A 72,089-nucleotide genomic window follows, 5' to 3' on the forward strand; every position below is an offset into this window, starting at 1 on the left:
TTTTGTGTCTCTCTGCCACTAATGTTCAGCAAAGGGTTGCTTTTATTCTGAATAGTTTCCCCAACCTAGACAGGGGTTACCAGTGACTGCTACACTGATAAAAGGCATGAATGTAGCCAGACTGCCTATCATAAGAGCTATTTTCCTGCAAGCCCATCTTCTAAGAGCTGTGATGGAACCTCTGACACTTGAGATATTTAAAACTGTACTGAACAAAATGCAAAGGAAGATATTGAAATGAGCAATGCTACGCGAATAGGCAAATGGAGCAGGTGACCTATTGCATCTTTTTAAGCTTCCCTGTCATTTGATAACTTGTTTGTTTTTTTTTTTTAAAGAAAAACCTGTACCTCCAAGTTCTGATTGCAAGAAACATTGGATTGGAAAAGATCTCTTGAATTACTGAATCCAGTTTCCTGCTCTTGCAGAGAATGAAGTGAAATAAATCCCAGAAATTGTTCTTTACTGTAGGAAAAGTGTTAACACATCAGGGAAGATTGCTGTCAGACTTTTGCCCTGCCTGAAGGTAGCTGTATTTATAATAGAAGTATTTTTAGAAGAAAATTGTCAAACATATTTAATAAGTTTTAGATCTTGGAAAACTTCATAAAGACATATAAAACTTTTATAGACTTTTGCAGGGTCGGTGTTCATTGGTACCTACTGCTACTATGCTGTATAGAGGGAGCAAAAATTTAGCTGGAAAAATGTAGATCATAGGTACCACTGAGCTCCTGCCATCCAAAGTTTATCCAAGGCTTTAGCAACCGTTATTTAGTAACTATAGGTAAATGGCTTTAGGTTTTCTTTCACACATAAAATATACTGATTGGCACTTCAAAACGGTAACAAGATCATTTAATTCTCTATGCTGGCTGAAGGTGACCTTACTAAGGAGACATTGGTACGTAAGTCTCAGACAAAGCATATCAGCAGAATATCACTATATTGGAAGCTCATTCTCAAACCTGTTTGGCAAGACACCTTTACTAATCATAGAATCATTTGGGCTGGAAAAGACCTTAAAGACAATCAAGTCCAAACATTTCCCTAACACTGCTAGTCCCACCGCTAAACTGTGTCTTTTAAATATCTCCAGGGACGGGGACTCAACCACATGTATCTTATGACCCATCTTATGGGGTAATTTGACCTCTGAAGAACCCTTCTACCTCAAGCAGATCAATGTTCTCACCCAGCTTGGTGTCATCTGCAAACTGGCTGAGGGTGCACTTGAGCCCCTCACCCAGATCATCGATAGAGATGACAGAACTGGCCCCAGCACGGAGCCCTGGGGCCACTGCTAATCCAGCTGGATTTAACAACTCCACCATCACTTTGGGCTTGGCCACACAGCCACTTTTTCAATGCACCCCTTGCCTACCTCATAATCAACCTGGACCTCTTTTCTCATTTCAGCCAAGCTTTTTTCTACTGAAACCACTACAGACAGATAATTTGACCTATAAACTACAGGAACACATCTAGTCCATCACACTGGAAGTCTTGTTGATAATTTCTAACTGGTAATTTTCTTTGGGTTTGGTATCTAAAGCATAGATGCTGAACTGTTTTATAGTTATGAAAGTGGTAAGGTCTGTCGTCACCCTGTGAACAGATGGGAGGGAAAGAACATGTATCTTATGAACCATCTTATGAGGTGTCACTAACAGAGCAGTCTGTCTTCCTCTCTCTTGAAGAAGCAGTGTAGCCCAGATTGATGTTTTACTGAATTCCTGAAGGAAAATCATAAATCTTTGCTGACTTTCAAGGATTACCTCCTCTAAGCTCAAGAACTGTGCATTCCAACATGCCAGAAGTCAAGCAAAGGTGGCAGGACAAATACATGGATGATCAAGGAGCTCCTAACTAAACTCATACATCAAAAAAAAAGAAATATATATATATATACACAAGACAGAGAAGCAGTGGCTGAGGAGGATTGTTGAGAGGCTGTCTGATTGTGCAGGAATGACATCAGGAAAGTCAAAGCTCATCTGGAGTTGAACTTCATGAAATTCAACAGAAGAAAATGCAAAGACCTGCACTTGGGGAGGATTAATCCCATGCCCCGGGATAGACTGGGGCCAACCGACTGGGAAGCAGCTTGACAGAGAGTGATCCAGGGCTCCTGGTGGACAAGAAGCTGGCCATGAGCCAGTGATATGCCCTTGAGGCAAAGAAGGTCAACAGCATCTTGGGGTGCTTTAAGAAAAGCATTCCCAGCAGGTCGAGGGAGGTGTTCCTTCCCCTTCACTCAGCAGTGGTGAACTCCCATCTGGAGTGCTGTTCCCCAGTACAGGAGAGACATGGATATACCAGAGCTTGTACATCAAAGGGCTTCAAGGGTCAGTAAGGAATGGAAATATCTGTCATACAAGGACAGGTTGAGAGAGTTGAGATTGTTCAGCCTGGAGAAATGAACCTCAGGGGATGATCTTACCAATTTCAATAATACTTGGAGAGAGGGAGGAACATAAGATTGAGTCAGGCTCTTTTCAGTGGTGTCCAGTGGCAGGCTAAGAGGTGATAGTCACAGCATGAAATATAGGAAATTCCATTTAAGCATATGAAAAAAAAAAAATTAAGGGTGATTGAGCAGATTACCTGGTGGCATTATGAAGTCTCCATCCTTGGAGTTATTGAAAACGCAACTGGGCATGGTCCTGAGCAACCTGCTGAAGCTGACATTACTTTGAGCAGGAGGGGCTGGAAAAGACAATTTCCAGAGGTCCCTTGCACCTCAACTACTCCAGTTCTCTTATTCTGCAAAATCTAAAAAATCTTCTCAATATATTATTGGAAAATAATCCAACCTTTCATAGAAATATTAATCATAACTACATACAGGAGAGATGTTGCTACTGAGCTTGCTTGTCTTGAAAAAATGATTCTCTGTGTGTAGTTACATGTGTCCTTTCTACAGACAGTATAAAAACTGAAGAAGTGCAACATGCTGGGTTTGGTATCTCACGATATTTTTGCTTGAAAGCTATAATTAAACCTTACGCACAAGTCTGCTGAACATAGATATGAAGACAGATATCACTACAGTGGCTACGCTATCTTTTGCAGTGATAAGGGAATAGAAGATTGTTACATATTCTTTGGGCAACGTTCAAACCTGGAACTGCAGAGTATGTCCAGATCTTTGAGGCACAGCCTTGACTACACTTGACAAGTCATTGTGAACTTGCACTGCAAAATGCCTGCAATTCCTTCTGCTCTTCCATGTGGGAGAAGATGTCGAACTAGCATACAAACTGTTGCCAGCATGTGCACCACTTTGAGCTTGGTGCTTGCTATGATCTCCTGCATTTGTTTGCGGAGTCTCTTAAGCCATAAGTAAGCAGCTTCACGAATCATTTCTGCCAGCCATCTGAAGGGAGTAGGACACAATAAAAATGCAGACAGACTGGACTTCTGACTTATAGGAATAAGGGAGGTTGGTGGGGGAGATGACATTAGGTACTGTGTTGATAGTGCGGTAGCACAACCCAAATAGGGGAGAAAAGAGGATGAACAGCACATTTCCTGCTTCACCTCCAGTTAAGCTATCACATAAACCAGGACTGGGAATGATTATTGCCACCAGTATCCCCAGCTGTCATTGCCAGCTGTCTAGGACCTAAATAAATTGGGCATAAAACAACATATCTGGAAAACATGCATGATTTAGTAAGTCTTGTTCTTTCCAAAATACTGTTCTGTGATCATGTTAGGTCTATTATGCTGGTTGTTTTAAATGTAGATGTTGCTATGACTTCTTATTCTTCTCCACTTTAAAATAGAACAGCACTTTCTTTGAACTCAAGAGAATGAAGGGACAGAATTTAAACCTATACTGTCTGCTGTTTGCCCGCAACAGCCAGTTAGGGGCCCCAACGGGTCTCAAACAAGAACCAAACATTTGCCACTGGTCTCTCTAGAAGCATACAAGGAGGTGGGTAAACCCCCAAATGTCATAACGGAGATCATTATACATATGCAATCTGCATCTTTCCTGTATCTTGCAGGATAAAGAATACTTCTTCCTACTTATTGGGAAAAAAAATAATGGGGTTCAGGCATTATTTCTTTGATTCATTCTGGATATTTTCCACAAGCAATCCTATTTTAATTCATGGCACTGCAGGCAAAACTGGAAAACCTTGTTTGTGTTCTGTTATTTTTCTTCCCAAGGCATCTGTGGAACAGTTCTTTTGCAGAAAAATAGCAGTAATATGAATACTATCATTAATGCAAAGTCAATATTTTGTTGATGTCTAAAGATAATGGCTATAAAAACAGTACTGCACATATGTTGCTTGCTTTCTTGCTTATAAGAGTTTTTATGTTCTAGCCTCATGTTCAAGCCAAAATGTTACCATCATGGTTTTGTTACCATCATACATTTGTGTATTCATGCTCAATGCACTAACACAAAGCAAGCTTTTTGCTTTTATTCTGGCAGCCACAGTATATGCCTGGTAATATCAGCCAGGTTCTAATCTGCTCCATATAATAATAATTAGATAATCTATATACATTGTTTTGACAAAATAAAACACTATTTATTCCAATTTCTAAAAAATTCAAATTAAGAGTAAATGCCAGCTGCAGAACATTTAGGTTTGACTGTGACCTGAGACACAGAAGGAATCAAGAAATATTTTAGTCGAAGTCTGAGACTGTGACACTAAAAAAAAAAAAAGAGAAAATAGGTTAGCTTAATTGAACTGGCAGAGCCTGAAAGAGAATAAATAGAGTAACTTCAGACAGGTACTTGTCTCTCTTCTGATAAAAATAGATTATTCAGAAAATCTAGCTTGAAACACATTTACTGTTTCACTTGGTGAATATATAGGATGAATAAATATGCTTTGGGTCTTTCTTTTTTGTTATAGCTTCTCTTTATTCTGCTGTGGCCTTTTTTTTCTTATTTTTCTTTCACACTGTACTTATTATTGCTACTTCCACTAGAGCCAAAGGCAACAGACATTCATGCATTAGTTATTACACTTCTAAACCAAAAAGTCTCCTAAGCATACACATTTTGGCAGATTTTCTTGTACACTCAGCTCATCATTAGGGGATCATTTATGTCCTATGAATTTTGAATCTGTCCTGGGTGATTCTTTCAGCAGATTTGAGTCTGGGATGCAGCTAAATAGGATAGAATGATTATGAATCAAATGAAAAATTTTGAAGTGTTAAAATATATTGGGTTCTGAAACCTATTGAGTATTACCTAATTTATGGATTTAACACCTAGTTAGGTGTTAAATGGTATATATATAAAAAAAAGTTCTCAGCAATAATCTGGCTACTTTTTAGTACCTAATTATTGCCACACAGGAGACTAGGCTAAACAGTGAAGAAATACAATGCCTAATAGTTTTCGGAATTTTTTTTTTTCAACCCACTTTTTCTTGCTACAGATAGTGACATTATTATTCTAACAAATATCATGCAGTACTTAAAAAGAACATAAAAAATATGGATATAGAAAAGAGGTATAAGGGGACAAGAAGCAGCTTTTTAATTCTTTATCCTTTAACTGGACCGTAGCTCAGAAGTGAGATCATCATCTCTGAATCTTTTTTCTTAAAAATGGATCAGAACGGAGAGCACAAGCACTGAGAAATGCAGACATAAGGCAGGTTTTTAAAGACTCATTTTGAAACTTATTTTGGGTAAGGTGGTGCAGGTGGTGCTCACTGCATGTCTTTTTCATGGACTTTGTATCTTATACATAAAGCAAAAGAAGCTGATTTCTAGCGTGTTAAGTGATTCTTCAAAACTTGATCAAAAAAAAGAAAAAACAAAACAAAACCAAAAAACATTCAGGAGAAGGATTCGCCATAGATTTTAATGGGGCAAGGCTAAAGCAACATGGGAATTTTGGGTAGCAAATCTGGTCCTGCTGGACACCCATTAGACGTGTCTTCCAGGCTGTTTCATTTGTGTGGGAAGTAATTCAGGGAGGGGAGGGAATGATCTTGTCCTATAGGTCCCTTGGTTTTTTTAAGTTCCCATTATCGTCTTTGTATTTATGCATTTTTTTTACTCTGCTGTTCTTTATACAAAATAAAATAATAATAAAAATTACAGAGCGTGCCTCACAATTTTCTATCATTTTTTTCAAGCAAATACAGAACAGTTTTATTTTCTTTTTATGCATTATTCTATCATTGTGAAGTAATCTTTGCTAAGAGGTGATTATAATGGTATTTTTAAGAAATTGCTTTAAAATTATGATTGATATTTTATGACCAACATAAATCAAACCAATATTATGTGAGGCTGACTTGTTGTTTTCTTTGCTTGATTGCTTAATTTGGATCCAAAGCACAATTTGCTAAAGGAGAGATGAGAAATGCAAAGTTGCTTGTACATACTGGAATCTGAAGAAAATGCAGAATGCAAAATTAAGCATGAAAAGATCAGATAAGAATGAAGCTAGTGAATTTGAATAAAGCCATTTCAAGACATGATGATTGCTGGCGTGTTCTAATTACTATATCAGGACATCAACAGAACCAGAATAATCAAATAATTCCCCTGATATTTATGCTCAATGCAAAGACACCATATAAGTAACTTAGTGGCACCACTTTATTTGTGTTACATCTTTATGGGTTGAATCTTGAGGCAGTTGGGACAGTTTTATTGAAAAAAATACTTAAACACTTATGTTCATCTTGAGTGATTCTTATTCAAGAACTTGATAGCCTGGGAGCTTTAAGGGGGTAAATAGACATTCAAGGTGCTTAGAATAGAGGGTGCAAGAACCTCACCTATGGAATTTTGGTGCCTGATTTCTTTCTTAAATCTAACATTTCCTTGCCTAATAAGGGTCTGGTGTCAGCAGTGAAAGCAGACACAGTGCAGGAGAGTGTTGTGCAAGACCACACATCACCACCAATACCCCTTAATCTACCTTGCACCGATTCCAAGGCTGTGTTCTTTAAGCAGACAGCAAAAAACCCCTCTGAATTATGTCAGAATGATTGGCAGCTGGCAGACAGGCATGGTCATTATTGCCTGGAAGCGCCAAATGAATTTTCATCTCTGTCCTGTATCCCACACTGAGAAACTGAAAAGTCAGTACATTCGGTCAGTGCATATTTAATGCCCTTTCTTAAGTTAGAACAGGTGAAAAGTTTACAAGCATATACCAGAACAAATATGCTTTGGGTTCAAAATTGAACATTCAGCATTTGGTTTGAAAAAGACCGGCTAAAAATTTGAACTGAGTAGGGTTTGGGTTTTTTTGGTTTTGGTTTTTTTTTTTTTTTTTGTGCAGAGGTCTTAATTATTTAGCAAATCACTTGGGACAGGCTGTATTGTCATTTGTAGTGGGGTCTCTGTGAATTTTCTGGATGAGCTATGAAGTCAGAAGCACACAGACAGAGATCTGAAGCTGCAGCTCTCTATCCAAGCATAAGAAAAAGAAACCGTGTTACGCATCCCTTTTCCTGGGCCATTGCATTAAAATGTGCCGTAGTATGATACAATCATAGTTAGTGCCTGGCAGTTAAAGGCGTAGGTGGATGGGTTAAAAAAATCCTGGATTTGTCAACTTGGGTCTTAGCTGTGGGTAGAATCTAAAAATAATATTCCACAGTTCTGCTGTGATCCGTGACGATAGCTCAGCTATTGTTGCTAATTGCGAAAACTGTTTATGAAGCACCCAAGATAATTTGTTTAGAAGGATGGAATCCTCCTGAAGAAAGAATCAAAACCCTGCCTTGAGTGTAATTTTGGCTCACAACTTTGTTGTGTTTCCCCAGCTACTGGGCTTAATGTTAGTCTTCAGTACTGCAACTGAAAACAAAAGTTGTTTTTTATTTTTAACTGCTTATCCCATGGTGGAAATGTTAATAAAACGCTGACCTGGAGAAAGGGCCCGGCTGTAGAAATGCTGAACTGCAGATCAGATGAAATCAATGGGACTGGGAATTCAGCGGTCTCGAACAAAAATCATAGGGGCAAAATTTTGACCCCTGTGAACATAAAACCTCAAGGGGCGTTAGTGAAACCAGGATTTCATGCTAAATCTCAGAAAGTTGGTACCCAAGATGAAAAGTGCCCAAACTAAGAGGCCCCTTTGGAAAACCAGCTTTTGAATGACATCCTAGAATTCACACAAGGAGTCATTGTCAGAACTGAGATGAACTCATGATTTCCTGGCTCTCACTGATTGAAATTGCTTCTTAGAACTGGCTAGCATAGCAATAAAAGCAAATTTTGTACTGCAATCATTTCTGATACCGTGTTCAACTTTATAAAATATGTTCCTTGGGGGTGAAATTAATGAGCAACACATAAAGCCTGCTTATTCACACTTTATGCAGCTGCACTTACGAGAGGATTGGGAAAGATGAAATCCAGCCTCAATACAAGGCCGTGATGTGATGTGGCCAAACTTCAGGGGGTTGTGGCTTTCATTTAACCTTATAGGCTGGAGTAATAGCTGCCGAATCTCGGCATGTTCTTTGTAAGGATTCCAGTGACTTGATCTGATGTTTTGCAGCTCTTTTCCAAGCTATTCTTAAGTGCTTTGCCATGACTGGAAGCATTAGTTAGAAGAGTTAGAAGTAGAGAATTTAGAAGCAGAATCAGAATCAGACCTTCTTCCATGGTTTTCATACAGGAGGAATACATGCCTTCTTCTCGTAATTCCTTTATCAATAGTGTCTGTGTAGGATCTACTTATTGCGCTTCTGTGAGGTTGGTGTCTTCAGGTAAGTTATGGGCAAACCACAGAAGAAGGCTTAAAATTTTTTTCTCTAGCACTGTGTTATATGGATAATAATGAGCTTTCACACAGTGTTGTATCCTGTCATTCACAGCCGGGGCGTTAACATATGTAAGATTTACCAGTGAAATGTGAACTGGGGAGAGTAAACCAGTATCAGGGAACAGTGACATACAGACGTGGCTGCCTGCCCTGGTTTTGCACTGCAAGTTCTGTGTTGTGCTTCCTATAGACAGGCAATAGCAAATTTTAGCAAAGAAAGGGGAGAGAAAAAAGCACACCATAAGGATCTGTGTTGAGAAGGGGATAGGAATTAAATGACACTTAATGTGTCTTTCTCTTCTCTGGTTTTGCCCTTTTGACTGTGCAGGCAAGGGGGTATATTGCATGGTAAAACATAATATCAGTGATTCTCAATTTATTTGAGATGATTTTATTAATTAATATTAATTTGGTTTGGATGCTGCCCTCTTTCTTATGAGAGAGACACACAGTTCCAGGCTGTCACAACAGATACAAGTCTGTCCTCTGAGATCTAAACATTACCGACTTTGCTAAGTCAAAATTTCTTCTAAAAATCATCAGGATTTGGGCTGCAGCAAGACTGGAAATGAACTACGGAGTGTGGCTGTAAATTAGAAGGGCTGGATTTGGATCATGTACTCACTAAGGTACAGTAAGACTAGCAAGAATATTTTAAATTTCAAATTTGTTTTGCCAATCTGAAATGGAGTAGCCTTTTATTCACAAGCCAGACTTTGCTGTATTTTTAAGTAGTCTTTGCTGATGATACCTGGGGCAGGATTCCATTGTGTTAAGATGGCATTTACAGTGTATCTACCTGATATTTTGCCAGCTGATGGGAGTCCAGTCTGCCCCTGCCCGCAGTCAGCGGGAGGTCAGATAAGCAGGGGTAGCTCATCTCAAGACCAGGATAATATTTGTGTCAGCTCATCTCCAGCACTGCTACCTCACTTCAGCACCATAGTAACTACAGTAATTGCATGACTTCTAGTACAAGAGGAGTTTGGAGATGGAGAGTGGACTGAGATCATGTCAGTACACCAGCGTAGGCATGTCCAGTGGTATTAATTAGGGTAGGAGATCCTTTCTTCTTAATAGAGTAGATGAAAATAAGGAAATTTTCTTCAAGGAGGAAGGTGGATGAAGAAGGATAAATGTATTAACGCAGAAGAGGCTGAGATTCTCAAGCTTGTCAGAAGCAAGAGCTATACAGAATATTATGAAAAACTTCCTCAGAAAGAAGATAGGTTTAATGTATTGATCTTGAAGAGAATTACACTATACTTTCTTATTATCCTACTTGCAGACTTCTTAGGTGATCTCCTGAAAATATCAAATTTAATTATAAACATCCCCTGTTATGAGTGCCGTTTGATTCCAAACAAAGACACTCTGATGAAGACAGGATTAGAAATATAGATCTAGAAAAATATTGGATTCACCTCAGTTATAGATCATACCTTTTAAAAACCTTGGCGGATTGTCCCACTTACTGTGTTTAACAGCAGGCTGTCACGGTAATATAGAAAAGAGGAACTGTTTATGATGTCCCATGTTAACCACATTGCAAAATAATCCCTTTTAAAAGAAATAGTGGACATATTTAGAAGAAAAGTATTCCTTCTGTAAAAGGTTCATCTAGAATTTCCTGTGTTTGCTTGCTTCTAAGACTAATTCTCTACCCCCTGCTTTTAAACAAATGTTCACAAAATTTTTCAGTTGTTAGAACTGTTCTTGCAGTTGGTCTGTTCAGTTAAGCATGTGCCCTTCTCGCTTTGTCATCTTCTTCTCATCTATCATCTTATAATCTTCATGATTAATTTGTCTTGTCCATTTTGATGACTTATTTGTAGCAAACAAACATCTCCCCTAAAAAGCTGGGAATCTAAGGTAGCCTTCTAAAAATCACCAAACCAAACCAGATCACCAGACCAAAAAAGATGAAATTCCTGAAAGCTTAGAAGAGAGCTGCTTGAGCAGATTGGTTAGACCTTTTCTTATTGTCAGCTTTAATAAAAATAAGGTGAAACATTTTTTCCTTCTTTTTTTGATATTTGCTTTTTTATTGCGCATTTATTTCATTTTTATTTGTCAGGCATCTTCTTTACACTTTACTTTTGTGGACCCTCATAGCATGTCATGCCATTGGTTTTGGAAGGTATACATCACACTCAGTGTTGAGGCCAGCAGGTGAAACAGAATGAAAATAATTTACTATAATTCTTATATAGTTTTAATGTATCTAAAAAGTTCTCTAAATGTTGGTGGGGTTTGGTTTTTTTTTTTTGCTTTTTGTTGTTCTGTTTGTTGTTGTTTTGGTAACTGTTATCCTATCAATACTTAATTTAATAAAAAATGAAATAGTTCATCTTAGGATATCAGATTTTCTTGCAGAGCTGAGCTCTGGCTAGAATAGGGTAAATTTGATGTGCTTGTTTAGATATTTACTTGTTTGAAATGGTGGCTTTTTTCTCTATTCTGAAGATATGAAAGGGATCAGATTCATTTGATTACTTCTGAACATAATTATGTTTTCTTCCTGGCAACACAAATATAGTAAACTAATATAAGAAGGCTCCAGGAGAATGTTTATACACTGCTTCCTACTGGAAACGAAATAAAGACCCCGCTGAACATTTAATGTCATGAGGTAATTTTGAACTCTTCCCTCTGTCTGCAAAACAGACTAAATTATGCCTTTCCAGTTTAAAAATATACAGTGCTTTGTAGCTTCTTCAGCATTTTCAAGTATTGCAAAGTTATTCTGCAAAATCTTGTATATCTTTAAATATATCAGCACTCCAAAGACGGTGAGATTTCTTAACTGCAAGCTGCAGAACATCGTGGTTTTCAAAACCTGGTGGTAAAGTATACCGAGATGCTTGTGTAATGGGCAGTACTGAAGCTGCAGTGATATTAGGACAAGCTGAAAGCAAAAGCATGTCGGTAATCAAAGGTGACAGAAGAAAAGCTGGAAGAGCCTTGTAGAGCAGTTTGAACTTCAGCTAAATCTACTGGCCAAATTTCCATCGCTTCCCAGTATCCTGGTTTTGTCGCACTGTGTGGCAAAGAAGGACTAGTAGAGGACTGATTTAGGGCTGCTTTGTGTAGTTTTTGTTACAGTGGTAACGAATAGGGTTGTCATGCAGATTCCAATCCTAGAGGACTCTGGCTGGCTCTGGAAATGGGCAAACCTCCCTCCAGGTGTTCAGCAGCTCAGAGCTCCAGCCCGTCCAGGCAAGTGGACTAAGGATCCTATGTGATACTACCCGGCAACCGCTTCTCTGAACCCTCTGCAGAAGCTACAGGACTTTGGTTAGTCTCTGTATCATCGAAGTTCACATGTTTATCCATATGTGACTCTGTTCCTTCCACATGGTATGGATGTTTAATGCTCACTGACGCCTGAGTTTAGAATGGATATCATACTTCAGTCTGGGTTTGATTAAATATGGAGAGATTATGGATCATTAAAGAAAAAAGAAAAAAATTCATTGCATTTGGCTCCTTCTGCCATTGAGAGGCCCCCGCTGCAAGTTACATATTGGTAAGAATAGAGAGAAATAAGTCATCTAAACAACTATTCTGCTACTAGACTGATTCTTTCTTACTTTGAAGGGACAATGTTTATTGAGTTTAATAGTACAAATTCCTCTACTGCACATGTCTTTTACTTCAGTGGGAGTATGGTCTCAGAAAAGGGGAAAACACAGCAAAATAGGAGCAAGATTTTCCCTTTAATTATATTTTAGCTTAAGTAGAGTAGCTCAGGTGAGCAGACTCTACGCTTATTCTTTTCCATCATTAGTATTGGATAAAGTACTTACCTTAATTGAAATGGAAAGATGGATCCTTAGTGTTTGTTGTTATTAAAATCTTTCAATTCATCATCACATTTATGAAATATTTTTTAGTAATTTCGTTTCTACAAAAGAGATTATGAAACATCAGAAGCTAAGCCAGGGAGAGAGTGCAATGGTGGAAATTTTTTTGAATATTTACAGCTATATTTTCAAGAACTGGATTTCCTTTTTAGTATAAGTGTCAGTGATTCATTTTTCTCTCTTATTTTCTGGTTTTCTTTCTAGAGAGCTTTGGAAGAAAGGTATGTACAAGTGGCATGGAAATATCTGTTATTCAGCTCACTGAAAAGAAGCAGTAGGAACTGCATATAGTCTTAGAACTAATTTCTTGTTTTTACGTGGGAAGGAAAACTTTTTCAGAGGTTACTTACAGTGTGACCCTTTGGTGTCTCACAAGTTTTCAATCAGATTTTGATTCTGAGCAGATCTTGAAGAATGCTTGAGACAAATTTTTTAGAAGCAGAGAAATAGGCTGAGGTCTCACATGATCTCACATCCAGAGATTTCATTCATGGAAATGCATACACAGAATAGATCAAAAAGTGTTTGAGACTGGAAAACAAAGAACAATTTATCTAGTGGTATTGTAGTTTTAATTATTGATTGATTACATTGATTTTCTTGTCATCAACTGTGAAACAAACCATGTTTCTGAGTCAGCTCCTGCAGCAACACCCCATGCAAAATAACACATTTGTTGAGGTATGTATTTACAACAGAGTGTACTTACAGCACATTCTGATTCTATTAGACACATTTGGGAGTTGGCTACATATTATATTTTCTCCTGACAGTGAAACTTGGCTAAGGATGATAAGTCAAGGTGTTGAAAAGAAGTAGAATATAAATGTTTTTTCCTTTCCTTCCCTGCTTTCCTGGAAAACAGAAGACTTCAACTCAAAATGTGGGGATCCAATCCTATTTTTTCTGACTCTAGGGTCTTCTGCCTTCTGAAAAGTCAAGACTTGACAGAATGTAAATATGAAAAGGACAGAGATTTCAGGTTGTAAATTCTCCTTGAGAGGACTCCCAGGGTACACATTTCACAAGTGGGCCTTCATCACAGCTGAGACCTACAGCACCAACATTAGTCTGAACAGCTGCAAATACAATAGGTTATTATTTGTATTTATAACATACCGGTAAAACCTGAGGGCTTTGGACCTAAAAAATCTGCATTTTTAACTTGCTGATTCCCATAATAATTCTATACAGCAAGACTGGCAATCCTTTTCTGCATATTCAATTTTGTGGGCGAGTATTCATCTGTTATTCTAGGTGCCTCTGCTGTGATTTCCACAGTAGTCTCTAGTTTCTGCAGAATTTTTGTCTTGCTTGGACAACCGTCATGTCACACCCCATCAGACTGTGTAATATGAATGCAGAAGACTGTTTATAGGCACCTCTTCAAGGGTTGAAATCTTGGATGGTTGCTTTTGAGTAAGAATTTTGGCTGTTGTTAAGAAATGTCCTCATAGTTGACTGTTGCCAGTCTAAATGACATCACTGTTAAACAAGTTTTTTCTGTTACACATTTGAATTTCCTGGGTTTAACCAAATACACGTTTATGCTACACGCTGCACAAAACCTTCACACTCCAGAACCTGCATTGTCATTTCAAAACATGGAAGTTCTTTACCCATATGGCTGCAAAATTAATCTTTGAATTATGTATCAAACACATTTCACACAGCGTTAACATTTCTTTTTTTCTACATCCTTTTGCTAATGAAGTTTTCTCTGCAAGGTTTTGTTGTCTTTGCATAAACTAGAGGTGGTAGGGTGAATCTATAAAAGGAGTATGCCATTTAACACGGTAGTTTGTTTTATCCAAATAAATATTGATATCCTGTCTTATAAAAGTCCATTCATGATTGTCCGACATTATGAATGAATACACTAAATCCAGTGTGTTTTTGAGTAAATAGAATCCATATGGTATTTAAAATATAAATTCCAAGAACTCTGGTGACTTTTTCTGATAAAATTGAGTATTTTTCATCAGATCAGGCTTAACAGAATAACCAATTGTTCTTTTCCTTTTGTGTTTCTACCCTTCATATGCTTACACAAGGTAATCACATACCCATGGCTGTTTGTTTAGATTACACAAGCCCAACTTTGGTTCTCTTCTAGTTCTTTTTGTTCTTTTGTTTTTTTGGTTGGTTTTTTTTTTTTTTTTTCATAAGCCTGATTTTCCATCATCTTACTTATTCTTGTTGCTCTATTCCTGGCTCCCTCTGATTTTTTTCTGATTGTTTAGGATAGCTAAAAGTGAACAAAGCGTGAAAAATACAATTAACAGAAGTATATAGAAATGGACTATAAACCTTCAGAATATATAATCAGAAGGAGACAAAAATATCTCTTGCCAACATTCAGGATTCCAATGCATTGCAGAGAGTCATGTAAAAAAGTTAGCTTTCTGATTTACTGCATATATGTCCTTTACTGAGTGTAATAAAAGAATCTCCTTTAGTCATTAATGCTGTGCAGCCTAATACAGACCATGTACTGTCCTTGATCCATTGCTGAAAGGTCTGGCAGAAGATTAAAATGTTTCATGCAAATGTCAAGGTGCCTATGTCCCTGATGGCTTGCCCAGTGAGCAGTAGGATAAAATAGGGTAATTGTTGTTAGCCTTCTCTGAGCACAGTTGTTCTTAATAATGCCCCAAAATAAATCCTGCTCCTTTTCAACAAAATAGAAACTGTATAATAATAGAAAGCTGGAAAATTAAGTCTTCAGAGTTTCACTGGGTGAGGGCACACTTGTTTAAAGAAGTCTAGCTTCATTTTAAAGAGTTAACTCTGGTAAAGTGAGAGTCTGACCCATATGAGCAGATTTGTAACATATAAGCAAAAATTACCTTGAATACTGGGCGCCTGTTAAGAAATTGCTAAAAGGTGGCATTTGGGATTACATCCAATTTTTGAACTTAATTTATAAAGTATGTTAACTAAAGAAAGGTTGTTTGGACAGGTTGAGTAGGGAGGGATGAAATTTATTCTTTCATTGAAGGTCAGCTCTGGACAAGTATGTTTCTTACTCCTGCAAATAGTATTCAAGTGAGAAATAGGTAGCGCTTGCAATAGAAGTGCCAAGAATCAAATTTCAAGGTGGCTCACAGGAATTTACTTCTGAGATCACAGGCACAAAAGAAAATCAAGCATTTGTGCTCATCTGCAGAAATGTGATCCTAGAAGGAGTCAGCTTTGTCTCCAGAAATGAAGTTGCAACTAGAGAAGGCTGACATTAACTTGGGCTGGTCTACTAAATTTGCATTAATTTTGCCCTGTATGGGTAATTGTGACTGAGAATTGTAGAAATAATACAAGTTTTATAGGGAACAAGCTCCTGATATGTAGATGACAGCCCTTCCATATCAGGCATGTTTCATTTAAGAAACATGGGCACATCTTGCTCGCTGTGGAATGTTAAAAAATATACTGCTGAGGAAATGGGGACATCAGAGGAAGAGGGACCAGGCAATTGCATTAGCAGATTTGGTATAGGAAATGTAAGATATTATGTCTATTATGCAGAAATATTCACTCTATCGTCTCAGTTTCATTGTAGTGCAGACAACTATTCCAGCCATGGAACATGTCAAGTACAGAGTAACTATCTAAGCAGCACTTGTGGTTTCAGTGACACAACACGTATTTCCTATGTGATATTTCCTACCTCTTGTTTTTCACAGTTAATCTGTGTTAGAAAATTCCTGCCCTCTGCCCCAGGGAGAGATGCACTTCAGAAATTCCTTCATGAATAAGTACCTAGCTACCTAGTTCCAAATCCTGTCTGCAGCCATGGACATTATTATATCTGTCAGAGAAAGGTGAAAAAAACTCATCTTATTAAATGGTTCTCAAGTGTTTTGTAGCATTTGAACTGCACACAAAAAATAGCTGCACTTCAGGAGTCCAAGCCTTCTTTTCATTTCCTAGGAGGGGCTAGTACTCTGCAAAGACTTGGTATGTCCCCTGCCCATACATAACCATTTTGGGAACTGCTTCCCTAGACAGGAATCATGAATTATCTATCAGAAGCTCCTCCCTGAAGTTGTCTCTTAGTGATTACTCTACATACCAGGGCATGAGTGTGGCATTTTAAAAATATACCTCACCTTTAACATTTTACTCACCTTTTGATGAAGGTGGATCACGCCTGGCAGAAACCTCCAGACTCTCTGTCTCCCACTGCTGTTTCTGTTCGATTAAGAAACAAGGTTCCCGGTGAGAAACAAATGTGCAAACAAAAAGTAGAAACTCTTGATTGAAATTACAGGCACGTATATATTCTCAACAATAACAGAAAAAAATAACGTTGCTTACTACATGACGTCACTCCAAATGCAAGATTTGTCTCAGCTTCTTTGCCCATGAACTCTGCACCTCCTCTAGTGAATATTGCCATTACTGAGTACCATAGCACTGAGTTCCTTGGGTGATTTATATACTATGTCAAATATACACTAATGTCTTGCTTAATTTCACTGGCAGGTTCTTTCTTCTGGCATTAAAATAAAAATCAAATAGGAAGAACTAGTTTATGCTTTTTTCACATTATCAGCAAGTCTGTGCTGATTAAGAATCCTGAGATGAACTTCAGTGGTGCCTCACGATGGCTGGAGAAACAGCCCAGCCTACACAATTTGAGTCATCCTGCAGGGAAATTTTTGTCAGTGGAATCAAGCTGATGTAAATCTTCTTTCATCATCATCTTCCTCTTTTTCTCCCTCTCACACATTTAAAATTTGATCTTATCTCTTTTTGTTAATTCAGGCTATTGTTTTATGTGGAAAATAGGTACACATTTATTAAATTTTTCTAAATTTGAAGCTCAGACTATTTGGTGACATAGTGAAGTCTACCATTTATGCATTACACAGAGAAAAACTATGTTCTTTTGGGGTTTTGCCATCTTTCAATTAATCATGTCCTCTTTTCATCAGTTGTGGGAAAAGGGAAAAAAAATCAAAATGTCCATTTCTTTAAAAACTGTTTTTCATATTACTTGACTTATTTAGCTGCTTACTAAACCTGACCTGATATTTTTTCCCCCATTTGTTTTCATATAAGTGTTTTCCAGTGATTACTTTTTCTCTCAGTGTATCTTTGACCGCATTGTCCTTAACATGATGAAGCGCCCACTTCTTAGTCATCATCTTCTTCACCCGGGGCTCAAAAATGAGCGACCAACAGCCCGGCTCAAGTTTTTGTGTTTTCATCAGACCACATTCCTTCTGCTTGCAAATCTGTCAAGACTTCAGGTAATGGACTCATGACCTGCACATAAAGTAATATTCACACCTATATTAAAGTCTGGAAAACAAATGTGAACTGCCAGAGAGAGGCAATTGGATCATCATTGCTTTCATTCTCAGGTAGAAAATATCTTCTATTATTTGGCAACTGACAGTGAAATGAATGCTTAGTGTGAAGTGTGGTTTATGTCTTATCAGAACTGTTAATTCAGTTTCAGGAGGGAAAAAAGAGTTTTTAATTGGGAGGGTAGAAAGCGAAAGCTCTAATGTATTTCTGTAACCTTTGGAACAACAGAGAAAACATTCAGGAATAGGTTACCCTCGGAGCAGAGCCCCATGGAAATAAATAATTGTTTGTTCACATACATTAATAAGGTTCAAAGAGACATTGATTTATTAAATGATGGGTCGTTAGCAGTGGAGGCAAAGGCTAAACAATCTTCCATGGGAAGAGTATTACTCTAAAAGATGACACTGTAGCTCTTGTTATCACTAGCATACATAAATCAATTTAAACTGAATTACTGAAAGTTTGACTGTATTTAAAATATGCAATTTTGTACATCCTTTTTAACTTTAATGTGTGCGTAGTTAATATAAGTTGGCATGGTTCCATTCTTTCCCACAGAACTCTGTTGATTTACCCTACCTTAAGAGCTTGCTCATTAACAGCAGTTATCCTTCATTTTTTATAATAATATTAATACATGCCTATTAAGAAGTTTTTGTAAAGACAAATATTTAAAGAGTCATTGATACCTTGCTTCTCATGATACCTACGGAAATGTAGGCTGTCTGGATATAAATCCACTCTGAAAATTAGAGTAATTGTCCAAGCTGGAGAGAAATTGCAATCAGTAATAATGTCTTTTACCTGTCTAAAATTTGTAAAAAGCAATGAAATGTTATGCTAAGAAAACAATAATTTAGAAAATGTCGCCAAGTAGATTGATTATATCTTGAATATGCTCATTTGACTTCATATGATTTGCTTTCATAAAAATTGTGTTTACATTGGTTTTGTTTGTGCCTAGCTATGATCTACCTAGAAAGTAAATTAAGTCTCCTAGTAGAAGCATGAGTTATTTTGCAGAGGTGCCGCTTTCCATAAGGAAAATAAGCCCAATTGTTAAGAAATATTGTGGTGGGGGAAAAGAAGAGGAACAAAGAGGAACAAAACCCAAGGGGGAAAGCCACCTTATGGTTTCATAGGTTTACTCCTACATATTTATATACCAATACATTCATGTTACATCAATTGATTATTCTGAAAACATGCCATATTATTTTATGGATGATGCGATTACTAGTTTTGAATTGAAGATACTAGCCCGTAAGTACCATAGTAGCTAATTAAATTGAGTAGCAAAGAGGGAAGTAAAAAAAGAGATGTATCTGGAATTAGAGTTATAACATATGTAAGGAGGAATATAACAGAAAGTGGAGTTTTGATAAAACACCTTCTGCAATGCAGTGTTATACTGTGATATCAATGTTTTTTTGCTACCATTTGAAAGGCAAAGGGGTTTAATGTCCTTCCTCCCTGTTCATGCATTAATGTAATAGTCTACTTCATGCTGAAAAACTTCATCTTGAACAAATACATATATGTAAGTTATAAAGAGAATGGGTTTGAAGAATGGACAACCATTTTCTATTTAAATACTGGCTGCACACTTAATTGATCTATTATGAAAAAGTGACTCATTTAGTGTACCTAAAAGATTTAAATAATACTGCATGAAGTACAATACATTCAAGTATGTTTAAAATACATATTGTAACAGTTGAGTGTACTTAAAATAGATCTTTAAGTCAGTGGGAACATTTAAAACTTTAAAGTGCAAAAGTATGTTGCCACTTTGTCATCCACTCTACATCAGCGAACAGCGCAGCAGGAGGAATAGCGAATGAAAGAAGGGGGTGAGGAGGAGCCAGCGGTTGGTTACACAGTGCAGTCAAACCTCAAACAGCTATTACTCAAAGCGTTAAAAATTTTCAGTCAGCTGCATGCTATCGTATTCGAACAAAAAATTCATTTTCATCAGGAATGCCATTAATTTAGGGAAGTGGTAACACTAAAGGAGAGGCTGAGACATTATGTCGTGTTCCGGCTTCTACATCCCTCTTCCTCATGGCCAACCTGACAGACCATCTGACATCAGAGGGATGAGGTTTTTTGTTTGTTTCTTTTCTTGTGCAAAACCTCATCGGGGTACTTCCCAGTTAGTGGAGCTCTACCGGGTCCCACTGCAGAGGTAATCAGCAGTGATCCATCACAGCTGTCACATCTGGCCTTGTACTGTACGGCTCAATATATTTCAGATGTTTTTCATGTATGCCTTATACTTCAACATAAACATGCTTTGAATTTTATGAACCTAATAAATTTAATGAATTAACCCGGCCTATAAAAACATAACAAAAGCACAAATAAGTGTTTAGGAAAAATTAGGTCACCTCATCTGTGAATGTAGTAATAGTCTATTTCCACTTCCATTACATTTATTGTACACTTTTAGTATGCTACCTACAGTATTTCTGAATGTCTCTTAGCCTGAATCTTGCTTAAACAAAGTCGCTAAAGATAGCATGAAAAGTGTCTTTGTTGTATTTTAGTTTTTCTTGGCTCTGTTAGGCACAGCATGAAAGCAAGAAGTATTTGGCCCTGTGTATCTAAGTTGTCATTTGGAAATTTCAAGTTTGGGTTTCTTTCCTGCATGCTGAGGTTTAATTTAAACCATGTCACCCACCTTGAGCAATGATGTCATATCCCTCTGTGATAGCTCTCTGAAGTTGCCAGTGAGTTAGTGCCATTCTCTCCTCTCATAAATGTTGAGCAAGCGCAATAAAGAAAAATCTAGCGCTTGTTCGTAGAGAAAACTTTGTAATTTATAGGACAAACGCCAGAGCCAATGTTTAGTCCTCCATTAACGTAGAATAAAAAAGAATTAAAAAGGCTTCCAGAATTTAATTTGAGCTCAGTTTAGTCACATAATCATTATGGTTCTTCTGATTCAGGCTTTCACTTCCATTTCCAGGAAACTGCATTTCTTGCTCTACAATAGCAGGTATTGTGGTTCCTCATCTACTTGTGCCAACTTGCAAAGTTTTCATAGATGCGTGGTGGGAGAAAAGGCTTTCCATGTTATTTTATCCTTTACCCTTTCGAGAACTGGATTACTGTTCATAATGGACACTGCAGAAATGCGTTCTTCAGACAGCTGATCGACTGGCTTCCAGCACCCCTTCCCATTTAACAGATCTAACGAGGTATGTAAGCTTTGTTTGTCAAATGTGGTAGAAATTATAATTGGAACTCTCACTCAAAGGACCCATTAATACTGAAAACGAAAGAAAGTAAGAGATCCATCTGTACCTACTTGATACTTCATTCCGGTATCTACAGGAATCATTCTAATTTACCACCTGATACAGGTGATAAGATGGAACGGAAGGGACAGAGTGCAGCCAACCTGTGGTGGCGGAATAGGGACTGGTGTCATTCAGAAGAGAACCTCAATTGGAAGATGGGGAAAACTAACGTCAACTTGACCAAATTATACTTTAGCTCCATGGTACATAGAATCAGGTTTTATGAGTCTTCCATTAGATACCATTTTGTTGTGTTAGCAGTCTCCATGAAGCCCTCTTAACTGGAAAAAAGTGAGATTAAATAGTTAAGGTTTGCAATATAAGTTACTTTTATGGCTGGTACAGAAAGAGGAACACATCCTAAGAAAAGAGGGAAGAACTGATTTCTGGGGAAATTTTTGGTGATATTGACTCTAAAGAGAGCCTACAATGTAGCAGGGATAAGATGACCAACACTGAGATGTGTAGAGGTAGGTGAAATACTGGCTTAAGCAGCCAAGGCCCATATTGTACTGCTGGATTATGAATATGTTCAAAAACTGTTGCACCATCCAAAGTTTCAGATGTCTAGAGAATTTGAAAATATTTTGGGAAACCAAGTTTTCACAGACATCTCTTATGTCATCATGATTGTGTAAAATAACTCCACAACCTATGTCAAATACTGAATAAATACTTCTGTGATGTTATGCATTGGATAAATATTCTGGATTTGAGACCTAAGTGATGTTTGTTCTAACATGACAAACTGGTAACAAACTGGTAAGTAACGCTGATGAAATTTAGATTTATACATTTTATTTTCTCTATATACAAGATGGCTAAATCAATTATAGACCATTTTAGACAAGCCTGTCAACTCTAAAAATGTTTCTATAGCAGAAAATAAATACTCTGTCCTTTTTCTTAGCTTTTTAAAATCTTGCTTACAGGTACACCACTGAAGATTTTTCGATATTGCCTTTGTTTCTGATTGAAAAGCAATTGTTCTTTGTATAAATTGTTTTGCCCTGTTCCTTCTTGAATGGAGATTTCTGCATGTGAACTTGACAGGTGCTAGAAATATTGTTTATGCTTCTCACTTGAGAAGCATGCATTGCAGATGTGTTTTTGTTTGTTTCTTTTTGTTTTGTTTGTTTGGTTGGTTTTGCTTGTTGTGATATTGCATATCTTACTTACCTTGGAAAAAATAATTTGAAACATTTGGTTTAATTCCCACCTCTAACATTTTATTCCTAAGGAAAAGAAAAACAAAACCAACCCCCCCCTCCAAGATTCTTTACATACCTTCCCTGGTCTGTGTAAGTAGCATCTTTTTCATCGATGCTTTTGATGGTTCTGTTCTGTTACTTTTCTTTGAACAACTGGGAACTCCTCTTCATTAAAACAGAATGTATCTTTCCCCATTCCAATTAAATCAAACCTTTTCCATAGAAGCAGCTCAGCAAGTGTAAGTATGATCTCTGCCTACACCTGTATTAAACCATTTGCACTGGCCTGGCTGTTCGGTGAAGACTGCAGCAGTGTAATTCTGCAGTCAAAAGTATAGCAACCTTTAGGTGTGTAACTCACGCTAATATAAAACTGTGTAGACTGTGTAAGATTAGTCCACTGTAAAATGTTCAGATGACTTCAGCGTGATAAAAGAAGAACCCATGAAGGAAGAGAGAAACCCAGTTTCTGAGAACAGGAGGGATGTACCTCAAGGCTGGGCAGGGAGGGATTTGTCCCTCCATCGTCGTGCTGCCATGGGACTGGCAGTAAGTTACCCCTTGTTGCAGTCAGTGTGCTTTCACGAGCAGTACGACTGGTGGTTCGGTGCTGTCTGTGTGCCGGTGGGGCTTGTCTCACAGGGAGACTTGTAAATCCAATAGCCGACATGAGCTAAAAGGACAAATGAAACTGAGCTATCACAGGTACCAGGCGTTTGATAAGATTTGTCTGTGTCACAATGCCATGATGGGGACCCCACTAGGGAAAAAAACACTGAAGTTCCCCCCCGTGGGCTGACACAGAGCTCCTGCCTGCACTGTCAGACGGATATCTGTCGGCACCAGGCTGGTAACGTCATTTCCAGTCATTTGCAGAATCACAGACTGGCTGAGGCTGGAAGGAACCTCTGGAGAATGGCTTGTCCCAACGCCTGTCCAGGCAGGGTCACCTAGAGCAGAATGCCCCGGGTGGTGTCCAGACAGCTTGGGACTGTCTCCAAGGATGGAGATGCCACAACTTCTCTGGGTTAAGCGGTGCCAGTCACCCTCACAATGGAAAAAGCGTTTCCTGATGTTCAGACAGAAACAAGACATTCCATGAGGGTTGTTTGTTTAATGTAGATCTCTTGTGCTCAGTGTCCTCTGAAACCCAAGTAATCTTCCTATGGCAATGATAATTTAGTATGAGTATAGAAATATATATATAAATATAAAGGTATGTATATATATAAACACACATACATACTGCATATACTCATAATATATATACACAAATTGTCTATACTTGAATATATGTAGGTACACATAACTATATATATGTGTATGCATACATATGTACAGCTAGAGCCAACATGTGTACATATATTATGGGTATATACAGTATGTATACACACTAATTGTCTCTACATGTACATATGTATGTGCACATATATCCATATATATGTATGTGTACATATGTACAAATAGAGCCAACGTGTATATATATTATGGGTATATATGCACACTTATTGTCTATATGTGTACATATGTATGTGCTCACATATCCATATATATGTGTATGTGTACATACGTACAAATAGAGGCAATATGTGTATATATATATATATTATGGGTATATACAGTATGTATACACACAAATTGTCTATAAGTGTACATATGTATGTGCATATATATCCATATATATGTGTATGTGTACATATGTACCCATAAAGCCAATATGTATATATGTGTGTATGTGTACACATGAGGGCTCCAGGTCTAGGTCCCTCAAGTGCCCGCAGGCAGGGCTGGCCACCCCTGACCGCAGCGGAGCTCTTGCAGCGTGATGCTTGGACTGTACCTGGTGTCTGAAGGCACCAGGACTGTTGGAACAGTTTTGAAAGGTATTTTAAGGCAGGAGAAGCCAAACTCGGCAATTTGTCAGTCCTCATTACTTACAGGGAATAGCCTCGGCACCTCCCCCAGATGCTGATTTAGCAGAAGCTGTTTTCTCAGTCCCAAGCCCCAGCCCAGGAGGTAGACAATCTGGAGACCAGTGTTCAAGATCAAAACTGTTCAGTGCATACACCCCCAGAGTATCTGGGGAGCACTGGCTTTGAAATCCGAGCTTTAGTGACTCTGTTGTTCATTAGATGAATTAGATGACTGTTCCCAAGTCTTTTTTTTTTTTTTTCTTCTCCCAGTGATATACTACTTCTTTTTTTTTTGTGATGTTCTAATTAATGTTCACAAATGTTATCAGAATGGGAATAAATAAGAAGAAAATGCTTTTGCTGTTAGATAGTAGCTTGCAGAAATAATAACATCAAGCTGCCAACTATACTTTAATACACATCGTTATCTTCCATATTAATTTGTTTACATCCAAGTGCAGAATATCTGTAACTTAAGTAAGTTTCCTTTTCTCTGCTGGAAATCTTTTTTACTTCACCACATAAATGGAAATGTTTTCACATCCTCCCTCAAATGTCGAAGGCGGCATGCATGGCAGGGTACTGACTCTGTGTGATGTATCTCCCAGGACAGAGCAACAGGCTCGACCTGGGAATACCTGTATGCCCACTGTGCTATGGAAGAAGAACAGAGGTCTTAGTAACAGATTTCTTTAATTGGTGTTTTTGCGTCAGTGGCAATGCTGTTAGAGAGGCATAAAGCTTATCAACATTCTAAACAACATTTGTGAAAATGCAAAAATATTTACTTTCTGTGTTGGTAGCCAGTCTGTCATATTTTAAATTGTATTTCTGACAAACCAACAACAACAACAAAAAAAAGCCTGCTTCTCCTAATAGATCATTCATGTTTTAATAAAGAAGAGACTGTATAAATCGTGTATTGTGTCATAAAACATTAATACCAGCTGTAATGAAGCAGGTACATGTACATTCCACCTACGGAAAAAGAGTAAGTGAAACACAACCTTTCATGTCCTACTTAGTATCTATTAACACCTAAAATTATGTTAATTTTTTAAAGGACTCACTGACTTTTTAAAAATTTATTTTAAAGCATTTAAATACCAATATTATTATTATTATTATTATTAATAATAATAATAATAATGGAACATTCTTTCACTGTCTAGATAGCAGGAGGTCTTTGAGGAAAAAGAGATGTACCTGTCAGTGAAGGCAGCACCTGGCAGAATGAGGCACCTGTCGCAGACTGCACAGTAGTTGTCTTTGGCACTTTGTTTTCATGCTTTGTTTCACATTTCTGTCTTTTTTGTTTTCCTTATTTGTTTGCTTTTACTGTTTAAGTGAAAATACACACTAAGCTGTGGAATCTGCATGTCAGGGATGGGACACACTGTATCAACACATCATCACAATCAAGGAAATAACAATAACACATCTCATTGTGTAATCCAGAAAACAGAGCTGAAAGGAAACCTGTAGTGCTCTGCTCTTCTGTCTTCCTGCTGTGCAATCTCAAATCCCTTTTAATAGACTCCAAAATATCACTCAAGCAGGCGATGCAGGAGATTGAGATCTATTAAGCCAGGTAACACTTCATTTTCCACAAACCTCTACATGAGCAGAGGTCATTAGAGAGAGGAAAAAAAAAAAAAAAAGGTACTTTTAGTCATGTAGTTAACATTTGAACGTTAAATGAAAAATGCTGCCTCTTTCAGTCAGCACAGCTGACTTTGAAGTGCAGATTTATTTATTTATTTATTTTTAAAGAATATATCTATGACTAATATCCTGATGTACACAGAGTCCTTTAGTTTCACATAAGAAGCAATTAGCACGCTGCCCCAGCCATTATGGGATAAACTGTGTGACATGAACAGTGTTAGACATTAGAGGAACAGGCCAAGATGATGCCCATGAAGTTCAGCAAGGAGACATGCAGAGAAGAACCCCACATGTCTGCACAGGCAGACAGCCATCCTGCAGGCACAGTCCTAGGAGCCTAGGTGGACACGTTGGGGTGGCTCACTAGTGCATTCTTGCAGGGAATAAAGACCAATCATACCCCCTGGGTTGCATCAGCTGGAGCATAGCCTGCAAGCTGTGGGTTGTGTTTCCTCTCCTCAGCTTCCTCCTCCCCACTTCTCATCTTGCATTCTGAAGTTTGTCTAGTTGTGAGACCTCTGCACCAAAAAAGGTCAACAAACTGGAGAGAGCTTAGTGACAGGCCTCCAAGATGGTTGAGGAGCTGCAGCACACAACCTGAGAAGAGAAATATTTGACCAAATTTGTTTGGGTTGGATGAGAAAAGGCTAAAGAGTACAGGTAATAGTTATAATTCTATAATGCTAATAGCAGTCATCAGCTACATGAAAGAGGAGTTACAGAATGCACGAAACCAGGCTCATTCTGCGTGTGTAATGAGAGGGCAAAGTACAGTGATCGCAAGAAATACAGCTGGGCAGAAGGAAAAAGTTCTTCCCTTTGTCAGTGGTTAAATGTTGGGACAGGTTGCCTAGAGCAGCTGCAAGAAAACCATTCCTGAAGACTTTGAACGTTCAGCTGGGCAAGGCTTTATGGTGTCTGGGCTAAGCTAGTCTTGCTCTGAGAAAAGTTTGGAGCAGATGACTTCCAGTGGTCTCTTCCAAGCTAAATTTTTCTTTGATTCTGTGCTCAAGAGTTTAAAACTTTATTTCAGAAGACTCTTTTGGAGTTTTGTTTCGGTTTTTTTGGGTTTTGCAATGGTCAACATGATCCAGAATTGCCTTGCTTTTCCTTAAAAATACGAGCTCAGAAAAATTGGGATAAGTACAGAGCTCCTTTCAGAGTTTGTTTTCAGAATATTTTTGTTTTAGCTAACATCTGATACTAGCAACCCCATCCTGCATTTCCACAATCACCCCAAATAATTCCAACACTGGGATTTTAGCTATGATCTCCTGCTTGATTAGAAAGGATAAACAGGAACTACTTAACAACACTGCTTTGCAGAAGGCACTAGGTAGCTTCTTTATATGTTTCCATAGATGCTTTTCATCAATTACCACCTAAGTATCTCACAAGCCTCTGCTGGATTGAAAATTCACTCATCACAAGAGCTGCTTTACACAAGAAGGCAAAAAAGAAAGGTAATTCTCTGTATTTCAGATTGCCATGTTTATAGGACTTGCTGCACTTCCCTGCACCCCTGTCCTCCCCTTTTCCCTTTACATCGCTTTTATGGCCCTGTGTCTTTTGTCTTTAAATAATCCAGGGTAGAATTCCACAGTTGTCTTAGCCATCAGTTATTGCATCTTGTGCATTAAATACTGAGTGACCACAGGCATCTGTTGTCTTCCTCTTACAGAATGTGAGATCACAAAGTAGAAATGAGACTTTTTTTTAAGCAAAAATAATATTTATTTGAAATAGCTAGGAAAATGCAGAGAAAAAAAACTGGGTAAGTCTACAAGCATCTCAGTCTCATGGTAATGTGAGCAGCCTGAACTTTTTAAGTCATATGTTAACAAACCTATCTGTTTTCCTCAGGTTGGGTTCAATTATTTTAGAGCTTTAACAAGCTGTTCTTTGGTTTAACTGCATTACCAGAGCAGCTGCTTCTTCTGGGTTATTCCTTCCCTCCTGAGGTCCTTAATCATACAGCTTCCATTTGAAATAAACCAATATGTAGTGATCCAAGCGTCCCAACAACTTGCAAAACATACAGTGTACATAAGTAGCTACTAGCAACTTCCAGTTTCTCTCACAGACCGACAGTAAGTGGCTGTCTCCTGGGACCAAGAAGGAACCAGGATAAAACAGCTGGTTTTCAGCATCCCCGTGCCCAGAGCTGCTCCAATTTGCACAGCACCTTCAGCCTGGGGCTGCGACAAGGTTCGTTAGCTGAAAGCTGCAGGCGAAAAATGCCGAGCCCAGTTCAGATAAGTTTCCAAACTTTTGAATTTTAATTGTCCTAACCGTGAACTGAAAAACTGCTGGGATATACACGTTGACTCTTAGGTTTAAATATTGAAAGGAGAAAACATGCCCTGTCAAAATGGATGAAAAAATACATCAGGAGTTAAGTTGATTAATATTTTTCATTATGCTCCTCTGTGAGGTGACAGTTATTGAACAAAAACCATGACATTTGCGTAAAATTCATTTTAAATGACTTGACAATAAATAAAGGGGAAAAATAATTTAAAAAGCTAAATAGGTCTGAAAACATTTTGAGAATGTTAGTAGAAATTGTGTGTTCCTTACAATTCCTTGTGCCACCTCATGTTGGTTATAAAGACTTGTGAAGTTGGGATAGTTAACAACGAGATGATCCAGACCACTTGTATGGTAAATTACTGGTCAAGAAAGCCAAGATGGAATGGCTCAGAGAGAGGTGGCTTGGGCTGTGGTCACTGCCAAGCAAATTAATTATTTTCCTAAAATTTTTTTCCCTAGGGTGACCCTTTATCTTCATTTTAAGTAATTTTTTTTCACAATCTACAGTTTTTCTCACACTCAAACACATTTCTTTTATTCAAAATTATTCCTGACCTGTTTATTATAAAAACTAGTCATGTCTCCATATTGTGTATAATGTACATATGCTACACATGTTATTGTATATGATATAGATATTCTATTATTATAGGATATTGTCTGTAATGTATTTCTTGTTAAAAATACACAAGAAGTCAATGATGTGAATTTGGCTCTTATTTTTAAACATGTATTAACATCATAACATTTTCATGAGTTGCATTAAGAAAAGGCATAAATAATAGTTTTTCTGACAAGCATTCTTTGTTGTCTCTTCATATTACTACTAAATCTATTTTATTTCTCTCATTATGACAGTCTATAGTTCAAAGATTTTTTTTTTGGTCTAAATTTATTTAAACTTCATATATTTAGGCTGCTCAGTTGCACATAGAGGTCTAAGCTGTGGTATTTGCAAAATATTAACACATTTAGTTCAACACTTTCTGTTCAGATGTGCCTTAGTCAATCCTAGCTTTCCCCCCTTTTCTCCTCGTTTTAACTTATAAATAGCTTTGGACATATGCAAGGGGGTCTTGGCATGGGAATATTTGTCTCTCAGAAAAGACCATACTAGACAACAATACAGTTTCATGCAAACTGACCTGAACAAAACGTTTATGGTATGAATAAACGCCTGTACTGTAACGGCCTTAGTGCTCCTCGCGCAGTTAAGCAGCTGGCAGTGGGGTTATACTGATTACTCATCCTGTGAGCTTCCTGCTGGAAAGAGGCAAAGGAAAATTATTTCATTCTTGAACCAATGCAATCTTATCTTCTAGCTCATTCTGCTTTCCACATCTCTGGTCTTTTCTGTTCTGCTTTGTTTTGTTAAAATTCATTATTAACTTAGAGACCATTAATTCCATCAAAGTGTTCATTTTCTCAGTTTTCTTAGGAAAGTTTTCCTCTAAAATCTTGAAACATGTACTTGTACCCTCATGACAGAATTGAATAAATTATTTTTTTTCCAGTTTGAATGCAAACATTCTTATTTCATCATGAAAAAGTAACAGGAGATTATGAGTAATAGAGTTATTACTACTTACTCGTAATTCCATAGCAAATGAAATAGATGTGAACTTTCTGGTTGTCATCTAATCGGTTGTCCAAGCTTACTTAAAAGAACTAGTTAACATTCTTCAATGGAGATTAATAACTCCCAACCAAAAAAAAACCCTCAAAGCCCACAAACAAAGCCAATAAACAAACTAACAAACCCCACAAAAAAAAAAAAAAAAAAAAAGTAGGAAATCTAAAAATTCCAGCAGAGAAGAAAGCACATGACTTGCTCACAGATAAAGTAAATTCTGTTTGTATGAAAGAAGATGTGTGACTAAAAGAACAGGATGAGAAAAAGAAAGAAAGAAACAGAGGCTGAGAAAGGGCTGGTTTGAACTACTATTTTTTTTTTTTATCCTCCTGAATGCCTTTTTTGCATGCTTTTTATCAAGGTGAAGGAAGGTGTTTTGTATTAGGTGTTAATGGGTATAAATTGACCTTAGAAGCCTACTCATTGGACCAGGGAGAGGTGTGATGAAGTTCCTGTGCCAAAAAGCCTCTGCTTGTTTTATAGTTGGGGCAGCTGGCCTAAAGAAAACTGGTGTAACTTTCCTACATTGCTTTCATTTTCCTTTTTAGCTTTTCATTGCTGCAGTAAGCTCTATAAGCGACACATTTTTGATGTATTTTTATTTAAGAAGCAATTGCTTACTCTATCAGTGATGCTGTGAGAAATGAAGAGAGTCATAGAACACTTGGACCTTAATTTTCACTTATCCTCAGTCCCCTTGATTTGCTCTGGCTGTGTAAAGTGGCTTTAAAATTACGTTTACTATGTCTTAAAGGCTCCTAATCAGTATTGCTGCCAGAGAAAAGGGCCTTAGTGTAAATGAGAATCAGGCCTCCTGAAGAGTGTTTGCACAGCAGGTTGTCACTGAGGTTATTTAGCTGCAGCTGCTTCTGCAGCAGAGGCATATTTAGAAAATTCACTGTTAAATGAAATTCCGGTTCCCATTTGCTTTGCACCTCCTAGGATGATCACAATCCCAAGTATAATGATGCACTACAAAGCCTGTGGACCTGTAAGAAATATAATGTGTCTAAGTAACCTCTTTATTTTTTTCTTTCCAGGAAGTGATCCTCTTACTGGGTAACAAGGCATCTAAGTATGTAAGAAAAAGTGCAGTGCTGGAATGCTTTTAAATAGCTCAACAGTGCTGACACTTAATGTCTGTTATAATGTTCTAGAAAGGTCTAATTTCTGCTCAGTACTAAACTTAAAGACAAGTGAAGTTAGAGACAGACTTCAATGAGGATTTTCATAGGTAAGTGGAAAATTACAGTTTGGTGGGGGGGGGGGGGAAGTTAAATCCACAACTGTTGCAATTTTATTTCAATATCTGTTGTCTTATTCTTATCAGACAGTTAAGACAGATAGAAGAATTGGAAAACAAATAATATTTCTTTCCTGTTCTTCCAGTACAGGTTGCTGATTCTTCTGTGTGTGGTTGGAACCTGGATGGATTGTTCAGTCGGTTACAGTGGCAAACGCAGCACTGCCTACAAAAGCTGTATCTATAAAGGAACTACACTGTCCTTGGCAGAAGGATGCTTTGGGGGTGTATAACTCCTCTCACAGAGGATAATGTTTTGAATCTCATAGGTTTGTCTTCTGAAAAGCAAACAGCTCTTCTTGGGTAACTTTAACAGCCAGAGAACAATGTTTTACTCCAGTGGGAAAAATTTACTATTCTCTCCAGAAAAGCAATACATTCTCTACGGGGTGAGTGAACATAAAGGTAGGAGAAGATCAGATTCGTCCATGCTGTAACAAAGCAAAATTTGTATTTTGTACTCTCATTCAACATTCTATTACTAAAATATATTGATATTATATTTGCAGAATACATTTATGGACTTGATCCTGTTTCTTCAACACTTGTTTCCTTATGTTCCATCTCGTTTTTTGTTCCTATCTTTTATCTTACATCTTCCTATCCATCTCTTACTATCTACTGCTTATCAACCTTCGTCATTGGAGACAAGCTTTTACTTCACAGGAAGCTGTTGATGTCTAAATTTCAGGCTTTTTTGCGCTCTGTTTGTAGTGGGAAAGAGAAAACGTAGCTAATTGCTGTTAAAAAAAAAAATCCTCCTTTTCAGCTTTTCTGAAGCTTTAATCAGTTCAGAAACATCTGTGGAATAATTTGTCCTTGAAGAATGTTCATTGAGTCTTTTGGAGCTCCAGCCAACAGTCTGGCATGACGCAGTTTCACGTGAGTTTCCAGGCTGTTCCACGTACAGCCTGATCTCACATTAATGCAATCCTGCTGCATTAACCTCGGCGGCTCAAGTAACATCACAGCCCTGCAACTGCCATTTGGATAGACTGTATCTTAATTTCTGAACATTTGTGACAGATTTTCTTTTTTTTTTTTTTTCCTTATTCTTTCCATAAAGCAAACAAAGTAAACCTTATTCAAGAAGCTGCTTTACTGAAGTCAGAAGGATGAGCTATGTGGATCTAATATTCCATTTTTTTCTAAATAACTTTTCCCACTCTAGTATTACAATAAATCAATATATATAGGTGTGTATTTGAACTTTGAGCTCTAACTGTCCTGTTGCTAGTTCCTTATAGCTCCTGGTACCCTTTCGTGGTGAGCTCCAGCAGTCGTTCCGTTCAATTGCTGAAGTCAAATTTCTCAGGTTTTTATGCCTGTTTTCCCAGGCCAAAGCAATTGGTGTTTTGAAGTCTGAGGAACTATGTTTTTACTGTTCATTGACTTGTGGGTTTATGCTTGCAAGTTTACAAGATCTGTTTCTACCAATTAAGTTTTCTTTCTTCATTCTTTCTGTTTGCATTTCTTTAACAAACCTGAGGCTAGGCTGGGAGATCAAAACATCCCGTCCATTGTTCACCAAAAAAACAACCACCAAAACAAATCCCAACCTGCTTTTGATTTAAATGTTTAGTTTGACTAAAAATTCTGTCAATAGCAGGAGTATTATGAAATTAACTGAATTATATATGCAAAATGGATGAGTTACATCCTTGAGCATTTAGCAGTAAAACACAGGACCATTCTGCTCCAGCTGCTGGTTTATTCCCAACCCAGACCCGTAGCAACCATCGTTAAAAAAATCTAGTGGATGTTTTCTAACTCATCATAAGGGATATGGTTTACAAATAGAAAGGAAATAAAACCAAACCAGAGCAAAAATAAAATAGCAGCAGTGAAGAATACTATGCATGTATTGAAACAGAAAAATATTTTTTTAAAAAATTTGTACATCACTCGTATTTCTTCTTTTTGCTGCCTCCACACATTAGGAAGTTGTTCACTGAGACTTACCCAGCCACTGCCTGTTTCTGGCTGGCACTTTGAATCAAAACCCACTGACTGGATGGCCGAATATTAAAGCAGCATTTCATCAGTGATTTCCATGGGAAAAATATTCCAACCTTAAATTTTTCAGAAGCTTTTGTAAAATCTTGAATAGCATTTAAGTTCCCCTGTGTAATTAAGGAATAGATGTACTTTCTGTACATATTGAAAATAGTTTTGTGAGAAAAAAAAGTTATTTTCAATTAGTATGTTTAATATAAATATGTTGGATTTTTTATTGGCTTTTCAAATTAAATCTTTTATCACAGTCATAGCAAAATGATTATAGAACTACTTTATTTAATGACACTGTTTTAGAGAAATATGAGAATTAAGTTAATTTCTAAGGTAAAACTTAATTTGGGTAAAAAGCGGAACAAAACCTGAAAAATATAATTTCAATAAAAAAAGAAGGTTATTTCTCATGAAGAGTTATCCTGCTTTCATTAACTTCTGAAGCAAATCTCATTTATCACCTGATCTCTATTAATATGATTAGAATACTTGTAGTATTAAGTGCCTTAAGCACTTTGCAGGCTGGAATAAGACTGACTTTTCTCTCAAACTGGGCTGGTTGAGAGCGTCACCTTTGGTTCCGTGACTGACTGTGTGAAGTCTGTGTGATGTGACACACTGGGAGGATGAGTTTTGAAGGGCTGCATCCAATGGTTGCTGCAATCCAAACAGAATAAATACACTTCCAATTGTGGGTGTAGGAACTGCTGGCATTTTTTTTATGAAGTCCAAGTATGTGAGGTTCCCTCTGCATGGGAATCACAGTCACGTTACAAGTTCTGCTGGGTAGCATGTCCTGGCTGGTACTAATAAGATCAATTTTAAGCATGGATACAGGCTTTGTTATTGCAGAGAAGAGAGGGTAAAAAAACGTCAAATGCTATACTGCAATCTCATTTACATTTAGGACTAGTTTATTTATTTTTATTCTGTTCTGGGTAGGTGTAACAAATTTTGGAGAAATGCCTCAGAGTTCTGTTTCCAGAAGCTGCTATTTAATATTCAGGAGGTTGCTTAATGCCACTGCCTTCTCGTGGGTAGAGCTGTACCTTGCTGATACTTCATCTGTGCTGATGACAGCTTCCTCCAAAAAACTGAAAACCTAAAGAAGTGTGAATATGTGGAATCTGTGATTCTTCCACAGTGTCTGCCCCAGTAGAAGAAACCTCTCTTACTTCCACAATTGGTGTAAAAATTAACAGATTTATAATATCTCTGCTTAGAATACTATGTAAGACACATTTCATTTCACCCTGAGAATGTAAAGTGGCTTGGAGAGATCAGGGAATTACACCACAGGGTATGTAAAGCCTCTGCAGTGGCAAACTCCTCGCCTTGTTGGGGCATTATAGGCACATTGGAGCCTATTAAGAAGAATAACGGCTAACACTGAGTTTACTAGGACTGGTAGGAATTTATCTTTTGTCACGACTGGCTCTTTGTTTCTTTCACAGATTATCTGCTGTATGTTAAGAATGTACACCAAAGACTGAAAATGATGTATGGCTGCTTCCCAGGTAAGGCCAGAATTGCGATGCAGAAGTGTAAATGAAGCCGGTAAAAGAGCTGTCACAGAAGTACAAACAATGCACCCAAACAAAAAAGATGTTCTAATCCAGGCAAATAATTAAAGGATCCTCTTGAAATTCCACACTGCCAATAAAAGGATAATATAAAGAGTAATCCCAGCTTTCAGTTCCCTGATGTTAACTTTGAAAGTAATAAGCTTGAATAATCAAGTATACACGTAACGGTTACTCCAGCATAACTATATTCTCCCCAAAAACCTTTAGAAATTTTTATATCGGACCATAAAACATCAGGGTCTTTTTTTTTTTTTAGGTTAAAATAAAATAAAGGACAACAAGAAATACTAAAGACTACATTGATGTTTTATAAATAGTTCCGTATCCAAACTGAAATCTGGTATCATTTCATTTCAGAGATTTGACTAAAATCCAGTCTGAATAAATCCCTTTTTTCCATAACATTCTACCTTCCCTTTTACATAGAGGTGGGAAGTTCCTGTTAATTTCATATATAGTTCTGTGCATCTCTTTTTGTTTGGGGATTTTTTTTCCCATCTGGAAAGCCGATTCAAATATTCAGATATTCAAATTCAGTCTGAGTCCACTGGGCTAACTTCTGTTCGCCTGTTTACTTTGATTAATAGGGATGCTTGAAGTTTCTCTGTCTTTTGGACCTGTATTTCTGTATTTTCAAAGCTCAAACTAGACAGCTGAAATCTTAGTTTTCTGAGAGAGCATCATAGCAAGAGTCAAGTAATTGTGGGGTCAGTCCTTAGCTGCCATTGCTTTGCCTCAGTTCCACATCTGTAATATACAACATTGTGGGTTTTGTTTGGTGGTTTGTTTTTTTTTTCCTTAATCCTATCATTTGCGTATTTTTTTTCTTAAAATGGATGATATTACTGGAAAATTGGTATCTTACTATGTTTCTCTACCATGGCTTTCAGCTTTATCTGGGAGCCCAACACTGTGATACAGACACTTCAATGAGTGGCTGGTGATGGGCTATAACAGGAAAGTCTGATATTTCTGATGACTCTAGACAGGGATGAACGTTCTTCTCAAAATAATTAATTCTGAACCACATGTGGAATCTGTTGCTGAGCTCAGGCAAGCATTCAGTAGACGCTCTTACCCTCTTTTCTTGTTGATGAGGATGTGAGCAGACTGATATAGACATCAGAACATCTCCCCAGCTCAGGAGTTGCTGAGTCACATTGGCAGAAGCACAGCAAAGTGAGCCACCAGTGCAGGCTGTGTCTCTTCCTAGCTGTGGGCATTTCCATCACCAGCAATGTCAGGTACCTCCAGCGGAAATAAATGTGTTTAAATAATATGTATATACAGTTAAAAGAATGTAAAATAAATTGCAACTGGCTTGGAAAACTATCATCCAAGCTTCAGCTTTCAATGATTTAACTCAGCTCTGTCCATCCCCACTGCTGTGGCCTCTGCTAACAGACCTTTAAGTACAGTATTTCTGATAAAGACATAATACTCTGAAGTCGTGTGGGAATATTTGAATTATGTATCCGTGAAGGAGATTTTGTGAGAACCTCCACCACTGGGGTTTTCTTCTTAAGCCTCTGGGCATGAGTAATCGGAGAGTAATGAAGTGCATCTGTCCCCATTAGCATAGCCTGGTGCAGAGGACATACTGCTAGCAAATTACCGGTTCACAAAAACCTCCATTTCTGCTTAAAAAAAAACCAAAACCAACCCTGGAATGTTCCTTATCTGACGACAGTGTTGAAATACATCTCTATACCTATATCAGTGCCTGAAAAGCTGTTTGCTTTTGAGTTCAGAAGCATGAAGGGAGACAGCAGTGCCTCCCCTTCTGTTCCTCCTCTTCCTCCCTTTCCAAAGCAAAGCAGTTGGGTATGGGAATGAGAGGAAGGACATAAAGGAGACAATTTTTTGGCTATGTTCCATTAATGTGCTTGAGTTCTCACCAAGAGTCTGCAGAAAAGAAATAAACTCTGTCCTTTCTGCAGCTAACAGTAAATTCATAGCCCTTGGGAACCTCTTGGCATTGCCCCCTGCACATGGCTGAGTCAAAAATGTCAACCTGCCCTTAAAGAACCAGCAAACAAACGAAACCATATTTTTTAACAATTACTAAAAGACAAAGGGAATGTCCCTACCAGGAGTTCTGTGTTTTGTTATTCATTGAAAAGCAAGTACATTACCATCTGTGTATATCAAATGTTTATGTCTGGAAATCAGCACTGTTTCCAAAGACAGCAGTGAAATTCAATATTGCTGAGTTTTGGAGGGGCTGAGATTCTGCTCATCATTCAAGAGCCTTCCCCATTGCAAACCTGTTATAGGTTCTAGGACAGCTCAAAACCTGGGAAATGTAAAGTTCTGAAAAGCCAAGGAAGTGAAAGGTCACTTAGTGATAATATAAATAATGTAGCAACCAAGATATCTCGTTAGCTGAAGTATTTAAAAATTTCAGCCATTTGAAATAACTATATCTCTTACATGTATAGCTTAACTGAAGATCAGGCCATATAAAAAAGATAAGAGATTTTGGAGAATCTGGATATATTTGGCATCATCTTTTCTGTAACAGGATCAGTAACCATAAGAAGTGAAGCAGCAGGGTTCCCTAAGGCATAGAGCTGTGCTCAAGTGCTTGAAATTGTTTAGCACAGATACATATCTTAAGTATCAGCGAGAAAACACCTCAGCCAACCTTCTGCTTTTTACTGTGTATTTTGTAATATAACATGAGATGCTCTGCAGCATTTAGAATGATAGTTTTCTCCAGTAGATTTCAAAGTAGTGCACCAAAAAAAAAAAAAAAAAAAAAAAAAAAGGAAAAAAAGGGTCATTTTCTTATTTTTCAGATGAGAAAGTGGAGACATGGAAGGTCAAATACTTTGCTGAATATGAAAAGTCAAGACTTCATCTCAACATTTTATCTATTTATTAACCAGTGAAGATATATGTGCCACTTCAGACCCAACCTCCACTTCCTTCTGGATTTAAAACACAGGTGAATGTTATATGAAGTTCTTGTGGTAAACAGTAGTTTAACCTTCCTGCTTACTCTCAGACTTTTGCTCTTATCTGAATAATGTTTGAAAGGAAAAAACCAAAATATAGGAATGAATTGATCTGCTGTTAGACATGCAGCTGAAAACACGAAGTGGATAAAAATTGATGAGAAAGCTGGTAGGTGAAGGCTGAGTAATTCTGACTCAGAGCCTGGAGTTCCCGTCTTGTCAGAATAATTGTCTTGTTACCATATCACCAAACAGGATCATCCGTTCTGCTTTGCTTCAGTGAGGACTTCTGAAATACAACAGGTATCTTAAATGCTTGTAGAAAGTTAGTTGAAATGGCTTTAAATGCCTGAAAAATTCTGTGCATAAAATCTGCAGCTATGCTTTTAATGGCTCATCCTGATCAGCTTAGCCACCAGAAGCAGGGCGTGGGAAGGATGCCATGGCCAACGCACGCACTGCTACCCACTTGGCTGCTACAGGTAAGTGCATTTTGATATATGCTCTTCCTTTAATGCTTAAACGAGGGAGAAAGTAAAAAGGCTGAAAACAATATGAACATATATTTTACCTTTCTTTTGTTCCTGTGCATTCTTTTCTATCCTCACTGAAAGTTTGCCCAAAGGCATAATACAGTATAAAACCCCACATACTTCTAGTAAAATAGGATTTTTGAAGTTTCTGAGATCAAATCTTTGCTGTTAGCCATGATAGTAGTAACCTTTGTTCTCCCTGAAATGATCAAGTATTTATTTGATAATTCTTTTGATAGTTCTTTTTTTCTATCCTTTTCCCCTCTCCACCCTGCTAGCAATACCACCATAAAGCTTACAGTACAATTACACACAAAGTTTATTTTTTTAGTTTAATACTTTCATTCTTTATGTTGGAGTTTAGTGGTAGTAGTGGTGGTTGGTTTTTGTTGGTGGTGTTGGGGTTTTGCATGCTTGGTTTTATTTTGTTTTGTGGTGGTGGTGTTGTGAGGTTTTTTTATGAAAAGGTCTGCCTTCTTTTTGTTTCTCTAAAGGGATTTTTTCACAAAGGTGCTCCCTAGGATTTCTTCTATAGCCAGATGTAAATTAACAGTTTATACAGTATTAAAACAAAAATTTCTCCAAGTATTGTAAGAGTAAAATTGATTTAATTTTAATAACTATAATTTCTAATAATTCCACAGCTGTATTGACCACACTCCAACCATTTATTACCTGCTGTTGTGCATTTTCTCTTAGTTTTTGTTAGCTGCATCAGATCAGGGAGTTACTTTTATTGCAAAACAACATAAGAACATAGCTGGAGACTGATTCGATGATATATAATGACTAGATTTCTAATGCATGGTGAAATGAAAGCATGGCTCGAGTCTCACTGGTATTGGAAGCAAACAGGAAGGCACGGAAAATTGCAACATGCAGGAGGGTTGATATGGGAACATTTTCTTCTTAGCCCAGAAAGTGAAAACATAAAATATTCAGTAGGGCAACAGTGTATGCATATATAAGTTGATCCATACCCTCACATGTGAGGAAATCCAGTTGTCACATAGTGGAATTGGAGAGATTACTACATGAATACTACTGACAACAATGTTTTAACATTTGTTCTAACTCTGAAATATTTCTTATTATATGAAATTAAATTTCTGTTTTACCTCTTACATCATTCCAGTGAATAAAGCCAAATAACTTAGTAAAGGAGAGTTAACATGGCTTTAGATGACTGTGGATTTGTTCTTCAGTGAACGGCATAGAGGTTGGGATTATGATTACGATATAGAAGAACGAGAACTTTTCTCAGTGTCAGTGTTCAGGTCCCATTTTTAGGATCTGACATTAGTAAACTCATTATGTGAAAAAGTTCTATGTGGTAATTTTAGGGAAATTGGGAGATCTTTTATAAAAGGTCTGTGAGGTTAAAGGGTTGACTTGAAAATAGGCTTTATATCACTGACATTCCAGTATTCCGTCTGAGTCCTTACTTCATCAGAACCAGTAGATGAAAATGAACTGATTTATTACAAGCAGCCATATTTCTACAATATAAAATCTTGAAACTTGACAGAAATGCATGGGAGAGTGAAGAAATATTTGTGAACACACACCTGCATCTTTCATTTGTTTTTCTCGGAGTCAATAATTCTCTCAAAGTGGTGATATGGTTTTGGTAATTAATCATCAATACCGTTAGTTAATAAACAACAAACACATAGGCTAAAATTGGTTTATTTAGAAATTGTTCTGATTAACAATGTATTCAGAGTGATAAGGACAGATTTCTAAACAAATCACCAATTAATTTGGAGTAAACCATTCCCACAGCACAGACACAGTCTTAACACGCCTGGTATTCTTATAATTATATTCCAGCAAGAAGAATCCAACAGTTAAGGCGCTCTCATCCCTAAGAACTACCTATTGATCAGACACACTTCCTCTGCAAACCATGTAATACCACATAAAGGTCACCGTGGACAGCACAAATTGCTTTTATTGAACAGTATAGTGAAGAGGCATTTAAGACAAAAAAGCACCTTTATGTTATTTTGGCAGGCAGGTGATTATTTGTGACTGTATAGTTCACGGTTCTGAAGCCTGGAATTGTAACGCTCTGGCTTGCCCGAATACCTACAAATATTTACTTGGAGAGTTCAGTATCTCCCAAATGAACCCAGCTGAACAACCTGTTTACACAGAAAAAGAAGGGATAAAAAGACAATGAAATGCATCTGCAACACAGTTTCTGAACACCCACACAGGTGACAGGAGTCACTCTTTAGGAGACAAATATACCTTAGACTGCATCAGGTACATTAAGCACATTTTGTTTTTAATAACTGGTATATCCTGCTTCAAAACAAGAGATTTAACAAAACCAGTATTTATAGTCACAGATGAGTGTACCATAAAAAATAAAATGCAAAGCAAATAGACATAAAAATCCCCAACCTTATTGGATTAATTAGGAAAATGACATGGTTTGATCCTTTAGAAGCTAATTTGAATTTTTTTCCATTTCTTCTTTTAGTAGAAAAGTTACGCAGCAAAATTGAAATTGTTCCCATATAATACTTAGATTGTACAGTAAAGATAACATTCTATTGAAAATCTCCCCAAAGCATTTACCAAATCTGAAAAGGGAGAAATGTGTAGTTTGGAAGGGAGCTAATGTTTCATGCCACAGTCCACCATCGCTACTGAGGCTGCTCCACCAGTCCAACACAGCTATTAATGAGGGGGAACGTATGGAGTCAGCGCCACCTTCTATCCCAGCTTCATTACTTTGATAACTGATGGGGGATAAGTCATCCAAAGAGGTTCCTGGGGGACATTCACTGTCTGAAGATCAACATGTATGTGTTCAAGCACACTAGAGGGAAGGACTCCAATGTAAATGACCCTGACAAATTGATTAAAAAAACCAAACCAAAATAAAACCCCAAACAAACACCATGACAAAGAGCACCCTGCCATAGAGATGTGGAAGGTTTTTCCTTCTAATAGGCATAATTGGCTGAAAAAATCCTGGATGGGGAATTAAGAGCTTTGCAAGAGTTTTGTCAGACATTTGCAGAGATTCTGCAGGAAAGCAGAGACACTGGTCAGAAATCAGGGAAGCATAATATGTCAGAATCACAGAACAGTTTGGGTTGGAAGGGACCTTAAAGGTCATCTCGTTCCAACCCCCTGCCACGGGCAGGGGCACCTTCTACTAGACCAGGTTGCTCAAAGCTTCTTCCAGCCTGCCCTTGAAAATTTAGGAACTTATGGGAACAGGTTAAGGGTTTCTATAAAAGGCAGCAAAAAGACCGAGGGCTATTTTGGAATGCCCTTCAGGCAAGTGTAAGCCTACTGCAAAGAAGAAACAGGTAATATGTTTTCTGTCTCCCTAAAGAATGCGACAAAAAGCCTTAGTTGTAGCAGTAGGAATCTAGAGTAATTATTAAAATAAAAATTTCAACTGTGAAAATTTAACCTATGGAGACTATAGAACATCCAGCTTTGGAAGTTGTTAAGGATAGGCTAGTACCGTGTTGAGAATGGCCAGTGGTACCACTGATGCATTCTTGGCCAGGACAGTTGACTTTTTCATTTTCTGTGGTATTCTGTGCTTTCCTTAGGGCTCAGTTCTGTTTGTCATAACATTTCAAGGTTATATCTAAACATTGGCGACCCCCAATATTCATTGCTGCAGAATCTAATTTGAGACTAATTACAGGTTTCTTTACAGGAGAAGTTGAGGCAGCTTTGAGTTCATGTGCGGCAGTAGCCATTGCTATAACAAAATAGCAGGGGGGTATCAGTTTTAAACTTTCTAAAACCAAGTGGATGACCACCCGGGATCTAAAAGATATTTGTCTAACAATATGAAATGGCATATTCAGGTTCATCATGGGTTTTTTTATCCCTTTCTCACGTAGCACCTGTTGCTCTCTCAACAGGTTACTGTATTAAATAGTATTATATATTAAATAGCAACTTCTCCAAGTCGAAAGTGAAAATATATATCCTTCAGAGAGGAAACTGCCATGTTTTTTCAAGTTGTGAAAGCATAACACTAAATACTCAAAGAATATAAAATCCCCCCGTATCATATTCATCCTCGAGACTGTGGAACACTTACAGTCCCCTGCAAGTAAGAGCCTGTCTAGACAGCAAATGGGGATAGAACACAATATCTATGGCCAGCGATGGCTACTGTGGCCTATGCCAAGAGCAGAGAGAGTGAAGGTGTGTAGAAATCCCTGCTAAGAAAGAAAATGAAGCAAAGGACAAACCCTTGAAGGGAAGAGGGGGCTGCAGGGAGATGATAAATGGCTGTGTGGCTGGTTAGGGAATGAAACAACAGTCCCAAATCACTCTGCTGGAAATCGCCTGACAAACCTGGCTAAGTAATTCTGCCATTCAAAACCAAAAGCAGCAAGTGAAGTGTGACTTTGCTTTGCTGTCTAGCATATACAGATATGAAATGTGGCGACACGGGAAGATGTACCTTGTATTTTAACAGCTAATTGAACCTACAGTCCAAGCACAGACCTTCACCTCAAATACAAACTGAACTGGTTATTCTGATGTTGTTTTTAAGACTGTTGCATTTATAGATGGTAAACTTGGATGAGTTTTTTTTCATATTTACCCCCAGCAATAACTCTCCAAAGGTCAGCGGCGTTAGGATTTCAAAGAACTTTAACTCATACTGCAGTAATCAAACATCGCAGGTGGAAATCTGTACGCTCTGACCTACCTTCAGATAGAGTAGAATACTCTGTTTTCATTCACATTCTTGAAGACATCTTGTTTTTGGGTAAATATTTTTCTAAATTAGATCAAAATCAGGCCTGGTGTTAATAATTTTCACAGGTTTTTTCTTTTTTTTACCCCCCTGTGATGGAGATCAAATAAAAGAAAAAAGAAAAAAAACAAAAAACAAACAAACAAAAAACCCCACAAACTAAAACCAAACACAAAATATTAAAGAACAAATCTCCACAGTCCAGAGTTCTTCCTTGTTTGGTCACTACCAACCCAGCAAATGCTAGCGAAATCTATGTTCGTAAATATTCTTATTCTACACTTTTCTAAAGCAGCCACAATATTTGAAACAGAAATAACAAACAAAAATACATATCAAAGCTTCTAATCAATACCACCTGAAACCTGAAAGTACAAAACCCGATTGTAGCTGTTCAACAAAAACAGGTTCTTTTCCAGCCAAGCTTGCCTTTTAAGAAGCAGCTAAAGGATAAATAGAGATATTAAATAATTGGATTTTAAATCATTCAGTTACTGAAAAATAAACTGAAGATCCTTGATAGGATTTTGGGTCTGGTATTGATTTCCCTATTTTTAGCAGCAGAAAATCAAATACTCTGATTCACTATGGTATGATTGCAAATTTTAAACTTCTGAGCAAATGTGGAAAAAAAATCACTGTAACACAAGAGTGTCTAAAAATCCAAATAAAAAATAAAATAATTTTTTAAAAAAGAACAATTTCTGTCACCAGAACTCTGGAAAAGATACCACTTTGGGAAAGACTGAAAGAGTTACTTGAGTGGAGAGTTTAAGGAACACAAATCACCAACATTTTCATATATTTTTTGCCCACGGTTTCCACATCCAAATTCTTCACCTGCAATAGAGTAAATAACAAGGACAAAATTTCTGATAGTCAGAGTGTTAAATAAATGCTCGCAGAAAAAGTTGGCAGATCCATTGTTTAGAAACTTTCAGCACTAAAATAAATCATAGCAGCAGCCCAACGCTGGCCTCAAAGACCTTGTTTTTATTCTCCTTCGCACAAAGCCACCTTCTGTGCTTGCTGTGCCTGAATCCTCCTTCTAGCTAGAACACAGCAGAAAAAGAAAAACCTATTTCAAGACAACTTTTGATGTTTCAAAAATTGCTTTGATATTTCATTCAAACAAACGTCATGCCTATCATTCACTTGTAAAAAAAAAAAAAAGCAGCTTGTGAGGTGGCAGTTCATGTAGTTTCATTACTAAAGGATACTAATCTAGGAAATATGAAATGTACTGTGGGATTCAGTTTGTCTGAGTTCAAAGACAAACTTTTGTCTCCATCCAAAGACAATCTTCATCTCCAAAGCGAGACGTGTGGGATTCGATGGAGATGCCCACACGTGGATGTGTAGTGCCGTTTGGAATACCTGCTGCTGACCCCCGGCTGTTGTTCCACAGTGACAAAGGGCTCCCCTCGATCTTTTGTCACTTGCGCCAATTGTGTGTGCGTTTGGGGGTTTGGATGTTTTGGGGCACATCAAACACTATTATGCATGAATGTGGTGGCAATTAATCACATCCATAAAGAGGGATTCGTTTTGAAGTGAAGGTACTTACATTTAGGTGTTTGTATGGAACCAGGTCAGCAGCTTGCACAATGGTCCATGGGGCGCAAGTCGGTGCAGCCAGGGATGCTCAGAACGCTCCTCAGCTCACTCCAAAGTAGTCTGTGCTGAACTGGTCTTTAGAGAGCACTGGTTACCTTTGAGCAGCTATCTAAATTCACATTTGAACCAGAAGAGATCGGGTCAATACAGTTAATGGAGTTGAAAGAGGAGTTCATCTTATCCTAAAGCAGGTGGCTATATACTTTAGACTCCACTGCCTGTGTTGGCTTCCATTTACTGGAATGGAAATCCACTATCCCATGTCAGAAGTAGATGGCTAACCCTGTAGACATCACATGTGGGTGGGAGGAATCCTACCTCTGCTTTTAAGTCTCAAATCAGGACAGCATTTTCATACTTACCAGTCTCTATAGAAATACTTGGATGCAGGTTCCTTCAGGTTGCAGACCAGACGGTACATCCGTGAACGTCTCCACGCACCGTAGCCTGTTTCTTAAGGAAAGTTTGAAACAAATAATACTCAGCCAAGGACTCTGTAGAGCCAAAGCCCGGCTTTTGATGAAAGTAACTTTTTGGTGAAAATCTTTTCCTTAAGCTCTATTAATATTACCCTGGTCTTCACATGTCCGAGGGGGCATTTTACAGAAGATGTCTAATAAGTTTTCTTCCTTAATATTCCAAGAAAATGAAGAAGTTCTGAAAGAAGTTCCAAAGCTTTTCCTTCCAGAGATCAGGCCTAAAACCACTGAAGTTTCCAAGCCTTCTAGCTGACTAAAATAGACATTAGGCAAGAGTTTAAACTTTGGGTAATATCGACCACTATGTCGTTTCAATTTAAGAAAGTGTAATTGCTTTTTTTAATTAAGAAAAAAGAGTATCTTTATATAAAATAGTCTATTAAGAGTCACAAACCCAGCATTTTCCCCAAATTAATGGACATGTATTTCTACAATCTTCTGTCATTATCCTTCCCATTTTTTTTTATCAATTCCCTGTTGCAGTTGGACATCTACAGTGACAATAAAGGTTAGATATACAAGGGATCTAATTACTCTGTTTTAACAATGGGTATATCTTATATGAATGACATTCTGGTTACTGGAATGAAACAAATGTATATATATCTGTACATACATATGTATAAGTAAGCAGAATGACAAATGTTTCTAAACACATTTCTCATTTAAAGAGTGGTATTCAAATCTTCTTGAAATATAATAGTTCAGAGGAAGGTTTCAAGAAAAAACACCCTATGACTCCTAGATATTAGTGACCATTTTCATAACATGTAATTTCACTATATGACTTACAGTTGCAGCTAAAAGCCTAATACGGCCTAAGTACCTCTTAAAATATCCTGCTGATATAATTAATTTTAACTGGATACAATGGTTTTATATTGTTCTACAGAAGTTTGTATTTTTGGATGCATAAAAGATGAGTATTGGCAATATAATAAAGACCTGGGAAACTATGCATGTTTTAGATTGCAGACTAGTGTATAGTTTTAAGGAAAAACCTATGCAAAACCATGTTGGAAATGCTACAAAAAAATGTCCCTTGAATCCTATTTTGCATACAGTGGGTCTCTAAAGGGAGATGTGTCTGGGGAAAGCTGCCTCCGAGCTACTGAAATTGGCTCTGAGAAGGCAACATATCACGATGAATAGGACAAAAGTGTTATTTAGCTATTTCTCAACAGAAGGTTTTCATTATTTTCTTACATCTTGAAGATGAACCACAGAACAGAGACCTGGAGAATAAATTCTTTCCCTACATGACACTTGTCATGCTCTAGGTAAGAAATATGAAGACTTTGTTACCTGCCTCTATATTGAAAATTATTTTGACTTTTAGTTTCACTAGAGCTGACTTAGCTGGATTTTTGGCCATAATATCATGAAAAATTAACAGTTTTCAACAATTTTATGTTATGGTATGAAGCAGGAGACCTCGACCACTGGATTTATGAGATGGCTGCAAAATGTCTTGGATTGTAATGCTGTAGAAAATAATCTGGAATTATTAGTCATGCAAAATATATGACCTAATAACCTGTGTTTACAGAACTTCATAACTTGGTCTGTGAATTGATTTCTTTCTTTTTGAGAGCTAAATTTGGAAACTAATAGTATGGCCCTGTCCTGGTTAATGCAAACTCACGTGTAATCATTCACTATTCCCTCTCCTTCCATGGACCATCATTGAAGGAAGATCCTTCTATAGTTAAAAGTTGCCTGGGAGGCTTGTTGCAGTTACCCAGTCAAGGCTCCCTTTAGTCAAAGCATCTCCAGATTATGGCAACAGGAAGCAATTAATGAATGTTGTAGAGAAATTTTGCCCTTTAATTTTTTTTAGGTTTTTTTTTCTTTTTTCAGAGTAAACCTCATGTTCTTTTTAAAAAGCCTTTAAAATTGGGTGATGACTTTTTAGTCTCACTGCCTAATGTTCTTCCATCTGAGGTAAAAGGCTCCAGCTTTTTAGTCTCACTGCCTAATGTTCTTCCATCTGAGGTAAAAGGCTCCAGTGAAGTTCTCTGAACTCTTTCCCTGACCTTCTCTTTTGTAACACTCAGTTTTATCTAAATATGTTTTGGTTGCCTGAGACCAAGCTATCTGTAGAGACCCGGAATAAATGGATGGCACATGAGCACTTTGTAGGTGCTTCTTCAAGAGGAGAAAAGCATGTGTGATAGCGATAATGTTGTAGTGATAAATGTATTTAACAAAGACCATTGAAAACTGCTAGAACAAAAGTAACAATTTCATTAATACATGCCTTCCATCATGGAGTAATGTTTTACTGCCCTAGAACGTTAGAGAACCTGTAAATACATGCAAGAAAGCTGAGGCTGATTGATAGGAAGTCAGTAAAAATTTGTGAAGTAACAAAACAGTGCATTTTCTACGCGGAAAACCTTCATGTGCACAGCTAAAGCACACATCCTTCATAAATATGCCCCAAAGAATGTTCAGCAATTTAAAATAAATTGATCATACTAATGCAATCTAACTCAAAATTCAACCAGCATCAGAATCTGTCAGGTTTTCACAAAGTCAAAAATCAAAGACATTTTCAATCAAACCAGTTAGTTAACTTTAAGCTTAAAACCTTTTCATGGATGACTGCTGTATTTATTGCTAGCTTAGTGTTCTTGGTCTCGTGCTGTATTATTAGCCAGGAATTAAAGAAATGGAATTTGCAGCAACTGAAATTATACTGAAAAATATGGTTTCTGCAGTTTTGACCTATCTTGATAGACTGAAGGGAGGGTGATGAAAACTGCAATCTTAATAAATCTCCTGCAGCTAAAGATTTAAAACTCACACTGTTTCAAATTAGTGAGGACAGCAATATTTATTTGCTGCTGAATTCTAGCCAGCATGACATTTCAGCAGGAAATACTTTATAAGACTTCAACTTATGACCACAGAAGTTGCAAACTAGTGCTTAAACCATGCACAAGTAGGAAGGTTTGTATGCTGAACAAAAAGACAAGTAAAATTGATTGCCGTCTCTGTCTTTGATCTTTCCAGAATCAGAAAGCTACACAATTGGTTATTTGGGTTGCTTTTTTTTTTTTTTTTTTTTTTCTCTCCTAAATATTCTGCAGTTCCCAAAATAGACTACAAGCCAAGGAAGCCTAGAAAGGACAGGAAATAAAGACAGCACCACACACACGACTGTCCCTGCATCCTCGGGAGCAATGGAACAACATTACAGTCCATCAGACCCAGTGCTTTCCAGCAGGATGTCTGATTAAAATAACAACTAGAAACGTGTACATCTGGGTGACATCTTTCTTATTTGTTCTTTCTTTGCTTGTTTTCTTCTTTAAAGGGGGGTTGGAGGGCTAGCTAGCTGAAGGAAACTGAGAGTAAAGCTCATCAACAGAGGAAGCAGTTACCAGCAGCAGTCTCAGCCACAGCAAAGAATACAAGCACATCACAGCTCTTGCTGCTAGATTTATTTCCAAAACCCAGGCTTTACTATGCTGAAGCAGCTTTGCAAACCCAGAATTATATTCAGTCTGCTCTCCCTTCATGTCCTGACATTTGGTTGCACAGTGAAGCTAATCTATGCTTTCCAAAGTGGTGATATAATTGACCCGCATAACTACCTGCCTACCTCAGTACTACCAGCTGGTTTTGAAACCACTTTAAAAGGTGTGGTTCAGGTTCAGTGGACATCCTACTTGAGAGACCAGCACATTTTCTTGCTATACTGAGTAAGTTCTATAGCTAAAAAAGATGCTTTTGTTGCCGCAGACTCATGTTCATATAGACCTCACCACTGACAAAGTGAGAGTGTGACAAATAAATCCTCCAACAACTCCCACCACCCCACCACTGCCATGGATTTCAATAGTTTAATGAGAAATTAGCAGTTTCTTGGGGAAAAAAAACCAGCAACAAAGCTCATAAATGAATTTTCAGAGCCATGGGAAATACATTTTTTTATCGATGAAGAGCAGCACTGTCTGTTTTTTGCCTAAAATGTAACAGGTAGCTTGCAACCACCTTTTCATGTGGAACTACCTCATTTAGGTAGTTTGGGATTAGAAGAGGAACCTTCAATGAAAAAGAAGTATTAGTATTGCAACAGAAAATACTATTTCCTTTAAATAAATATGATCCACTAAATGAGGGGCAGAGGCACCCCAGAGGGATATCTGCAATCACTTGAAATTCTGTTAACAGGTGATGTCAGGCAACCTACAACAGTGTAAATACAGCTTATAGGAATAGAGATTAATCAGAAGTTTTCCAAAGCAATACTTTTTTATAGAAAAATAATCACAGAAATATGTTGAAAGCTGAACGCTTCGGGCAATATTTTTAAAGATCTAAAACCAGAAACATTTCAACACTTTGTGGTTACAACACTTTCCTTTTCATGCAGATATTCCTTTGCTGTAATAAAAGGTGAAAAAATGTCAAAACAAAATATTTCAATAGGCTGAAAATAATGAAGGACCCAACCCCAAACAATCATGATTTCCTATTGTGAAACATTTCTACAGAAAGCTATGCTCTGTTCTTTTTGGGAAAAAAGGCATCAACAACAACAACAAAAAAAATCATATGATTGAAGAAATGCAAAACCAGTTCAGACCTGCATTATAAATGAAAGAAATGTACAGGTTATTGTCATTTAGATGACACAAACTCTAAATTTTGTGTGCTGGCCATCTTCCAAAATGGATAATTACATTCTGCTTACCTGATATGCTCCTGCTGTTTTTCTTGTAAGATGTATTCTTTGTTACATCCTGTTCCAAAATATTGTTAATGATGCTGTCTTCACAACAACAGTATTTTTTCTTCTTTTAAAGCATTAAAACCCCCACTTTCTATAGAACGTCTTAAACAACAAACAATAACAGTTAAGTTCTGACACCCTAAAATGACTAATTCTGCAGCAACAGATCTACCTGTCTCCTTTTAAGCCTTCAGCAATATGAAATAAACTTGGTAAAAAAATCCACAACACCTGTCAAGCTAGAAAACCCTGGTTTCAAATAACCACAAGACCAGCCAAAAGCAAAAATGCAATCTAGAGAATTCCTCTTAACCGACGCAGCTAGTGTAAAGATTATGATCAAAGATTAAACTGGAAGTTTTTCCTACCACAAAGAGGAGGACTTTATTCTTGTGTAAGCTTTCTTTACCGAAGTCCCAAACATTTGAAATATCAATGGTACTATGTAATTATTTAAACAAATACAAATCCCCTGCCCATCTTGATTAATTTTCCCACCCAGTCCCGATCAGTATTTGTACTGGTTATTAGAAAAGCTCAAAGGTATAGGAGGAACCTTTTACATATATTAGTTTTGTTTAAAGTTTGAAATGCTAATTTTGGAACAGTTCCCTATAGTGCTACCTCAAAATGCTATTCCATTTCTAAAGTTGTAGGTCCAACCAAGTTTCCTGTCCAGGGACCTCCGTCACTAGAAATTCTGTTAGACTGGGTTCCATCTTCACCTTCCAGGGGAAACATCCCACGCATGTTTGCTCAAGCATCTGTGCTGGTAGGCTTTTATACCTCTTCTGGAAGACATGAGACTTTTGTGCCGTTCCCATACTTCGCAGCTGCTGGAATTTCAGCTATTCATATTATCCTACAATTCAAATTCTAATAATTAAAGGAGTTATACTTTATTGCTAAGATTTAGAGTTTAAACTTAGGGATGGAGATTCTCTTGTTAATGGCAAATGGAACAGACCCTGGCCTATGGGTTATTACAAAATAAACATGCAGAAATAAATAAGCAGGCTGTTCTCCGGGAAGTGGGCAAAAGTCCTTTTGCAGGTAGTAGCGCTGAGTGGTGTTTGGGTTTTAAGGATGGAGAACTTGAGCAATATCTTTCCCCTTGCCTTGCCTTCCCTTTCTTTCCTTTCCCTCATTTCGGCAGCTGCGGTTGTCAGAGCTTACCAAATGAGCTATCTATTATAAAGGCAGAGATCTGACTGTTGTTTTTAATAAATGTGAAAACAAAAATGTTTACACGATGCCTAAATTTTGGCATATGCCCTCAGGAAAGGTATCTCCTTCCAGTAGGGATTTTAAATCTGGTATTTAATTTTCATTTTCGAGTCTATTTAGAGCAATGTGTTCTCCAAATCTTTGGCATGCCTGGCTTTCATATGATAATCAGACCTGCCATATGTTTAAGAGATTTACTTCTCACTTAACTGCTTTAACTTGCAGGAATAATCAGCATGACTCAAAGCCAGATTCAATAGCTTGATGAAAAGAACACTCACGAAGCAACTGTCCATCAGTTTTTCATACTGTGACAGAATGGTTTTCATTTTTCTGCAATTATTTTAAGCAGTTGTTGTTGTGTGTTCACAGGATTCTGTTTTAAACTTCCCTTTGAGAACAAAGAGGAGTTAATTTCAGTGGATACCTATGGCACTTCTATATTTGCTTATTGCTTCGTGGGCACGATAAACAAACCTCAGCTTTCCATAGGCTAAAATAGTAATTTAACACACTGCAAATCACAGGTACAGCCAAATTAGCAATAGTATAGCACCTGTCCCACGTCACCACATTGTGGAACTTAGATTTGTGTCATAAATCCAAACCTAGCACAGATATTTTTTGTTGAATGAAAGGCTTGACCAGGAGGTGCTTGGCAAACCAAATGTAACATCCTTGGGTTCCTGCTTGACTCTTGGTCCAAATTTAAGCAGTGGAAGAAAAAAAAAAAAAAAAGACAAAATTGTGAACATGATTTATGTACATTAAGGCAGCTATTAAATGTCTTCATTAGGAAAGCCTAGGTAATCCAATTTAGGCTGGAAGGATATACATTGCATGCCTGATGCAAAACTTACTGAATCTCTAAAATCAGTGCATTTGATTAAGCCCTAAATGAGCTTCACCTGCAGGTACATCTTAATATAAAATAAAAACTTATGGTTTTCTCTAAGAGGTAACTGAATTTCTTATTCTGTTTCCATTCAAATCGTAGGAAGGGAAGGCAATACAGATAACTAGCAAATATATTTCCATTAAAACTATAATTATATATAAACATTGTTATTTCCATTGTGAAGTCTGAATACTGCGCATCAGCTGTGCTCATAAACTCTATTTAGTGTTTTCTAGCCATCTACCTGGAACTGAAACTGCCGTGTTTATTTATTGGCTGCACAAAAGTCTAGGGTATATGATACCTTTCCATTTTTATCATATTTAATCAATGGATATATTTGCACATATATATTGTATAATTTTTACTTTAAGAAGAAAAATGGTAATATTTTCATCTTACTAAGCACCTTATCACAAAATTATACTTATATTATAGATTTAATATTAAGATCAACATAGAAATATCAGAAAAATCTCAAGGTAAGAACTGCTTAAGTTTTCGTGGAAAAAGAAGCTAAATGTTGTATTAACACCCCCTATAACTTAACTGCAAAAAAAATACTTTGCTAACTATTTTTCTCCAGGGATCTGATACATTAATATCTGAATTGGGTTTTTTATGGATTTCAGTGATTAAGCATGTCTTTCTTTTTTGGATATATTTTAGCAAGTAAGTTTGCTTCTTCTTATATAAACGTCTTTCCAGCCTTCAAGGAGGCATAAGGTGGCATCAGCTGAATTATTTTCTATCCCTGCTATCTTCTAACAATTCTATCATGTCAGAAACCCAGTAGAGCTGGTTATATAGCATGTAAGCATATAGCAGTTTATAGAGAGATACATAACATGTACACAGCTCCGATTTGCTTATTTTGGTGCCCTTTTAAAACAGAATTTTAGAGCGCACAAGAGCAGCTCAGGGAACTAATTAATACAAGAGCTGATCACAGCCAACTTACTGAGCGAGAGTGATCAGAGCACAATTGCATTTAAATGTTAGATGCTATCAAGAAGTACAGTCACAGAAGACTTCAGGAAAGGAGGTACTGGCAAAACATGACAGGTCCCGATATCAACATGAAAGGTTGCCACGTCTTAGAGGTAACACGAATGTTACTTAAGGAAATGATGATATGTTTGCAGGAGAGGCAGTGTAAGCACCTCACACCTGCCTAGCCCAGTTTTTTTACACATCCCACTGAATCTGCTGGTGTTGGCCGCTTTGACAAGCACATGAGCCCTGCAATATGGTGTTGCCATGGCCAGTATCTGTCCTAATGCTTGTAGCTTTGGTTTACCTGGTTTAGCTCTAATAGTAATTTCTCTGGTGGACCGGTTGTCTATGTCTAATTTGTTTTAATTTTTATCTTGGGATGCTGCAACTCTGTGTTTACACAGTAGTAACAAGCAGATTTTTCAGGTAGAATGAGATACTCACAACTCACACAATGTAGCATAGAGAAACGCAGACCTCGTGTGATAGCACAGGCCTCAAGAGGTGCAGCCAAAGGATGCTGCAGTACTCTGCCTGCTTTATTATTCTTTGTATAGTGATCATTCTTTAATTAGACTTAAGATTTCCCTTATACTAATAAATTCATGGCTTTACTTATGCATAATTACACATAAGGTGTCCTCCATTTTTTGCACATAAACAGGATTATGAATGTAACGTTCATATACTTACAAGCTATTTTTAGATGTTCAGATAGATGCTAAATAATTTGGCACAGGGTCAGGGAGAAGGGTGGACTGTATCTAAGCTCTTTGTATTTTACAGCAAAGTCACTTTTCACTCAGCCATTATAATTCAGTCCCATTCTTAATGTCTATAAGATTTTCAGTTTTCTACAGTTGACACATTTTAGTTGTAAGAGAAGTAATACCTATTACTAAGAATATAAAAGATTTTAATTTCTTCATGATGAAACATGTTATCATCCCTATCATAGAAAATTCACTCACCCTTCAATTTGATCCTATAGACAACATGACCAAAGCTTCAGGAAAAAAAAACTTATTGGTAATGCTAATTTTACCTTTTGCTTTGATCAAAACATCTGACATTGGAAAATCTAGTTATTTGCTATAAAAGGAGCACTTGTTTAATCATTGTTGATGGTCAAAATATTAGATAAATGTGAGAATACAGGAAAAATCCATTTTCATAAAAATTACATTAAAAAGTCCTTTTGCAGTTCTAGTTCCACATATCCACCTACAGCTTTACTTTAAAGCTACTTACAGCTATCCTACTCCATCAACACCTTAAAAATATGACCCTGATTTCCTACAAATAAAGAAGATATAATTAGAAGAGGCATGTATGTGAAAAATCAAGATTAATTCATGTCAGACTTTTTTTACGTGCTACTTTGCTTACATACATTTCTTCCCATTTATTTCTTAATCTCCAGTCTTCAACAGATAAAAATAATCCCACTGTGTGCTATGTAAAATAATTTCCAGTCCTTTTTTCTGAGTGCCCTGGATTCAGCGGTTAAACCATGACACTGAGAGATCAAAGTAACAAAGTTTATTGCCAAAACAGGTTCAGTCTTTTTTTTAACTCTGTATGAGATTGTACTTTGAAAAAAGGTGGTGATGAAAGAGGTAGAGAGACAGCTGGAATAGGTGAAGATATATAGGATCAGAACTACATTAAGTTTATTAAGTCCTGTGGAGCTCAAACTGGTTTAATGTTCCCTGGACTGAGCAAGTTGTTCAGAGACACCTCCCTGGGATGTCTGGGTCTCCTTACCCGGAGAAGTGAATCCAGGAACCAGGGAAGCTGTGGAGATGTGATGAGCAATTCCCCATTCCCCAGCTCAAGGCTGTAGTTTGTTCTTTTATGTGCGTTGTGAACCCTGAGGACATTTTCTCTCTTTTTGAAAAGGCCAAAGGATCCTTTAGAATGATTCCCTGTGTTAAAGGAAAGTTCACTTCTTTATCTACTCAAAAGGCAGAATTAGTACTTAAGTGGCTCCTGCCATTTGAAGCACCTTTGCCTACCTCTGTGTCTCAACTTGTCCAAATTGGCGTGTCTAGGTTACGGCAGAGCCTGAGGCTACCACTAAGAAAGCATCTTCAGGTGCTTGACTCTTTTTGCTGAACAGTTTGCTTGCCACAAAGAAAAGAAATTTAGTCATTACCTTTAGTGTATCCTCAACACTCTGGATACAGTGGAAGCAGAGTCATGCTATAAACCTGACTTACTTCCAGTCTAATACCTTGGGTAGCAGGAAAAGTGCTGTCAGAGTTTGGGATCGCGTAAACTGGTCTGGGACAATGGTGCTTAGAAAAGTGACTTTCACCAAAGTCTATGTAATTATCGGTTTTGGTATTCTTCTCTCTCTAATTTTAGTGCCATAAAATTACAGTTTGACTTTTAAGGAGGAAGACACTAGTAGAAACACATCTGCATTATAGGATACAAAAGAAGTCTTCATCAGTTGTTTTTTGGTTTTTGTTTTGTTTGTTTGTTTGTTTTTAAATCTGGTTGATTCATTTTCTTCCAACATCATTCTCACAGTAATTAGTATAGAATTTCTGTACTATGGAATGTATTTAATATATTGGTAAATATAAATTAATCAACATCTGACAGCTCACTGTAACTCAGATTTAGCCCATTCTTTTATGTAGAAAATTGCATTTTAGACATTTAGAAAACTGAAAGGCATTACCATTTATTTGCCATAAGAATACAGTAGTAGCATCATCTGGGTATTTGGTATAGTTATATGTGTTAGCATAATTACATGTTTGCATATTGCTTTTATGTATGTAATACCAAAATTCCATGTTAACATGTTTGAATACATCTGTTCCCACCACATGTGCTCAGGAGCTGCTGAGCTAGTTCAGATAAAATAGCCTTGACGTAACTTCTGCCTCTGAGACAGGTATTTCTGTGCACCCAATTAGTTCTCGGAGCTCGTATTAATTGCACATTGCATCGAGAGAATTGCTTTTTCCTTGAGAATGCAGATCAGAGTTTTTCCTCCTTTTGCCACCCCCCAAACAAATACTCTGCTTTCTTACATGCAACAGATGTAAAATGCTCATTCCTGACCACCTAATACACTGCAGAGACCCACATCTAACAGCAAAGGCCACTGTTTCATTGCAGCCACTGATATATTTTTAAGCATAAGTGCTAGGTTCATACATTAGGGTCTTGTAGCTGTGGAGAGAGAGTTTCTGCACCGTATCGCCCCCCAGTTTTCTAATATCCTCATTATTTTGTTTACAGCCTTTCGTTTTTTGCAGAGTCCTGAGTGCAGTTCATATAGTGCAGTCTGGGCAGGAGTGCTTAGTAAGGCACTGACTGATGTGAAAAGAAAAATTACTCAATTCTTTTTGCACTCCAAAGGCACATCCACTCCACAGGCACACTTGTTGAGAAAAACCAGCACAAGGAAAAGGGTTAAAAGTCTTGTTAATGCTTCAGATCCTGTTTACCTTTTTATCAAACAGGAAGCCAAAGAATTAAATGAAAAAAAAATACCCCCAAAAAAACCCCCAACCAAAAAAATGTAGAAGAAAGAAAGAAAATGATAATGCCTTAAGCCTGCCTAAGTAGGATGAAATGGTGTAAATCAAGGACACTGTCTGATTGGTGGCTGAACAATTATCAAGAGGTAGATAAAGTGCTGTCTGCCATTCTCAGCTTTGTAAACTTGAACACTTTCATACCTACCGGCCCCCAAAGGTGTCTGCCAGATGTCTTGATTGAAAATGTACTGCACAGAAGAAAATTTAAAGGGCAAGTCAGTACATTAAAACCCTGAATTTATCTCTAGTGGTTTCATTACAAATGCTTGAACTGCTTAGTGTATTACAAAATGAAATTAAAATAAGAAAAATGTATTTTGAAAAGCAAAAGATAATTCTATAAGCCTTGCATAAAAATATGGCTTTTGCCCCACACACAATTTTAATCCACAAAGATAAATGTAGTTTAAGGCTGAATAAATAGGCAAGTGCTGTTTTAAGTAGATAACTTTATAAGCTTGCATACTGCAAAGTAATTACAGGACATAATACCCCGTTGTACAAGATCAATATGCACTTGAGATCGGGGCAGGCTCTATTTCTGAAATGATATAGCTCACACTGATTTCTATCACATTTTCGGTATCGATCTGATGCAAAGATACTTCACAGCTTGTTGCTTGCGGAGGTCTGAAGGCTGCCTGCGCCTCCAGAGCAAAATTCAAGTCAGGGCTGTCTGCACACCCGCACGAGGTGCTGTTAGCAGGGCTTGGCCACGGGCTCTGCTGCAAACAAGCTGCGAGTTCATTTGGAATTAGCAGTCTAAGCTCCGCTTTAACAGTTTCCAAGAAACTGGTTTTCACTAGAAGGGCTTCAATGCAAATGGTGAGCGCAAGAAGCACGTAGCTGCAGCACGTTACTTTCTCTTACGTGGTGTTTATTCTTTTATGTATGAAGAAGCTCTTTACAGTATTCCAAACAGAAAATGCTGGTGGGGAAATTCTGGCAATGATTCTCAATTGGCTTTACTCCAGCTAGATAGAGCTGGTATCAGCAATGGTTTAAATAAAAACAACTGAGTTAAGGGAACTATAACGAGTCATTGCAGCATTCTTTAGAACAAGGCAGCCAACACAAAAGGCCAATCCCATTTTTTCATTCTCTATTGGAATTAAAAACTCCAGAAAGACACCTACAATCTTTCATCTGCACACAGGTCCGAGACCTCTTACTTCTACCCAGGCCAAATCTCCTCTTGCTCCTTTCATACGGGAGGGACAGGCTGTTTGGCCAGTGGCACTGACAGTGGATCATTGGCAGGGGCTACAGGTTGGGCCCCAAAACTCCAGTTCCCCAAACTACTGCTAAGCTTCCCCACAGCATTTAGAGTGCACAGATTTCACTTATTTAAGCACCAGAAGTTAAAGCTTTCCTCAAGGTATGACGAGGGAAGGCAATACTAAATAACGGTGCTTAAACTGGATTGGGATTTTTAATGTGGTCAGAAGTTGTGGCCCTTATTTATACTAATGATTTATAAGCAAATTTGTTACATAAGAGGAATAGAAGAGATTTATTTCTCTCTTCTCCCTGTGTATCTGCATTTCAAATGTTTAGGTATTAATTTGAGAGAGAGGGGGGTTCAAATATTAATTTTTGTATTTGAGATCTTCTGATCATCAAAACCATGAGGCATTAAGCTGTTTTGAGGTGGGTCATCCACCGTCCTTGTGAGGGACTCTGGAACTGTTGGGCCAAAGCCAGTGACTTGGGTGCTGGCTGCAGTTGTTGTGGAGTTGGAATAATTACAGAAGATGTTTCTTATAAAATATATTCATACGCCTCTCAGAGAAAACGAGTTGTGTGTGGGAAGCAGCAGGAGGAATGGGTACTAAAACCCAAGACAGAGAGGTAGGCTCTTATTTCTGGGCTCTGTGAATCTTGAATTTTTGACACAAAGCAAAACAGCTTCACAAGAAGAGATGGGAGTAAGAACCCTCCCCTCCACACCTTGTGGGAGGTGAGATGCGGGTTTCGGTGCCCTGGGCTCCCACATCCTCTGCAAGGTCTCTGATGCTCCAGTATGCACTGAAAGGATCACTGCAATAAATCCTCCTCCAGCTGCCTCTTACAGAAAGCGGTGACTCATCTTCCATTTACAAAGTGAGGTGAGAGACACCTGGTACATCAAGGAGACCTGGTGAACAGGGATGTTTCTCAGTAGCACAGGGTTCACTGTGAATGCACTGCTGCTTTGGCTTTCTCTGCTGGCTGCTGTAGCACGTTCCCTCCTGAGGAAACTGTTAGATATTTTTGGACCCTATTCTGAGCTGCCTAATTTTCTTCAGTCTGATGGGAAACCCTAATTAATTCAGTCCAAGAGTGTAGATTCTGTTATAAGGATCAGAGATCTCAATCCCTTCTTGTACCTGAGGCTGTAACTTTTACATATTTTTTTAATTTCTATGTTTATTTTTCTACAAAGAGTAATGGAGATTCTTAAACTTAAAAAAAAAAAAATGAAAGGGAAAATATGTTGTCTTTTTCTACAAAGAGTCACTGACTTCTATGAGGATACATAACCAGTACTTTTATTTTATAAATTACCTGAGGCTTTCTTGTGAAATTTCCAGAAATTCCCCTTTTTGGTCAGAATCAAAGTTGCAAAAGAACTCTTCCATCTAGAATCCTCAAAAATCAAAAGTGGTTTCAAAAAGGGGAAACAGGTGGGTTTTTTTTACTGCGGGGATTTTGTTTGTTTTATAAGTCTTAGTAGCTTAAACTATCATTTGGCTTGACTTCCAAGTAGATCTGATTTTACTTAGTCTATATAGGTTTGCCCATTCTGATGGGGAGATACACCTTTCCATGAAGGGATAGCTTCTTAGATTAGGTAAATCAATATCATTTAATTGACTTTAACTTTATGCTGATCTGCAGACACTGAGGATCTGGCCCAAAGCTGAGCTGGTTAATTTTAATACCTAGATTTTTATTTATTTGTTTAATAATCTAAAACAGGCAAGTTATACTTTGTCCCAGTTCCTGGTTATGCAGTACAGCTGACACCCAGTGCTGCTAGCACTGCTTAATCACTAGATACTACAGACAGCAAAACAAAAGATTTGTAATTTACCCCCATGCCTCCCTGCATCTCTAAATCCACAAGATTAAATGCTTAAATGTTCCTCGAATTTTTAAACTACTGTAGAGACTGCAACATTTACTCAGTTGAATCATTTAAGTGGCTTAAGGAGGTTAATGAAAATGCAAAAGAGCCTCAGATTTGCTAAAGAGCAGCTGTAGGCTGATTTTCAAAAAATAAAAGCTACAAGATCTTAGATATTTCAAGAGAACATTGCAAAACTCCTTTACCTGATCTATTTCAGAGTAAAAGGAGAAAGCAACGGTCATCAGCCTGTTTTAACAGCTTGGATTTCTTTATTAACAAAGATCTCACCAAATGGTAGGGGCTTTTTTTCTCTGTAATAAGACACACAGCATTAAAATATAATGCACAGAGATGATTTAAGGAAATAGTGCACTTGCATAAGCAGAATTTTTGAGATCTAACTGGAAACCAAGAATGGTGTGACCACCACCCTGTTTTACAGAGGTAATTGAGGAGGGTTTTTACTTTTGCTCAGTTGTGAGAGATGGGGACAAACCTTTTTGCTGGAATCTCAGCTGTGCTGCTACTCTGAACTGACCTGGGAAAAATGTGAATTTGTGCCTTAAGCATACTTCTACAGTGAAGTTCTTCAAGCAGCCTCCTTGTTCTTCGATAAACCTGACTACAGGTACAAATTCCTAATTCCTTCATTATGCTTGAGAATGTTTCAGGTGTTTCTCAGAAACCAAGTATGAAACAAAGTTGTTGCCATGTCTTTCAACAAATGAGATTTGCCACTACAAGATGGGGTTAAATATGGTCTGTTTGTAGACTTAATGCTATGAGCCAGTGCAAAGATCAATTAGTAGACTTTCCATTTACTTGCAGTTATAAAATTGCTATCACACATGCACTACAAAAAGGGAATAGAATTAATGATTTCTTAGATGCAAAAGAAATCAGCTATCAAGAAATAGTAAGAAAACAGCATCTACATAAAGGGCTTTTTGATTGTGTAATTAGTTCAATATTAGCTGATGTAATCATAGGATGATAGATTACCTTCTGTTGCAAAAATACAGACAAAATGCTTTCCGATTTTGTGCAATATGATCTTGGAATCTCCACACTTAGATATATTTCATCAGCTTTACAGATGAAGCAGCAATTCAGGAAAACAAGTTATTTCTTAATATTTCCTGGACAAAGTACTGCTGATGTTACTGCTTTTTCCAAAATTCACTGGATACAGATTGCATTCATTAAATTAAACATTTTACCGAGTCCTTTGGAGAACTGATGTATCTGTAGTCTGCTTTTTTGGGTAGGGGTCTTCCAACTTGCTTACATGTTCTAACTAGACCAACTCAGTTTCTCCCTAACAACCTTCCCTCAGGTGAGGTTCCCTCCTTTTGGAAGCCTCATTAATGCTGTAGGCAGAAATTATGCAGGCAACCCAGGTGTAACTATTTTAAAAATACTTAAGCAAACATTTGCCATTTCAGGGTCAGTTTGCATTCTGGACAAATGCTCAGAACTGCTTTTATATATACACATATATATATATATATATATACTTACTGATTTACCCAGACTCCCAATTACTTACCTGCTTGGCATCCAGCATCACATCTCATATCTCACCATTTGTGCGGATGTTGTATGTCATCACTCCACTCTAATAAACATCTGTGATCCCAGATTCTCTTAATTCTTAGCAACTGTGTAAACAAAAATGCAAGGATAATCTTGGAAGGAAAAAATAATAAAGAGGGGAATAAACCTTTTCACCTGTGAAACTTCAGTCTGTGCTGCTAGAAAGAAATAGGTTTAGCTTGGCTCCTATTCATTTCTTAACTTACATCCCAAAATTGTCATGCATAATTTGATCCAAATGGATTGCTTTAGTTTCAGTGGGGAAACACACAGCTTAGCTAGCAGAAAAGAGTGAATCACCTGTAAGTTATTGAGAAGTCAGACTCTCCCCCTGGGTCAAGGTTAGGGTAATTAGCTGGTCAGCCCAAACTGTGATTTGCCTGAGGAGAAACAAATGAATTTGGTTTCCACATTTTCAGCATGACCCTTGTTGCATTCTTTCTGAATCCAACAACCTCTTCCTTATACATGACTGAAAAATAATTTTCCCTGCTAAAACAGTAATACTTTCAGAGACAGCGGTGGGTATCAGAGTCTGCTCCATTCACGAACATCTCTAATTCCTTGCCACTCTGCTACAGTTTTCGCACTTTTCACCATTCACATTACAGACGAAGTCAGCCATTACTAGATTATTCATACTTTTTCAGTTCCCCATAATTCTCTCAGCAAATACAGAAACGCAAGTTTCTTGCTGCAACACATTGCCCAGGGTTTTGTAATACAAGCACATTTATTTGTGATTCTTGTCCCTTTCTCGGCAATTTTTTCATATTGTATCTTTAAATGCTAGATATTTGTTGTAGCTTTTATGCATGTGTAAAAATCCCCTGTTTAGCAATCACAGACCTCAAATAATTTAATTGCCTCCAGTAAAGACCCAACAGTAGCTTCCAGCTGACGTCATTATTGTACCTTAGCCTGTGTCTGGGATGATGACACCAAAGGATTAAGTTCAGTCTAAGCAGTCTGTTCTACTTGGTGCACTGCCCTGCCAGAAAAGTTCCAATTAGTAGTATTTGTGTTTGTGATTCTGTAGTCAGAACCTTCATTGCATATACACATGTGCAGGTAGGTGCATACAGCTTTTAAAGTGTGAGGAAACAGGAAAATTTAAGATTAAATCTGTACCTGTTTTGAGCTGGAGCTTGGCCCAGGTACTTTACAGATCCTCCTCAACCTAAATTATTTTGTAATTTTCAGATAGTAACAGGTTCTGCTGACTGTTTCTGCCTTAACAAAGCTTCCTTAAATCTTTGAATCGGGGGCAAGTATTTCTATGATGACTTGGCAATATCCCCCTCTATTCACTCCTTTCTATTGGCTACATGTCCATGCATTAAAAGTGGTAAAAAGGCTTCTCATACATTTAAGGTTAGTATTGCCATTAATGGGATAAAGTTCTTCTTGTGGTAGTTACTGTACACATACACAGTCAGCCTATACCATTATGATACACAAATTCTAAGGATCTGTTTTGGAACTGGAGCCATCTAGGCTTTGGGCCATGGGGCACTGCTCCTGAGGACTAAGGAATGGACGGGTAATGTAAAGTAACATGTGGGTCTGACTGACAACAGAGGTGGACAGTGGAGAACAAAAGGTATTGAAGTGAAAGAATCAAGATCATGTTTTCAGTCAGAACTAAATTAGCACAGAACTTGGTCGATGCAGCTTTTTGCCTACATTTAGATGTGCAAAATAGAACTGATATCTATCTAAGAAAGAGAACGTTTTAGGTTCCTACTTATTGGGTAGGACTTGTAGGGATTATGAGTCTATTATAGAAATTAGAAGAGTTTGAGAAACCCGGCATCCAGCAGGATTTGCTTTGCTCCATGATGAACCACACTGGTGGATTATTACTACCACCTCAACTCCCAGGCCTTATGCAATTGCACAGGGTCCAGGAGAGTAGCCATAAAAGTACTTGCAGGATTTAGTTTTATTAAAAAAAAATAATCCACAAACTGCATTTGTGCATGTGGGAAAATAACCTATTTTTGGGGAAAAGTTATTTAGGCCTTCTGTAGGGAAGGATTTCTGTTTTCCTATTAATCAGTCAATATCCTCAAGTCAAGTCTAACCTTTCCAGATCATGCCCTGTGGTTACCACTCAATTGGCTGTTTATTTGCACAGTTCACTTCATTAAGATATTATACCATGAGCTACCTTGAACTTTTACAAAGCGAGAGCCTTGTACATCAGCAAGTCTATGTCATTTTCAGCCCGCTATAGATGTATCTTGTTTCTGTTTGCTTTCTTTCAGTAAACAATCTGTCTTTTTTCCATTTCACATTTTCCTGCCAAAAATATATCACAGTTGATCGAAGTAATGTCTAGGCAGAACCACAGGGTGAATTTCTTTGTTGCCCCTTGGGGGAAAACATGTGAACACTCAAATACATATAGGCATACTCTATCAGCTACAGCCTGTGGCTTAGCATCAGTCAGCATAGATTGCTTCAGGACAGATTTTCTGGGCTCCATTCTTATGCTGGTTTGTTATCAGTGATTTGCTGATGAAACAGTATTTTTCTGTCCCCATTTGTAATCTTTAAATCATTGACAAAAGGCCTGAAAAACTGCCCAACACATTTGGCTTTAAGTACTTTAATGCTGCCACTAAGTTTAGAGGAAGCAATTCTCAGTTTGAAAGCAAATGAAGGAAAGCCAGTGTGCTTACATTGTGATTATCAAAGTAAATTCAATACACATTTAGATTCCATGCCAGCCCATTCAGAATCATTTCAGCTCATTGGCAAATTAGTATTAGACTACATTTAGACCTCATCAACAAGCCATTCAATTTAAGCTTCAGTACTTAGGTTTAGGATAGGATGCACTAGGACAACACAATCTTAGTGATATTTATATACCACTGCAAGTACACCAGGCACTTCAGAGATCAGGATAAATATGCAATTTTATTCCTAAGGAAATTGGTATCACAGACAACTTATCTGATGTAAAGATATCTTCCGCTTTTACAACATCAAAAGGAAGAGTTTAAGATGTTTCCCTCAGCTTACCACAATGTTTTGAAACAAAGCAATGTTTTCCTGGTCAGCTGTGATGGCCGCATCAAGACAGTAACTGGGTTATCTGCTAGGGTAATGTGGCTGTCTTGCCTCACAAGATCATGACTGATACCACGATCAGCCTAATTGGATAGATGTAATTCTCTATGCTGTATTTCCCAGGGTTCTGTTAGGGCATTAAAGGTGGCAGAAGCCAGGCATCACAGAGCAGTTATGTTCCAGTACACTAATGGAATTTGCATGGTCCAGCTCCATGAGCAGGGAGTGAGTGACAATGTGCCTCTCTGTAGCTACTGAGGGATAAAATATCATTTAACATATGTATGTGCTCTATACATGCCACCTCGGTATACTATAGTCAGCTGGTATCCATCCCATGTCCAGACGCGGGGTGCCTGTTGTAGGTTGGCCCCAGCTGGCAGCCCAGCAGCCACCTAGCTGCTCACTCACTCCCTTCTCTCCAGGGGGAAGGGGGAGAAAGTAGAAGGACCAGGAGTGTGGAAGCTCACAAGTCAAAATAGAGACAGGGAAATCACTCACCAAGTGCAGTCGTGGGCAAGACAGGCTTGGGTTGGGGAGCTTAACTGAACTTCTTGCCAAGTAACATAACCATGTAATTACAGATTTGGGTATTGGGAAATAACCAACAAAAAAAAGACAGACGTTAGAACACTTACAGAAAACATACCCTTCCCTTGCTTTGCCAGCCTCAACTTCTCTCTGTAGCACCCTTCTCCCACTCCATCACCTTGAGACCTACACTCAATACAGCCACCCCAGCAGATTTGCTCTCCCCAAGGTATTTAATTCCCTACAATATTTAACATCTATTTAAATAGGTGTGCCGGGGCAGGGCTTCTGGGGGGAGGTGCTTGGGATTCTGAGGGCTGATGTGGCCCAGCTGGGCAGCTCTTTCCCCACTGCTGAGGGCATGAGGCAGGCTGTGATTTTGAGTAGGTTTGGATGCCTCGTCCTTTCCAAACTGACACAAGTCCTTTGCCTGAACAGCCACTATTTTACTACCTTGACAATACAGGTAAATATTTTAAAATCGCTGTGCGTTTTGCCTATGCCACACTTTCTAGAGGATAAAGTGTAGACCACAGGATGCTTTTAGGGCCACTGTGAGAGAAGATGGTAAAAGCAGTTGATAGGAACGTATACATTTCTCTCTTGAGTTCTTTGGTGCCTCCTGGGATCAGAGTCGTCAGGTGCAAACTAATAAAAGAGTATAGCAAAAATTGTTCAGGTTTCACCATCCTTCCAATGGAATTTCACCCAAGAAGAAATAAAAGGATCCAGGGGATTATAGGTCAAGTAGCCTAGTTTCAATACTCACTAAGATAGTGGAACAAATCAATTAGGCAATCAATTTATAAGCACCTGAAACATAGTAAGGTGATAGGAAATAAACAACGTGGACTTACCAAACACAAGTTGAGTCAGTCTTTGTCTTTGAAAAGGTGGCCTGGTGGATATAGGTATCTTGTGTATCTCTGTGTTAGCAAGAGTTTTGATACACTCCCATGCGATGCTGTCACAAACTAATGTGGAAAAAATGGTTTAATGGAGCAACAGCATGGGAAAGGAAAAAAATATTTAAAAAAATACTTTCAGAGACCTGTCAAGTATTATCCTGGAAGAAAAGATGAAGCAGGGTCCCATGCACTAGGGCATTCTGGGGGCAGGACAGCTGCAAAACTCCTTGCAGAGAAAGAACCAGGGGCTGTGGTGGACACCAAGCTGAACGTGAGCCAGCAACATGCCCTTGCAGCAAAAGGCTCGTGGAATCCTGGGCTGCATTAGGAGGAGTCTTGCCACCAGGGCAAGGGGAGTAATCATTTCCCCCTATTCGGCACTGATGAGGCCACACCTGGAGTAGTGGGTTAGTTCTGGGGTCCCCAGTACAAGTTCTATACAGAGCTACTGGAGGGAGTGCAGCGAAGGGAACAGGAACATCTCTGCTATGAGGAGAGGCTGAGCCAGCTGGGGCTGTTCAGCCTGGAGAGGAGAAGGAGGAGGAGGCAGAGGCTCCGGGGGAATCCCATCAAGGTATACAAATACCTGGAGGGAGGACACAAAGAAGAGGGAGCCAGGCTCTTTGTCAGTGGTGGCCAGTTGATAGGACCAGATTAAATGGGCACAATCTGAAACATGGGAGGTTCTGTCTGAACAGGAGGAAATGTTTTTTTTATGGTGAGGGTGACTGAGCATTGCCCTGGGTTGACCAGGAAGATTGTGGTGTCTCCATCCTTGGAGATATTCAAAAGCTGTCTGGATGTGGTCCTGGGCAGCCTGCTCTAGGTGACCCTGCTTGAGCAAGGGAGTTGGATCAGATGACCTCTGGAGGTCCTTTCCAACCTCAGGTATTCGGTGATTCTGTTCTACATGGCATATACTTGGCATGCAGATGTAGTCAATATTTTAATTAAGGAAATGAGCAAAGAAATGGTAGGTAAACACAAGAAAATTTTGCAGGACACCAAACTCAGAAGAGATGCAGGGGAACTGAAGGCCAGGACTAAAATGGTTTTTCAAATTCTTGTGATGGGTCTCATTGAAACACAGAAACATACTTTTCTATTCAATATTAGTGCAGCTCAGTCCTTGTACTGGCTAATCTGCTATAAGCTGCTATTTATAATCTGGATAAGCATAAATTTGAGGTGAAGCTGAAAGAATTGTACCAGTTTAGCATATAAAGAAGACCAAATAGAGGTAGTAGAGTAGTCTTGTAATATCTATGTCATATATAAGAAATACAGTATCAGAATCAAGAGAAATTTAGATTAATACTGTATATAGTTGGAAAATGATACCACAAACTGGAACAAACATCGCATGGAATTTTCAGAATTTGTGTGAATAAACAGTTTGGTTTGAAGACCTTTTCTTTTATGCTGTTTTCATCAGAGCTCAGATAGTTCTTTTTAGTGATAGATTCAAGGACTAGATGTAGCAGATTCTCACTCGGAGTATGTTCTAGATAGTCTTTTCAGGTTCATGTTCAGCCCTACAGTTCAGTTTAAAGAGAAAGTTAATTATTTTCCTGTGAGTTTACACCTTCAAAAATATAGCTTTATTTATTGATTAAAAAAAAAAAAAAAAGTCAATTCTTTTCACTTAGAAGTGTTTTCTCTTTCAAAGGTGGGTGATCTGCAAAGGTTAAGCTTGCTTGTTTGTTTACTGACTGGAGACAGAGAAAGCTGCATTACAAATAATATGAAAATTCATTGATAATTTACAATTTTCAGTTCCTTCCCTGTAATTATGTTCATTAATGGAGTACTGATTGTATGGCCCTTAATCTGAAAAGTGCAAAAATTTATGTTTAAATCCATCCATATTCATTCCTGAATGAAAGCTTTTTGAAAAGGTGAGTGTAAGAGACTAACAGACATATGTATGTATATTTACAACACACATTCTTACATTTACAAATCTGCTTGAGAGCTCTGCTGATGAGGGCTCTGGAAACTGTATGTAAATGCCTGTAGAAGGTTTCTTTAACAGGTTCCTTTATATTTTAAATGAAAATCTGCCCTGGCATATACTTTTTTTTAAGATCTAATATTTTTGAAAAAAGGTGAAACCCATCAAATTTCAAAAGTAAGTTGTAAGGATAACGACCATAATTGGTCAGAGCCTGAGGTGGTTTCCTGTGACAGGGATGGATATGGAGGCATTCCTGGAGATGTCAATACAAAGGTTAACAAAACCTGCCAAGGAGCCAGATGCTGCTGTCAGAAAGAGATAAAAATGATCTTTGGTTTCATATCTGTTTGCTGTGGTTAACATCAGCAGTACACCATCACTGCTTCTCCCTAATTAATCTAGTGGGAAAAGCCTCATAAAATACATTTGTTCAAAGTAACATCTGTTTTGGATTTCTTGCTCTGTCCTCCCTTTAATTTCTCATAAATATCTTTTATTTCATTTTATTGTATTTGCCTAAGTTTACTGAGACAATAAAGATGTCAAGGATTTGTATTTGTTGAGTGAAGGCCATTTCCAGAGGACAGTCCCCTAATTATCTGCACCATGTGCTTTATTTGTCTTATAAAAACATATTCAGTGACAGTATGTTTCCTCAACATAAGAATCCCTTTCTGCTCTTGAGCTATCTAAGGAATATTTGTGAATTATGTGATTCCTGCTTTTCCCTCGCTAATTGATGAATACATTTGTTCAGAAATGAAATGTGTTCGTTATTTGACTACATTGCGGATCATTGAATAATATTAAGCAAAGAAATTATATGCAACATTTTTTCCTGTTGAACTGTTAATTGTAGCTAATTGTCTTATCTCACCTTATCTGACCTCCCATTTTGCCCACCACTCAATCCACATTTACTCATTTCTCTTGAATATGAATCACATAACCATTAAAAAACAAACAAAAAAAACCCCACAAAAAATAGTTCCCAGATCACTGCAGGCTTTCACATTACTACTCCCAGGACTTTTTTAGTATGCCTGAATGGTCTGTTAAGGACGAGAAAACTCCTCCAAACTAGTCCCACTACCATTCCTGCCTCATGTGCACCAGGAGCAGCCCCTCTGGACCGAAGTGCGCACCCCCCAGGGCACCCTTCCAGCAATGTGGATCAGGTGCTCCTTAGAACGGCTGGTAGGTTTTGGCTGTGTAAATGTACAGTGGTCCAGGAGAGAGGTACAAGGTCTCCTGAGTTCATTGTATTCTTTTCTTTTCTTCAGCTGCAGCCAGAGTTTAATGATGTTTGTAACCCGGGATGTCCAAACAGAACAAGTATCTGGGTGTGTAGCTAAAAGCATTTGACCATAAAAGTTTATTTTTAGAAAACAATAGGGTTAATGGACTGTCCCCTCAAAAATCTGACTTCAGCTCCTCATTTGTTTTTTTTCTAAACTGATAAAAAGAGCTCAGTGACTTATGTCAGGTGTGTTTTGGCTGTGTAGCCTTCTTCCATATGGACTTTTGTCCAATGGATAGGATGTGGTGAGTTTTCTTCCTCACTTCAGCGCTCTTGCATTGTACTTCATCTCTCCTGCATTGTGTGCTCCCCTGCCTAAGATGGGAATAATGCTTGCATTATTTTTACAATTATTTGTTTTTATTTGTAATATTATACCATACAGGGACTGTTCTATAAACTGCAAAATGTTTGGGTTTGCCATTGCTATTACGTGCTTGTATTAGACTGGCACAATGTGATTCTGATTTGGTTTCTAGGTGCCACAAAAGAGATTAATTGTAAAACTTTTCATGAAGAAAAATATATTTCTCCCTTTCATTTAGTAGGAGAGGGAGAAGTTGCAGCTTTGAAGCATGTTCCAATCATCATGAAACCTGTATTAAATTTTATGTACTGTTTGATTTAATCAGAATTAGTAAAATTCTCCTACTGCATAAACTATGCTTGTACAAGCAAAGCAGTATAAAACAGTATTTCTACCTCAGTCAGTGAGAAAGTCTCTTAAATTCATGTTTTATTTCACTTCTGAATTCAGTCTTAATATATTTAACAGTATACCCTGATCTAACTGTCTCTCAAGAAAGAAAGGTATATTTTAGTCAAACTTCAATTGCTTTACCTTGAAACAATAATAAAGCACAATTAAATCAATGTCCTGTGGAAGCTGGGAGATTATTGCACTGCGGATCCCTCTTGTTCTTGCTGTCTAGGTTGTATAGATTAAGCTGTAACGAGAGAGCAAACTGCCTTTAATGTAGAAATTTCAGCTTTGAGCTGCCCTATGAGAGCCATGCAAGGAAGAGACACACTCCACTGCATGCTCATCTAGTAGCGAGGTAACATCTTCACCTAGGGATGCAGGACGTGTTCCTGTCCTGTAGGTTGTCCATCTGAAAAGTGGGACCAGTGGTACATTATAAAGTACAAATTTCTTCCATAGACCCTTGCATTTTAATAGATGTACATATATAACAAAGTATATTCTGATATTTTCAATTGGTGCACGATCGTCCTTAGGAGGGAATAGCTCAGATTATAACATGAACTCTGTAGCTTGGTATTTATGGTTGATTCTTGAGAATCTCTGCTTTCAATTTAAAATAGTGTTAAGAACTGTAGCAAAAGTCTGTGTCTCTGAGTTCAAAACTCTTTTTTGCGTTCAAATAACTTGAACTCCCAAATTCTTTTTTTTTTTTTTTTTTTTTTTTGAGTTCTCTACTAATATCACGGCAACAAAAGTTACAATTCAGAGCAATCTTAACTCTGTGTGCCACTTTCACTTTTCTCCAGTAAGAAAGGAGTTCCTGATGCCAAAGCACAGGGAAAAAATAGTAATGTGTGTGTATTTTTTTCCCCTAAAAAGGAAGATTATATTTATTCCACTCTAAATGGACTATATTGTCTTGCACCAACGTCCTGGAGTTTTCCTATGTCTGTATCTTGGTTTGATTTCATGATGGGAATATTTGAGCATCCTACTGATCACAACCACTTGAAAAAGAGGAGGGATAACCTTTCCTTTCAGAAGAATTTCTGTCTCAGTTCACTAGTGAGAGTGGCATGACAGTCTGCTCGGTTGCTTTCTCTCTGGTATGCAAACTGGTTTTCTCCCATTTTTTCCCCTTAGTACAGCCTCTGCCTTTCTTTGACAGAGCCTGGATTTTGAAGAATTTAGGACTCAGTCCCATTGCCTTTGTTCCGGTGTCAAGAAAGATTTCTTCACTCTCAGGTAAAAATGGTATAGGCATGATGGATTTGCTCAGCTTCCTCGAAGCGTAAGCAAAGCAATGGCATACATTTCTTGGGGAGGATTCAGGAATTGTCATTAGCCATCTACAAGAGTATCGCACCGAGCGTGAATAAAGATCAAATAACCAATTTTACCAAGTCAGGGAATCCTGGGATTTCATCAGCGGAACTTGAAAGAAGACACATAGAGAAGAATCAGTTTTTATAAACTAGTATCTTCATTTGAGCTCCTTTCACCTATTGCATGGCTGTAAGATGGTAGGATAAAAAAGACTGATGAGAATATCTTTCAGAGCAGCCTGAAGACAACCCTATCTCTGTAATGTATTATATGATGTAAGTCTTGTAACTTGAGCCTTTTAAAGGTCTGGAAAATTAAGTTAATGCACTGAATCCTACTGCTTAAATTGTTCCTGTTATTTCAATTATCTGTATATTCAATTACTTACTGAATTTTATTTCAGTCAATCAGCTTTTGCTAGGAACTCTGTCACCACCATACTGGCTCCAAGCTTTTTTAGGCTCTGTACTGGTGGGATGCACGAGCTTGTTTTTATGAAGTCTCCTTCGTTCCAAGGGAACTCAATGCAACTCTTGTAGAATTTCAGAGAAACTGCAAGAAAAATCGCCAGGCTTGAGTCCTGAAAGCTTTTGAGTCAGGCAACAAGCTGCCCGGTGAAATGAAAATCAGCTCCAGTAGCTCAGCCAGTAGAGGGAACTCTTACACAGTACAAAGTCAAGCCCGGCATACGTTGTAGTATATTAAGAATGTAAATATGCGTAAATGTGTACGTTACAAAAATCTTACAATAGTTTTTTGGCTTCTTTGTACGTGGCACATTAGCTTTTGTGGGTTTATCCAACTGCAATTTAACACAATGGAAGTATGACCATGCTGATTTCATTCCAAAAGTCGTCTCGCAAATGAACGTCTAGGGGGAAGAAGAG

Source organism: Falco biarmicus, chromosome 7 (genome assembly GCF_023638135.1).
Source record: "Falco biarmicus isolate bFalBia1 chromosome 7, bFalBia1.pri, whole genome shotgun sequence".
In the NCBI taxonomy this organism is placed as follows: Eukaryota; Metazoa; Chordata; class Aves; order Falconiformes; family Falconidae; genus Falco; species Falco biarmicus.